Below are 69,849 nucleotides of genomic sequence, written 5' to 3'. Positions count from 1 at the left end.
CTTGTAGTGTATTCAAGGTTTCAAATGGCTTCTAAAGTTTGTAATTTCCACTTTAAAATGTCAGAGTTGATTTGCCCTAACGAAATATGTTTCAACCTCTACAAAAAATGTCCATTAATTATAAGCCACATAATAATTCACATTTCCTGTTGCCACAGGATTATTTTCCTACTGTAGCAAACTGGCCCAAATTAAGATCCCACATTTGTATGTATCAATGTGTATCTACATTTTAACTACGCTGTACCTACCAAATCAAATCATATTTTATTGGTGACATACACGTGTTTAGCAGATGTTATTGCGGGTGTAGCGAAATGCTTGTAATGTCATTTGTATGTGTAAACATGGTGTAAAGAACTGTAGAGAAAGAAACCTCTATTCTAGCAGAAGTCATGCTAGCATGGATTACATAGAAACCCATTCAGTTGTGAATTATGGAAATACTGAATGAATTTGGTGATCTGTGACACTACTCTTGCTACTATCACTGTTCTTTAAGAGTGATACTAGTATCTTAAAGAACAGTGATACTAGCAAGAGCAGTGTGCGGGTTTCTCTTTTCTTTCATGTTATTAAAATGTTACCATGCACCTGCAACAAAGATAGCGCAGATGTACGAGTGCCTTTTGAATTTAGCTCAGTCATTGTAAAATAGTCAATTTATGGTGGTACCTCTGGACATAGTCTATGTGAAAGTCTCAAATGACACCCTAGTCCCTATACAGTGCACTACTTTTGACCATACGGCTCTGGTCAAATGTAGTGCACTATATAGGGAATAGGGTGTTATTTGCGACCCACCCATAGCCTGCCTCTGTTCTAATCTCCATACATTTCCTCTAACTGATCACGTCCTCCAGCTTGTTCTGTTATTGATGTCAGCCATTGACCAGAGACATTCATAAAAAGTGCTTTAGTTTCGCTCCATAAACTTCAGCTTTATTGCCATTAAGGGATGTAGGGAGAAAATTATTAGTCTGCTTTTAATAAAAGGAACTGCTTGATGCCTTAGATGGACATAAAGAGGCTCATAGAGAACATAATCGTAACTCTGTTACAGAAGGTAACACCTCTTGATTTATTTTGACATTAATGTTAATATTTTGAATATATCAACATATGGAAATATCAATATTGAATATAAAAAATGAATATATTCAAGAATAAAAAAACGGTGTGTATTTGATCTGTGTGTGTGTGGTGTGTGTGTGTGTGTGTGGTGTGTGTGTGTGTGTGTGGTGTGTGTGTGTGAGAGAAAGTGTCTTCAGCATAGTGCGTGTGTGTCTACAGTGTATTGTGTGTCAGGATATTGTGAGTAACATAACAATGTCTGTGTGTATACGGCTCTATTGACACAGGCCTCCTGGGAAAGAGAGATTTTAATCTCAATGGGATCAACTGTATAAATATTAGATGAATAAAGTATTACTGTGTGTGTGTGTGACGTTTTGTGTGTATTCCTCTCTCAGGAGGAATAGTCCCATCCATCTTGTCCCCTCAGTAATGGGGGCTCAGGGCAGCTTATACCCGCCTTCCCGATCCGTCCTCATTTAGTTGGCATTTTGTTCCGGGCCAGACACTCTTCCTCTGACGCTAGGAGAGAGAGACCCAGACTTTCTCCTCTCCTCCCCTGTCTCCTACTGTCTCTCTCATTGCCCATCTGTGTAGCCCTCTCCCTCCTGTTTTTCACCTCTCTCCTCTTCGTCTCCTGGCCTGTGCACCTGATCGCCCCCGTCTCGCACTCTGCCTCCTGTCTTTTCCGGTCTCCTCTCTTCCCCTCTGCCTCCTCTCCATTCACTGTCTCCTCTTCCTCTCTGCACTCTGCCCCTCATCATTCCACTGCCTCTGGCTCTCTGTCTTCCCTCCTCTCTTTCCCCTAACTATACTCTCACCACTCATGTCTCCTTTCGGCTTTCTTCTCCTCTCCTTCTCTCCTCTCCTTCTCTCTGCTCTCTTCACCTCCTCTCTTCCTCTCCTCTCCCTCCCTTGCTTCTCATCTTTCACTCCATAGGGATAGTATACAAAATGAGGCCAAATTCATATGAAACCCAAAGGAGGAGAGGAAAAAAGAGTCTACACATCACAAGTCGACCGTCAGCCTAAATTATGTGACATACTGCTGTGCACATTCTATAAATGTGTCCATTTCTCATCATGATATCCTCTGCGTTACTCAATACGACCAGTGTACACTGTAACGGCAGACAGTGCACTATGATTGTTCCCTTGGATGCTGATGTAAGGTCAGTTTTGCAATTTGCCCCCTAATGGTAAGTTTAGGATCTGGGAAGGGTAGCTGATCCTAGATTTGTGTCTGAGTGTTACATCTACTCCCGCTCTCCTACTCCGGCGCTCGATGTCACCGCTCTACTAACCACCGGTCCTGGCAACCCATCTTTACGCACACCTGCGCCCTATCAGCAGTCACACCTGGACTTCATTACTACCTTCATTACTTACCATTTATCTTGCACTGTTTTGTCAGTCATCGCGTAGTATTGTTTGTGTTTCAATGTCAGACGCTTCTCTTGTTTTGTATCGTTCCATGTTGCTTATAATTATCACTAACTGCACCTGCTTCCTGACCCTGCGTCTACGTTATTTTTAAATTTTTTATTTCACCTTTATTTAACCAGGTAGGCCAGTTGAGAACAAGTTCTCATTTACAACTGCGACCTGGCCAAGATAAAGCAAAGCAGTGCGACAAAAACAACAACACAGAGTTACACATGGGATAAACAAACGTACAGTCAATAACACAATAGAAAATCTGTATACAGTGTGTGCAAATGAAGTAAGGAGGTAAGGCAATAAATAGGCCATAGTGGCGAGGTAATTACAATTTAGCAATTGACTCTGGAGTGAGATGTGCAGATGAGGATGTGCAAGTAGAAATACTGGTGTGCAAAAGAGCAGAAAAAAACAAAAAACAAATATGGGGATGAGGTAGGTAGTTGGTTGGATGGGCTATTTACAAATGGGCTGTGTACAGCTGCAACGATTGGTAAGCTGCTCTGACAGCCGATGCTTGAAGTTAGTGAGGGAGATATAAGTCTCCAACTTCAGTGATTTTTGCACTGCCTCAACAAATGGAAGCAGCAGTTAATCAAGACATCTCCCAGATGGTCAGTGAACAGGGACACCTACTTAGTCAACATCACGACCAGCTGGCTCATTTGGGAACGGCTATGGATGAGGTCCTCTGCGTTCTTCAACGAGTCAACATTACTCAAGGGGCGTCATCTCCAAACAGTGGAGGATTCTCTACCACAAGTTGACCCAGTGAGCCAGTACCCCAGCCCATCCAGCAGTCCGTCCTAGTCAGCGATGCCCGATTGTCCCTCCCGGACAAATATGACAGGACTCCATCAAAATGCCGCGGCTTCCTACTCCAGTGCTCCCTCTATTTCACTCATTAAATGGGAGCCCCCACCACTGAGAGGTCCAAGGTTGCCACGGTTATTTCTCTGCTGACAGGACATGCGTTGGAGTGGGCCACGGCCATCTTGGAGAGAGGAGAGGAGAAGCTGGGTTCCTATGAGAGGTTCATGGCTCTGTTCAGGGGGGTCTTCGACCATCCACCGGAGAGCAGAGAGGGGGGTGAGCGCCTACTCCAACTACAGCAGGATGGCCAGACCGCGGCGGAGTACGCACTCACCTTTCGGACAGTGGCAGGAATGAGCCGACGCTCCACATCCTATTCGCAAAGAGGTCGGAAATAACTTTTGGATATCCGAACGGTGGTAACACACCAGCATTATGACCAGGAATATGACTTTCCCAAATTGGATCCTTTGTTTGTACCCCCGGGGCAGTTGAACTTATCCTAGAGGCTGCTCCAAGACGCCGCCGGCGGAGAAGAGGTATTCGGAGTGGACTTCTAGTCCGACTCAGGAAGCGTGCACGCCATCCACCACTTCCGAGTACTTTACTCGCTAATGTTCAGTCCTTGGACAATAAAGTAGACGAGCTCAGTGCGAGGATCTCCTTCCAGAGAGACATCAGGGACTGTAACATGCATATGTTTCACGGAATCATGGTTCTCTCCGGATACCCTGAGATATCCTGTTCTCTCCGGATATCCATACAGCCAGCTGGGTTCTCAGTACATTGCGCAAACAGGAATAAAGAACTTTCTGGGAAGAAGAAAGGCGGTGGTGTATGTTTCATGATTAACTACTCATGGTGTGATTGTGATATCGTACAGAAACTCAAGTCCTTTGTTCACCCGACCTAGAATATCTCACAATCAAATGAGATACCTCCCAAGAATATTATCTTCGGTTATAGTCACATCTGTGTATATTTCCCCTCAAGCCAATACCACGACGGCCCTCAAGGAACTGCACTGGACTTTGTGAACCAAAGTTCTATCAACACATTGCCTGTAGTACTTGCGCTACAAGAACTCTCAACCATTGTTACTCTCCCTTTCGGGATGGCTACAAGACCCTCCCCCACCCTCCCTTTGGCAAATCAGATCACGACTCCACTCCTCCCTTCCTATAGGCTGAAACGCAAACAGGAAGTATTCGACGCAAAGTATTAGGATTACTGTGAGCATAGTTACAAGTGTATAAGTGTTGTCTCTTTCTTCCTCCCTTTCCCTTTCCTCCCTCTTTTGATAAACAAGCAGTCATGTTGTAGTTAGTCCACTAGGGAACTGATTTCATTGTATTAAGTTTCTAATCAATAACCTATACCGTGTGTGTGTACCCTGTGTTATCATTTAGTTAGTAGAGGTGAGGGCCCTGGCGGAGTGGTGCCAGGAAAATAACCTCTCCTTCAACGTCAACAAAAAGAAGGAGCTGATAGTAGACTTCAGAAGACAACAGAGAGAGCACGCCCCTATTCACATCGATGGGACTGCAAGTTCCTCTGCATACACATCACTGACCATCTGAAATGGTCCACCCACACACAGTGTGGTGAAGAAGGCGCAACAGTGCCTCTTCACCCTCAGGAGACTGAAGAAATTTGGCTTGGCCCCTAAGACCTTTACAAACTTTTACAAATGTACAATTGAGAGCCTTCTGTCAGGCTGTATCATTGCCTGGTACACCAACTGCCCCGCCCGCAACTGCAGGGCTCTCCAGAGGGTGGTGCGGTCTGCCCAACGCATCACCGGGGGCACACTGCCTGCCCTCCAGGACATCTACAGCACCCGATGTCACAGGAAGGCCAAAAAGATCATCAAGGACGTAAAACACCCGAGCCACGGCCTGTTCACCCCGCTTTCATCCAGAAGGCGAGGTCAGTACGGGTGCATCAAATCCTAGAGGCCGCGGTGCCCTAAGTAGTCGCTTATGTCGCTTATGCCTGGGGCCGATCCTGGTGACGGCAAGCAGAGACAAACTTAATCTCATCTGAACCAGAACTATTTTCTACCCCCCTGGACCTGCCCAACCCCAAAACACAGTCAGTCAATCTAGGAGGACAGAGAGAGAGAAAAATAGAGAAAATGAGAGCGAGAGAAGGGGCTTCAGAGCATCAATCTAATGAACTCACAGGACCCCCGGCTGGTTTTCAGAGGTGTTTACTTGTCTAAAACCCCAGAATGATCTGTCTCTCTCAGTCTCTCTCCTTCCTCCTCTCTCCCCTCCGTCTGAACAAGATTTAACTTCCTGCTGTTGTCTAGCACACCTATGTTAGACCTCCCACCTCTGTCAGCACAGCGTATGGGCACCACAAACACACACACTCACACCCACACCTGTATGAACATTTCTTTTTTCCATATACAGTACATGTATAAATGCCCATTGTAGGTCTGTGAATAGACTAGTTGAGTCAGCACTAATGTCACGGTCGCTGGAATAATTATCGGACCAAACTGCAGCGCGATATGGTTTCCACATATTTATTAAAGTGAAAACTTAAAACAAAACAAATAAAGAAACAAACAACGAACCAGGACTACAGAGATGCTACGTGCACTAACTCAAAACAATATCCCATAAACACAGGTGGGAAAAACAGCTACTTAAATATGATCCACCATTAGAGACAATGATTACCAGCTGCCTCTAATTGGGAATCATACACAATCACCAACATAGAAAAACAAACCTAGAACCCCACATAGAAATAATAAACTACACTAACCCCCCAGTCACGGCCTGACCTACTCTACCATAGAAAATAAGGACTCTCTATGGTCAGGACGTGACAGTACCCCCCCCCCCCCCCCCCCCCCCCCCCAAAGGTGTGGACTCCGGCCGCAAAACCTGAAACCAAAAGGGAGGGTTAGGGGGGTGTCTAGTGTCGGGGGCGGCTCTGGTGCGGGACGAAGAACCCGCTCAGCTCGCAAATCCACCGTCTTTGGTGGCGGCTCTGGTGCGGGCCGAAGAACCCGCTCATCCTGCGGATCCAGCCATGGACCCAGGCTGAACACTGTGCCTAGACTGGACCTAGATGCCGAGGAAGGCTCCTGCTATGGAGCTGGACTGGACACCGGCCCTGGCCTGGACATCGGTGCAGAGGAAGACTCCTGCCATGGAGCGGGACTGGACGCCGTGTCTGGACTGGGCATCGGCGCAGAGGAGGGCTCCTGCCATGGAGCGGGACTGGACACTGTGCCTGAACTGGGCACCAACGTAAAAGAAGACTCTGGCCTTGGAGCTGGACTGGACGCCATGCTCAGACTGGGCATCGGCACAGGGGAAGGCTCCCGCCATGGAGTGGGACTGGACACTGTGCCTGGACTGGGCACCAACGCAAAAGAAGACTCTGGCCTTGGAGCTGGACTGGACGCCGTGCTCAGACTGGGCATCGGCGCAGGGGAAGGCTCTGGCCATGGAGCTGGAGGTTCCGGACCGTGGACCGTCTCAGGAGGTTCCGGACCGTGGACCGTCTCAGGAGGTTCCGGACCGTGGACCGTCTCAGGAGGTTCCGGACCGTGGACCGTCTCAGGAGGCTCCGGACCGTGGACCGTCTCAGGAGGCTCCGGACCGTGGACCGTCTCAGGAGGCTCCGGACCGTGGACCGTCTCAGGAGGCTCCGGACCGTGGACCGTCTCAGGAGGTTCCGGACCGTGGACCGTCTCAGGAGGTTCCGGACCGTGGACCGTCTCAGGAGGTACCGGACCGTGGACCGTCTCAGGAGGTTCCGGACCGTGGACCGTCTCAGGAGGTTCCGGACCGTGGACCGTCTCAGGAGGTTCCGGACCGTGGACCGTCGTTGGAGGTTCCAGACTGTGACACGTCGCCGGAAGCTCCGGACTGAGAACTGTCGCCGGAAGCTCCGGACTGGGAACTGTCGCCGGAAGCTCCGGACTGGGAACTGTCGCCGGAAGCTCTGGACTGGGGATCGTCGCAGGAAGCCTGGTGCATGGGGCCGGTGCAGGTGGCACCGGACTGGTGACACACACCTCAGGGCGAGTGCGTGGAGCCGGCACAGGTGGCGCCAGACTGGTGACACACACTTCAGGGCGAGTGCGGGGAGCAGGCACAGGACGTACCGGACTGGGGAGGCGCACTGGAGGCCTGGTGCGTGGAGCTGACACAGGACGTACTGGGCTGTGGAGGAGCACTGGAGGCCTGGTGCGTGCAGCTGGCACAGGACGTACTGGGCTGTGAAGGCGCACTGGAGACCTGGTGCGTATAGCCGGCATCAATTGTACCGGAACTTTAACACACTTCTCAGGACAAGTACGGAGAGCTGACTCAGGTGGCATTAAACTAATTACACGCTCCTTAGGTCAATTGTCGTGCATCTTCCACCAACTTAACAATTCTCTCCGCTCTTTCTCCTCCAATACCTCCATCCACTCTCTAACGGTCTCTGACTCTCTCCTTTCACTCTCCTCCAGTTTCTCCCTCTTCTCCCAGACTGGCTCTGGTTCACTCCTCGGCTCCGCCGACCACTCCATGTGCCCCCCCCCCCCAAAAAAAATGTTGGGCTGTCTTTTGGGCTTTCTCTGTGGCCGCGAACCCCGGTGCCGTCGCTGTCCTCCCTTCTCTCATTGCGTCTCCCGCCAAGGAAGGCGATCCTGTCCTGCCAGGATTTCTTCCCAAGTCCAGGATCCCTTCCCGTCCAGAATCTCCTCCCAAGTCCATGTTACCCTCTCCTCCTGGGCACGCTGCTTGGTCCTGTTGTGATGGGATATTCTGTCACGTTCGCTGGAATAATTATCGGACCAAACTGCAACGCGATATGGTTTCCACATAATATTTATTAAAGTGAAAATTGAGAACTTAAAACAAAACAAATAAAGAAACAAACAACGAACCGTGACTACAGAGATGCTACGTGCACTAACTCAAAGCAATATCCCATAAACACAGGTGGGAAAAACAGCTACTTAAATATGATCCCCAATTAGAGACAATGATTACCAGCTGCCTCTAATCGGGAATCATACACAATCACCAACATAGAAAAACAAACCTAGAACCGCACATAGAAATAATAAACTAGACTAACCCCCCAGTCACACCCTGACCTATTCTACCATAGAAAATAAGGACTCTCTATGGTCAGGACGTGACAACTAAATGGTTTCTTACATCTGTTTGAGGCCACCACTCTTGCTGAACATTGCAGGAGTGCTGCGTGTGTGTGTGTGTAATGTGCGTACCTTTATTAAATTTATTTATTTAACTAGGCAAGTCAGTTAAGAACAAATTCTTATTTTCAATGACGGCCTAGGAACAGTGGGTTAACTGCCTTGTTCAGGGGCAGAACAACAGATTTGTACCTTGTCAGCTCCAGGATTCGATCTTGCAACCTTTCGGTTACTAGTCCAAAGCTCTAACCTGTAGGCTACGCTGCCGTGTGTAGCCTACAGGTTAGTGGGTGTGTGTACATACGCGCGTCATTGGTGCCTGTCTACCCTGTAGTTAGATCTGTCTACCCTGTAGTTAGATCTAACCCTGGTTTGAGACACAGCAGGTATAAAATCTCATCTCGCTGAGGGTTTGTTTCTGTTCAGTGAGGTATCAGATTCTACTGCCTTGCACATCTCTGAGACCAGCAGGAAACACACACAGTGAACAACCCACACGTCTGATGGAGAAAGAACATAATCATTGAAGGATGTAAAAACATTTGATTCAGTGAACAAGAATCGACTATTAACTTCAGACTATCAAGATGTATTGTTCCTGTGAGGAAGAACACATTACTCCTACCCAGAGCTGTGGATACAACTTGGCAACATATTCTCAGCAACATTTAAAAAAATAATGTTTGGGGCCAACATGGTGGGCAGTTTGCTGCTAATCAATTAACCCCAAATGATTAACATACAGTATGAACTTCCTTCATCCTTTCTCTGCCATTTGTAAAACCCTGAATCCCCAAACCCATGAATAAGGCCATATTATGAGTAATCACAAAGGGCTGACTATTTAACACCTTTAAGCATTAATCTGTCTCAGTTTGCCCTCTGATGAAGAGTCCTTAAAGGTGTGGTGAAGGTTGAAGCGCAGGGTGAGATAGGACAACCCTTATCTTAATTACCCCCATCACTCACACCCTCCTCTATCTGAGCCCTCTCTCCACACCAGGACATTAACCAGTAATAAAATAATAAAAGATAGCTCATTGAGGAGGAGTTTCCCCTTGCATAGCAGGACAAACTGATTTTTATACACCGTTGTGAGAAATTTAGCTTCATAGCTGATATTTGATCTCTTGAGTTTGGTTTAAGTTTTTGGAGGTGAAAGGCATCATTTGTAATGGCTGTGTGGAGGGGCATGTTGACAAACTATCACCCGTGGTAGAAGGGTAATAACACTCATTTGGGAAGGTTAGCGAGTCTGCATTTGACCTTTGTATTAATCTGGCAGTTTGAACGCAGCAGACGGTGGTTTTATGTTACACTTGCCTGCCAGTAGTTTTAATGCAGGAAGATTGGGATCATTTGTCACAGATGATGTTTGGATCATCACAGGGTTACAGGGCTTATCAGTGAGCGGGAAATAGAAGGGTAACACGCGGAATGTTGAAGCATAAACATTCCAGATTTAGCTTTAAAGACAACAATGGCAGTCACATCTCCCCTTCTTTGGCATTAGCCTGGATACCAGTGTGTTTCTGCTTCAGTTTTAGTTGACTCCTTTGTTGTTGTCATACCAAACAACAAGTACAATCAATATCTGGTATAAATGCTAAATGGAGAACTACAGGAACAAGCCTTGATAGACAAGAATGAGAGCTTATGGGAGAATGAATGGTGTGTTATTAAACCCAACTCTACTGTATATTTGACCAACTGTCACGTTCCTGACCTTATTTTCCTTTGTTTTACTTTGTTTAGTTGGTCAGGACGTGAGCTGGGTGGGTAGTCTATGTTATGTTAGCCATGAGCAGCCAGAGCCGCCAGCCAGCCATGAGCAGCCAGAGCCGCCAGCCAGCCATGAGCAGCCAGAGCCGCCAGCCAGCCATGAGCAGCCAGAGCCGCCAGCCAGCCATGAGCAGCCAGAGCCGCCAGCCAGCCAGGATCCGCCAGAGCCAGCCAGCCAGGATCCGCCAGCCAGTCCGGTGCTGCCCCTCAGCCCGGAGCTGCCAGTAGTCCAGAGTTGCCCCTCTGTCCTAAGCTACCTCTCTGTCCTGAGCTACCTCTCTGTCCTGAGCTACCTCTCTGTCCTGAGCTACCTCTCTGTCCTGAGCTACCTCTCTGTCCTGAGCTACCTCTATGTCCTGAGTTATCTAGGGGGGACCGGTGTTAAGGTTCCTAGACCAGGGTCGGGGGCGAGGATCGCCACTCAAAGGACGCTAAGGAAGGGGACAGAGACAATGGTGGAGTGGTGTCCTCGTCCTGCGCCGGAGCCGCCACCGTGGACAGATGCCCACCCAGACCCTCCCCTTGAGGTTCAGTTTTGCGGCCGGAGTCCGCATCTTGGGGGGGGGGGGGGTACTGTCACGTTCCTGACCTTATTTGCCTTTGTTTTACTTTGTTTAGTTGGTCAGGACGTGAGCTGGGTGGGTAGTCTATGTTATGTGTTTCTATGTTTAGGTTCATTGGTAATTAGCCTTATATGGTTCTCAATCAGGGACAGGTGTTTGACGTTTCCTCTGATTGAGAACCATATAAAGGTAGGCTGTTCACACCGTTTGTTTGTGGGTGATTGTTCCTGTGTCTGTGTCTGTCGCACCACACGGGACTGTTTCGTGTTCGTTCGTTTGGTTAGTCTGTTCCTGTTCTTCGTGTTATGTAAGTTCTCATGTTCAGGTCTGTTTAACGTCGTTTGTTGTTTTGTAGTTTGTTCAAGTGTATTTTCGTCTTCGTTATTATTATTAAAATCATCATGTCTACATTCAACGCTGCATTTTGGTCCGACCCTTACTCCTCCTCCTCATCCGAGGAGGAGGCATTAGACAGCCGTTACACCAACATTACAGTAATTAATGGGTCCCATACATAATTATAACAGGATAATTCATAAGACTGCGTAATTCTGTAATTTTCTCATTAACAAATTGCACAAGGTATCCAATCAGATGCACCAGAGGTTGGGGGCGTTTTAGAAAATGAACAAAACCTGTACTTTACTTAGAACTTTTCACAACCACTTAAATGAGACATTAATAGTGCTGCGTTCAGTCCTACCAAGTGCAATGATTACTTTTCTGTAGAGTAATGATTGCAGAGTTAAACAGATTCCCCATTGTTATGATAGTCTCTGTCTCCATCTTTCTCTTATTTAAGGTAATCCATTTTCTTATGGGCACCAATCCCTGTAGTGTTTAAGTGCCCACTTTGAGTGCTGCCATTAATCACCCAGACAAACCATGTCTCAGAGAGGACTATTCTCTATGGCGCAAACTGAAAATACTGCTACTAAAACTACAAATACCTTTCTTCATATTTCTAAATGGAAGCTTTAATTCCTGCATAATAGACCGTTAAACAAGTATGTGTTCCGTGTACAGTTGAATTTGGAAGTTTACATAAACCTTAGCCAAATACATTTAAACTCAGTTTTTCACAATTCCTGACATTTAATTCAAGTGAAAATTCTGTGTTTTAGGTCAGTTAGGATTACCACTTAATTTAAAAAATGTGAAATGTAAGAATAATAGTAGAGAGAATTATTTATTCCAGCTTTTATTTCTTTCATCACATTCCCAGTGGGTCAGAAGTATTAGTATTTGGACTCAAACGTTTCGGGTAGCCTTCCACAAGCTTCCCATAATAAGTTGGGTGAATTTTGGTCCATTCCTCCTGACAGAGCTGGTGTAACTGAGTCAGGTTTGTAGGCCTCCTTGCTCGCACACGCTTTTTCAGTTCTGCACACAAATTTTCTATGGGATTGAGGTCAGGGCTTTGTGATGGCCACTCCAATACCTTGACTTTGTTGTCCTTAAGTCATTTTGCCACAACTTTGGAAGTATGCTTGGGGTCATTGTCCATTTGGAAGACCCATTTGCGACCAAGCTTTAACTTCCTGACTGATGTCTTGAGATGTTGCTTCACTAAATTCACGTCATTTTCCATTCTCATGATGCCATCTATGTTATGAAGTGCACCAGTCCCTCCTGCAGCAAAGCACCCCCACAACATAATGCTGCCATGATTTGCACTTTTCGCACAAATGTACGTTCATCTCTAGGAGACAGAACGCGTCTCCTTCCTAAGCGGTATGACGGCTGCGTGGTCCCATGGTGTTTATATTTCGTACTATTGTTTGTACAGATGAACGTGGTACCGTCAGGCGTTTGGAAATTGCTCCCAAGGATGAACCAGACTTGTGGAGGTCTACAATTTTTTTTCTGAGGTCTTGGCTGATTTCTTTAGATTTTCCCATGATCTCAAGCAAAGAGGCACTGAGTTTGAAGGTAGGCCTTGAAATACATCCACAGGCACACCTCCAATTGACTCAAATGATGTCAATTAGCCTATCAGAAGCTTCTAAAGCCATGACATAATTTTCTGGAATTTTCCAAGCTGTTTAAAGGCACAGTCAACAGTATGTAAACTTCTGACCCACTGGAATTGTGATACAGTGAATTATAAGTGAAATAATCTGTCTGTAAACAATTGTTGGAAAAATTACTTGTGTCATGCACAAAGTAGATGTCCTAACCGACTTGGCAAAACTATAGTTTGTTAACAATACATTTGTGGAGTGGTTGAAAAATTAGTTTTAATGACTCCAGCCTAAGTGTATGTAAACTTCCGACTTCAACTGTATATGTTTCACTCACACACACAACAACACACACACATGCATGCCTGCATGCATGCACGCGCGCATATAGATACACACACACGCACACAGCTTCACAGTGTATTACGACATTGTTTTGTATCCATTAAGATGGTGGGCTCATGTAGACTGTAAGTGAGAAACAACCTTTCACCTTTAAATAAGACTGACTGAGCACGTGCCATGGGTGGTGCTTTGTTCCATTAACATGACTTCACCTGTAGGGCTGAAACCAGAACTCACCTGGAATCACAGATGATGTCATCTCATTCTAGAACTTTACAGAACATCAAATTTAATAAGTGTTCAGACCCTTTGCTATGAGACTCGAAGTTGATCTCAGGTACACCCTGTTTCCATTGATCATCCTTCAGATGTTTCTACAACTTGACTGGAGTCCACCTGTGGTAAATTCAATTGATTGGACATGATTTGGAAAGGCACACACCTGTCTATATAAGGTCCCACAGTTGACAGTGGGAAAACCAAGATTGTGTCGAAGCACAGATCTGGCGAAGGGTACCAAAAAATGTCTGCAGCATTGAAGGTCCCCAAGAACACAGTGGTCCATTCAACACCATCATTCTTAAATCAACGAAGTTTGGAGCTAAAGCTGGCCTAGAGCTGGCCGCCCGGCCAAACTGAGCAATCGGGGGAGAAGGGCATTGGTCAAGGAGGTGAGCAAGAACCCAATGGTCACTCTGACAGAGCTCCAGAGGTCCTCTGTGGAGATGGGAGAATCTTCCAGAAGGACAACCATCTCTGCAGCACTCTACCAATCAGGCCTTTATGGTAGAGTGACTAGAAGGAAGCCACTCCTCAGTAAAAGGCATATGATGGCCTGCATGGAGTTTGCCAAACGACACCTAAATGAAACCTGGCACCATCCCTACGGTGAAGCATGGTGGTAACAGCATCATGCTGAGGGGATGTTTTTCAGCGGAAGGGACTGGGAGACTAGTCAGGATCAAGGGAAAGATGAAAAGAGCAAAGAACAGAGAGATTCTTGGTGAAAACCTGCTCCAGAGCTCTCCGGACCTCAGACTGGGGAGAAGGTTCACCTTCCAACAGGACAACGACCCTAAGCACACAGCCTAGACAACGCAGGAGTGGCTTCGGGACAAGTCTCTGAATGTCCTTGAGTGGCCCAGCCAGAGCCCGGACTTGAACCCGATCGAACATCTCTGGAGAGACCTGAAAATAGCTGTGCACCGAACCTCGCCATCCAACCTGACATGTCTTGAGAGGATCTGCAGAGAAGAATGGGAGAAACACACCAAATACAGGTGTGCCAAGCTTGTAGCGTCATACCCAAGAAGACTCAAGGCTGTAATCACTGTCAAAGGTGCTTCAACAAAGTACTGAGTAAAGGGTCTGAATACCTACGTAAATGTGATATTTCAGTTTAAAAAAATTTATACACTTGTTAAAATATCTAAAATCCTGTTTTTGCTTTGTCATTATGGGGTATTGTGTGTAGCTTGATGAGGGAAAAACACTAATCCATTTTAGAATAAGGCTGTAACATAACAAAATGTGGAAAAAGTTGTATATGTGACGTGATATTTTAACAATGATAATGTCACAGAAGAAGAGGGGTACATTACAACAACGTTAAAGCTGATGTAATGTAATTAAGGTTTGACAAGTAGGAAGTCGGGAGGAGTCTGCCAGTAATCCCTGAACGCTTCAAAGCATTAACTACACCAAGTTCAAGCTTTCATCACTCAAATAGCAGGTAATGCAAACTGAAATCCATGAGCGTTTTGACAACTAAATATTGAAATTTCTTAAAATCTTGAAGATTTAGGCCAGGTTTCTATCTGATCAGGGTTTCTGTCTGATCAAGGATTCTATCTGATCAGAGATTCTATCTGATCGCACTTGATATTTCAGATTGAGCTGACAGTTTAACTTAATCAATTTAACTTGACCCTTACCCTAACCGCTAAACCCAACCATAACCGTGTCCCAGTGGCGAACTGGAAACGAAATTAGGCTCTGGCATTTCAGCCACACTGGCCCACTACTGCTATACCACACCGTAGCATACCACAAAACCATTTTTTAGGTCTCACATTCTTATTTAATTTCCCCTTTAATTACACACCTAGGGGCAGATTCAGACTTAGGAAATGTACACTTTTCCTACACACGCCTTTCCTAGACACTTCTCAGTAGTTGGTAACCAAATTAAAATAAAATAGTATTTGTCACATGCGCTGAATACAGCAGGTTAATACTTACCGTGAAATGCTGACTTATAAGCACTTATCCAAAATGTAGTTAAGAAAATAGAGTTCTGAAAATATTTACTAAATAAACTGATGTAAAAAAAAGTACACAATAAAATAACAATAATGAGGCTATATGCAGGGGGTACCGGTACTGAGTCAATGTGCTGGGGTAAAGGTTAGTCGAGATAATTTGTACATGTAGGTAGAGGTAAAGTGACTATGCATAGATAATAAACAGCTAATAGCAGCAGTGTAAAAAAGGGGGGAGGTGGGGGGTTAATGCAATTGTCCGGGTGGCCATTTGATTAATTGTTCAGCAGTTTTATGGCTCGGGGGTAGAAGCTGTTAAGGAGCATTTTGGACCTAGACTTGGCGCTCCAATACCGCTTGCCGTACGGTAGCAGAGAGAAGACTCTATGACTTGGGTGACTGGAGTCTTTGACAATTTTTTTGGGCCTTCCTCTGACACCGGCTAGTATATAGGTCCTGGATGACAGGAAGCTTGGCCCCAGTGATGTACTGCGTTGTAAGCACTACTCTCTGTAGCGCCTTACGGTCGGATGCCGAGCAGTTGCCATACCAGGCGGTGATGCAACCAGTCATGATGCTCTCGATGGTGTAGCTGTAGAACTTTTTGAGGATCTGGGGACCCATGACAAATCTTTTCAGTCTCCTGAGGAGGAAAAGGCGTTGTTGTGCCCTCTTCACAACTTTCTTGGTGTGTTTGGACCACTCAGACTTACCTTATGCAGTAGTGTAACGGTCTTTGCTGCTGGGGCTTTGCTGCTGGGCGTGCTCTGAATAAATTTAATTCAACCGCTGAAAACCCTCCCACTTGTTGGCCAACAGATTTTCTTGTGGAGTTTTTATTCAATAGGATTTTCAGTACATTTATCTTTATCCATCCTTGAATATACGGTTTACCTATCATTTGAATTTTGTTGACAAACTCACTGGACTATATCGAGAGAACAGGATATTCAGAATATTAGCCTGATAAAGGTTGTAGAATTAGTAGGGAATTAAGTCAAGGTCAGAATACACTGGCGTATCACCCCTCACCCAGGGTACCTTGCTGACACTGGCTTGTCCCCATGAGTAAGTTCAAGGTCAGAATACGCATAGAGAGAAAAGTGCATAAAAAGAGAATACAATTATATTTATGTGGGTATAACTTGGGTCTGAATAAACCCCCTAGCGAGAGAGGACTGTGTTTGGCTAGCAATGTTTCTGCAGACTACCACGATGGCAGAGTTTGTTAAACAAATCCCGACCCAATTGATACAAATAATATTAATTATATCATCCTGCCAGGAAGGCATACTTTGTAGATCTACTCATAATCAAGACAGTTGCAGTAGGACTATTAATTAGCCTGACGACTCACACTCGCTGCTCCGTCGTTCACTACATAAACTAACGTCCGTGGGCGTGGCATAACGTTTGGCGTCTGGGTAGACAGGAGTCTGGGTAGACAGGCAAATCATTAGTAGCCAATTGCTAGCTAACTACACAAAGTGATAGATGAACATGTATGCACACACACACACACACACACACACACACACACACACACACACACACACACACACACACACACACACACACACACACACACACACACACACACACACACACACACACACACACACACACACACACACACACACACACACACACAGGAGTTAGTCATTAGGTTCCAATTCATGCCATTTTCCTTCTTACCCTTGGCCTTAACAAATTCATGATAGCAAATCTGAAAGCTGTAAACAATTGCAACATTAACTACGTAGTTACCTGACTAGCTTTTTTTTTTTTTTTTTATGTAGCTGTCATTGTTACTGTAGCCAGAAGATCTTCCTTTAATTACAGCTGTCACTAATCCTATTTTGTCCCAGAAACATTGATTTTGTTGTAAAATTCTATTTGTTTCCATTTCAAGTTTTTTGGCAAGTTGTTATTATAATGTAGTATAATGTTTATAACAAAGCTATAAAAAAAAGTATTCACTCCCCTTGACTTTTTCCACATTTTGTTGTGTGACAGCCTGAATATATAGTTGATTAAATGTAGATGTTGTGTCACTGATCTACACATATTACCCTACAATGTCAAAGTGGAATTTAGTTGGATTTTTTTTATTTTTACAAATGTATTTACAATGAAAAGCTGAAATGTCTTGAGTCAAAAAGTATTCAACCCCTTTGTTATGGCAAGCCTGAATAAGTTCAGGACTAAACATTAGCTTGCCAGAAGCATACAACCCTCCATCCCACTGCTGGCTTGCTTCTGAAGCTAAGCAAGGTTGGGCCCTGGATGGGAGACCAGATGCTGCTGGGAGTGGTGTTGGACGGGCCAGTAGGAGGCACTCTTTCGTCTGCTCTAAAAAATATCCCAATTCCCCAAGGCAGTGATTGGGGACATTGCCCTGTGTAGGTTGCTGTCTTTTGGATGGGATGTTAAATGGGTGTCCTGACTCTGTGGTCACATGGCATTTATTATTATTATTATTATTATTATTATTATTATAAGAGTAGGGGTGTTTAGCCCTGGCTAAATTCCCAATCTGGCCCTCATACCATCATGGTCACCTAATCATCCCCAGTTTACAATTGGCTAATTCATCCCCCTCCTCTCCCCTGTAACTATTCCCCAGGTCGTTGCTGTAAATGAGAACGTGTTAAATAACAAATTGGTGATTTACTGCCACCCGCAGTGCTGGAGTCCTGTCATTCAATTATTGTGGCCACTTCATGGTGGTGATGAAGCTTAAAGCCATGTACAGCCATAAGCAATCCAAATTGAAGATTAAGATAATTCTCTGATCATTGGCTAATCATTCTCAATCCATAGAAATCCCCACCCAGTTGACTACTTTAAAATGGTGGAAGCCCTCAATGGCAATGTCCATGCAAAAACATTTGACATCCAACTAGAGATCTCTGTCAGTATGTCTCTCTGTTTTCAACCTCGACAGAATTACCTTCTGTTCCTTTGGCTGCAGTTGAACTGTCTTTGCACACAGAATCAGGTTCTTTGTCCTCATCATCCATAATTCACTCCGCTCATTTAGCTGTCTCTCCCTCACAACTTTAGTAGGAATATAGGCTGGCTCACTGATGGCGCGTTTGACTTTGAACTACAGCTAGGACGATAAAACAAAAATTATCTACACCAACCATTCCGATCACTTATTGCAAGCATTTTGCTTATGTCGTTCATTACGATAAGTAGCCTATGCTAGAGAAAAGTGAAGTTTGATATTAAATAAGTTTGCTAACAAACAAACTACAAACAAACTAATAGTAATAGATTAAATGATAATAAAAAAACTGTGATGCACATTAATGTAATAAACTTATTGTTCGATTTATTGTTATCGCAATATGGATTTTGTATATATGTATATAATATAATTTTTTTCAATTTCGACCGGCTCAACCACCTAAAAAAAAAAGTCCAGTCCATTTGGCAGACGGCCAATTCGACCTTGCCATAACCCTAACAAGCAGTTGAATATCAACAGAGTTGCAGTTCATAGTTTCTTCTTAGTTTGATCATCTGTAGATCATTTACAGATATCAAATCAAATCTTATTGGTCACATACACATGGTTAGCAGATGTTAATGCGAGCGGCATAGGCAAGGTGCAGTAGATGGTATAAAATACAGTATATACATGTGAAATGAGTAATGTAAGATATTTAAGCATTATTAAAGTGCCATTATTTAAAGTGGCATTGTTTAAAGTGACTAGTGATCCATTTATTAAAGTGTCCTGTGATTGGTTCTCAATGTGGGCAGCAGACTCTCTCAGTTAATGATTGCTGTTTAGCAGTCTGATGGCCTTGAGATAGAAGCTGTTTCTCAATCTCTCGGTCCCAGCTTGATGTACCTGTACTGACCTCACCTTCTGGATGATAGCAGTGTGAACAGGCAGTGGCTCGGGTGGTTGTTGTCCTTGATGATCTTTTTGGCCTTCCTTCTTTACCACACTGTCTGTGTGGACCATTTTAGTTTGTCTGTGATGTGTACGCCCACTCCCTATCTAGGGGACTATCAAAATTAAGTATGACGAAATACAGTAACAACAACTGGTGAATGACGCAAGAAACCTTCACCTCATTGCCAGTAAAAACAAATAAAGAATCCTACCAGTAATCCTAATCAAATAATACTCCCTGATATTTAAGAACCCTCTTTTTTCCACAGAGACACAATATATTTCACACAGATATAGCTCCTACTTTAATCCTGTAAATTTCTAGCCTCAAAGACTAGATCATTTCAGAAGATGTGTCGTTTCAGAATGAGAGGTGCTGTAGCTCTGCTGCTGTTTTCTCTGTTTGGGGCATGGGCTGAAGCTACAGAGACGGCCCACAAGACCCCTGACATCTGGTCTAAGCTGGAGGAGCTGAGAGACATGATGGTGGAACAGAGACAGGAGCTGAGCGTCACCAAGACTGAACTGCAGCTCCAGAAGAGCAAGGTGGAAGAGCTGGAGAAAGAGAAAGCAGGTCATGTCAGAAATATCAGGCATTTGTAAATTGGATTGATACAGGTGGATAAGTAAGCATTTGCCTTGTTGTTATTTCAATCTCAGATTGTCCTTTTAAATAATCAACTTCTTTTCACAGGCAGACCAACTGTGGCCTTCTCTGCTGGTTTGACTGACTCTGGAAACGTAGGTCCATTCAGTACTGCTACTACACTGATCTTCAGTAGAGTCATCACCAACATCGGCAAGGCCTACAACCCAATTACAGGTACTAACTAACAAGAGGGAAATCCATTTGAATGTTGCATAACATTCATCCAACAATGCCAAATATTGAGTCAGTCATCTCATCATAATTTTTTATGAATGCAATTTAATGTAATTCTTCTGGGATGATTTTGCTGCATGTTTCTCAGTAATCTCTGTATATAATTTTACTTCACTAACTTGTTTTATATTTTACTTTGAAAATCATGATAAGACACTAGATTTTCAGAGTGGACATAATTCTGAGGGACAAATTCTACGTTTCAAGCTTTTAAATGAGTTTACTTTTGTAACTACTAGCTATATGATACCAAACACGTACAGTACCAGTCAAAAGTTTGGACACACCTACTTATTCCAGGGATTCTTTATTTTACTATTTTCTACATTGTAGAATAATAGTGAAGACTTCAAAACTATTAAATAACACATATGGAATCATGTAGTAACCCAAAAAGTATAAAACAAATCAAAATATATTTTATATTTGACATTCTTTAAAGTAGTCACCCTTTGCCTTGATGACAGTTTTGCACACTCTTGGAAAAGCATTCCAGGTGAAGAGAGAATGCCAAGAGAGTGCAAAGCTGTCATCGAGGCAAAGGGTGGCTACTTTGAAAAATCTGAAATATATTTAGATTTTTTAAATACTATTTTGGTTACTACATGATTCCATATTTGTTATTTCATAGTTTATGTCTTCACTATTATGCTACAATGTAGAAAATAGTAAAAATAAAGAAAAACCCACACCTCTAAGTATGTCCAAACTTTTGACTAGTACTGTATGTCTACGGTCATTTTTTTTAATGACATATTTTATGTTACTTAATCTGTCACCCTGATTTTATTTTAGTTATAACAATGTTTAGTTTGATACTTATTGTGTTTGGTGGTAATTTGTGTTACCTAGTCCCTGACTTAATTATACTAAACTCCTCTCACTGTTAAAAGAAACGTCCTCTCACTGTCAACTGCGTTTATTTTCAGTCAACTTAACATGTGTAAATATTTGTATGAACATAACAATATTCAACAACTGAGACATAAACTGAACAAGTTCCACAGACATGTGACTAACAGAAATGGAATAATGTGTCCCTGAACAAAGGTGGGGTCAAAATCAAAAGTAACAGTCAGTATCTGGTGTGGCCACCAGCTGCATTAAGTACTGCAGTGCATCTCCTCCTCATGGACTGCACCAGATTTGCCAGTTCTTGCTGTGAGATGTTACCCCACTCTTCCACCAAGGCACCTGCAAGTTCCCAGACATTTCTGTGGCGAATGGCCCTAGCTCTCACCCTCCGATCCAAAAGGTCCCAGACGTGCTCAATGGGATTGAGATCTGGGCTCTTCGCTGGCCATGGCAGAACACTGACATTCCTGTCTTGCAGGAAATCACGCACAACATGAGCAGTATGGCTGGTGGCATTGTCATGCTGGAGGGTCATGTCAGGATGAGCCTGCAGGAAGGGTACCATATGAGGGAGGAGGATGTCTTCCCTGTAACGCACAGCGTTGAGATTTCCTGCAAAGACAACAAGCTCAGTCCGATGATGCTGTGATACACCGCCCCAGACCATGACGGACCCTCCACCTCCAAATCGATCCCGCTCCAGAGTACAGGCCTCAGTGTAACGCTCATTCCTTCAACGATAAACGCAATTCCGACCATCACCCCTGGTGAGACAAAACCGCGGCTGTCTGGTCCAGTGACGGTGGGTTTGTGCCCATAGGCGACGTAGTTGCCGGTGATGACCTGCCTGACAACAGGCCTACAAGCCCTCAGTCCAACCTCTCTTAGCCTATTGCAGACAGTCTGAGCACTGATGGAGGGATTGTGCGTTCCTGGTGTAACTCGGGCAGTTGTTGTTGCCATCCGGTACCTGTCCCGCAGGTGTGATGTTCGGATGTACCGATCCTGTGCAGGTGTTGTTACACGTGGTCTGTCACTGCGAGGACGATCAGCTGTCCGTCCTGTCTCCCTGTAGCGCTGTGTTAGGTGTCTCACAGTACGGACATTGCAATTTATTGCCCTGGCCACATCTGTAGTCCTCATGCCTCCTTGCAGCATGTCTAAGGCACGTTCCTGCAGATGAGCAGGGACCCTGGACATCTTTCTTTTGGTGTTTTTCAGTGTCAGTAGAAAGGCCTCTTTAGTGTCCTAAGTTTTCATAACTTTGGCCTAACTGCCTACCGTCTGTAAGCTGTTAGTGTCTTAACGACCGTTCCACAGGTGCATGTTCATTAATTGTTTATGGTTCATTGAAGAAGCATGGGAAACAGTGTTTAAACCCTTTAAAATGAAGATCTGTGAAGTTATTTGGATTTTTACGAATTATCTTTGAAAGACAGGGTCCTGAAAAGGGACATTTCTTTTTTTGCTGAGTTTATTTGTTAAAAACATTCCAGCTACAGCAACATGAGACAGACAGTGCTGATATCACTCTATTTCTCCTCTGATGCAGGCATCTTCACAGCATCAGTGAAAGGAGTCTACTTCTTCAGATTCACGGCCATGTCATCCCGCCACCCACAACTCATGGGCATCATGATGTTTCACAATAATCAAAGAGTTCTATATAATGTAGAAAGAAATACAGTTGGGGGTTGGCAGTACATATCTAATGCGTTGACACTAGAGCTGGAGAAGGAGGATGTGGTCTACCTTCGTCTCCCTGAAGACCAGGGTCTCCATGATAGCCATGATAACCACAACACCTTCAGTGGCTTCCTGCTCTTCCCAGTGTGAGGACAGCACCATTCTGTGATGTGAGGATTTTCCTCTTTAACCAATAAATAAATCATCACTTTATTATTTAAAAAAAATAAAAATTGTAAAGGGAAAGAGGAAGAAGTGGAGAGGTATGGTAATAAATATGACCATTACACATCCCAGAGCTGTGTTGGGAATAAGAACCAATTTAGGGTTATTTTTCAAGTAACACATGTAGGCTACATTACATTAAGGTAACAGATACATTCAGGTCACACATAGGCTACATTCAGAGACTCAGATAAGGACAGAGACACATTTATAGTGGTGTAAGAAGGGATTGTGATTATAATCACAATATTATGACGTGAACTCAGCTTTCTGATGTGTCTCAGGGTTAGTCGTTCAGACATATCCATATTTAATAAGTAACTAGTGACCTTATCAAATCAAATCAAATGTATTTATATAGCCCTTCTTACATCAGCTGATATCTCAAAGTGCTGTACAGAAACCCAGCCTAAAACCCCAAACAGCAAGCAATGCAGGTGTAGAAGCACGGTGGCTAGGAAAAACTCCCTAGAAAGGCCAAAACCTAGGAAGAAACCTAGAGAGGAACCAGGCTATGAGGGGTGGCCAGTCCTCTTTTGGCTGTGCCGGGTGGAGATTATAACAGAACATGGCCAAGATGTTCAAATGTTCAAAATGACCAGCATGGTCAAATAATAATAATCACAGTAGTTGTCGAGGGTGCAGCAAGTCAGCACCTCAGAAGTAAATGTCAGTTGGCTTTTCATAGCCGATCATTAAGAGTATCTCTACCGCTCCTGCTGTCTCTAGAGAGTTGAAAACAGCGGGTCTGGGACAGGTAGCACGTCTGGTGAACAGGTCAGGGTTCCATAGCCACAGGCAGAACAGTTGAAACTGGAGCAGCAGCACGGCCAGGTGGACTGGGGACAGCAAGGAGTCATCGTGCCAGGTAGTCCTGAGGCATGGTCCTAGGGCTCAGGTCCTCCGAGAGAGAGAAAGAAAGAGAGAATTAGAGAGAGCATACTTAAATTCACACAGGACACCGGATAAGACAGGAGAAGTACTCCAGATATAACAAACTGACCCTAGCCCCCCGACACATAAACTACTGCAGCATAAATACTGAGACAGGAGGGGTCAGGAGACACTGTGGCCCCATCCGATGATACCCCCGGACAGGGCCAAACAGGAAGGATATAACCCCACCCACTTTGCCAAAGCACAGCCCCCACACCACTAGAGGGATTTCTTCAACCACCAACCTACCATCCTCAGACAAGGCCGAGTATAGCCCACAAAGATATCCGCCACGGCACAACCCAACCTTACAATATTATCACAATTTCATGCCGATAAAAAGAGACCAAAAAAACAAACAGGGTTGTTTTCCTACAGTGTTTTACAGAGTCTGATCCAAATGACCTGCAATAAGGAAAACTCACCCAGTGTTTTGTGTTATCTGAGAGCTTGACATCGTTTAAGTTTTTCCTTCAGAAACACATGCTAAATTCTCATGCACTGTGTTTCTAAGACTAAACTTTGAATAAACTTGAAGGTTAAGGAGTTAGGAGGAGTTGGATTAAGGTTAGGGTTAGCTAACATGCTAAGTTAAAAAAATAATGTAAATAAGAATAGGTTTCTAAAAACTGCTACATTGTGGATGCTACCATGATTACAGATAATAATGAATGAATAGTGAATAATGATGAGTGAGAAAGTCACAGATGCACAAATATCATAACCCCAAGACATGCTAACCTCTCACCATTACAATAACAGGGGAGCTTAGCATTTTTGGGGGGTTATGATATTTATGCGTCTGTAACTTTCTCTAAAAGTGACTCCAAAATTACACAATACATTATTTACCATTTGTTTCTATTGGGCACAAAATAATCTGAAACATAACTAAAACAAACAGCAAATGCATCCAACAAATGTGTAGAGTCACACGCTTGATGTAGTCATTGCGTGCTAGGAATATGGGTCCAAATACTTATCTTTTTACTACTTTAATACCCATATAAGTAAAATTGTTCCAATACTTTTGGTGACAGCACTTTTTCTAAACGGTTCACCTGATATGGATGAAAATACCCTCAAATTAAAGCTGTCAGTCTGCGCACTAACCTAATAGTATCATTTCAAATCCAAAGTGCTGGAGCTCAGAGCTAAAACAACAACAAATGTGTCACTGTCCAAATACTTTGAGCTCACACTATCTGCTCCGGATTTACGTCTAGTCTATGAGACCAGGCTGATCTAATTCATCAAAATCCATAACCCTAGCTTTATGTACACATTCCAGCTCAACTCTAATTTGAACCGTAACCCTAGCTTCATATCCACATCAACTCTAACCTTCAACCCTGACCCTAACCCCTAACATAGCTAACATTAGCCACCAGGCTAATGTTAGCTTTAACCACGTAACTAATGTTACCCACAACAAATTAGAATTCATAACATTTCATAAGTTTACAAATTCGTAACATATTGTACAAATAGCAATTTTTAACATATTGTATGAATTGCAATTTGTAACATATCATACAAAATGGATGATGGACATCCACAAACTAATACATACCATACGAAACGTAAAATATCATACTAATTGGAGTGTCCCGGATTCATCTTTATGTCTACCCGAGTCCAGGTTGATTAGATAGTGGTCTATGCCTGGTCATAAGCCAACATGGTGTCATTCCTCAGCCAAAGGAAGCATCCACAGCTGACCATGTCAATAAAGACAGCGAGCGTGTATTTTATCTTCTCAATTTCTATTGAACAGATATTTTGATGCAGATTAAAGGTCCACTGCAGCCGTTTTTATAACAATATCAAATCATTTCTGGGTAACAATTAAGTACATTACTGTAATAGAGTTCCATTAAAATGGGAAAGAATAGCTTTTTAGCAACAACAAAAAACATTCACAAACAAGAATTTTGCAAGGACTGTCTGGGAGTGGTTTGAGTGGGGAGGGAAAAACTGAAAAATTGCTGTTATTGGCAAAGAAGTTTGGAACTCTGTTATTGGTCTATTAATCAATTTACCGCATGGTGATGTCATCATGGAAAGCCAAAACTCCCACCCATGCAAACCCGCTGATTAAAAGGTCCAGTGTAGATTGTATTTTCAACCAGCAACTATCAGGAAATAACACTGATCACATAACGTTGACTGCACTGGGCCTTTAATGAGTGTACAACTATTATAGCGATCTGTCATTTTAATGTCATATGTTGAACAACCCCAGTCTAGCATGTGTCCCGTGGACCAGAAAAATTGTGGGTTATGTAGCACTAGCCAGGGGTACCCTAGGATAAGCAGGTTCTCGGGAGCAGTGATCAAAAGAAAACTAAGAGTCTGAGTGGTTCACCCCAACCTGCAGTAGAATGGGCTTGATCTGATACCCCAACTGGCCGGAGCAGATGGAGAGGGATGGGACATTTCACGCAGGGGATTTGTAATTCGCTGGCGAAGTCTTGGTCCCTGAAATTATTCGCGGCCCCGGAGTACATGAAGGCTTGAATGTATTGTTGACGATTGTCCCAGTGGAGGGTTGCGGATAGTGAAAGACGGTGACTGGGTAGCTGGGGTGTAACTTCACATCTTTTCAGGGCTCCCCTTGTCCTGGCGAGCCCCAGTGTTCCCCGTCAAGTCTGAGCATGTAGAACAGAGATGGCTGAGACCTCCGCAGTAGAGGCAGCAGCCTTCGCGCATGCGCCTGTCGCGTTTCTGTGGGATCAGAAGTGTGCATTCCAGCTACATGGCCTCCTCAATGCTGGGCTCGGGGGGCTTGTGGTGCTCAGGAAACCAAGATACTGGGGTGGTGTCAAAAAGGCTCTGTCTCACACATTCCCGGATGCGGTTGTAAATTCTGATCAGGGACTCGAGGTCCTCTCCCAATTCCCAAGCGGCCAGTTCATCCTTGATGGAGGCTACGGAACTCAATGGCCAAGTCAGCCACTGGTCTGGCCCCTTGGCGGAGTTTGAACAGTCGGCTTGCCGCTTCTTGTCCGCTGACTGGGTGGTCGAAGAATTCCCACACCACCGTTGCCCACGCCAGGTCCTTGCCCAAGATCGGTTAGAAATGAGGAGGACTGTAGCTGGAACACCAGAGAGCACTGAGTGAGGAACCCCTTGCATCCTACCGGGTGGCCACCTCTCTTTGGCTGGGATCTTGGGTTCCCGGTGCAGGTTTCCTGGAGGAACTACGTCTGTAGCACTGGGCGATGAGATTTGGGCATTGGTTCCTCCTGGGTTGGGGTTGGGCCGTGGTTGGAGGGAAATGGTAAGTGCCCTAAGCTGGCTGTCTCTGATATTTGGGACTTCTTCTTGCTGCCGCCCCAGCAGCTCCTTGGTGGGTTATAACATTCTTGATCTGGGTGATCTCTACTGGGTCCATGTTGAGGGGCAGAAGCTTGCTGTGACGTGATGATGTTGGACCCAGGAGCAGAGAAGAGACCAGACGAGGAATCAGTGGTTTAGGAAAAACATAAATACTTTACTGAGAATTGGTAACAGAAGGATCACAGGAATACTGGGAAACCAACAAACACTAGGGCTAGAAAACTCACTCAGGAAACAACTGCACATGGGAAACAGAAAACACACCTCTCTTAATTAAAAGGGAACTAATAATTAGTAATGGAACACACCCGAGTGTCATTATAGTCTCTAGGACAGTCTCTGTCGCCCTCTGGTGAAAGGTGGAACCATAACACAATCCCTGTAAAAATGCAACCTCCTCAATTAATTTAATTAATTCATCCATTCCAATTACAGTAGCATTTACTTTTTTACAGTATAATACAGTAAATTACGTTTTTCTGCTGTGTGTCAATTCACAGTACTTGCTTTGATACCGTATTCATATTACAGTAGGTGTACTGTAATATGAAATACAGGTTTTTACTTTCCACTGAGCTGCCTGTAAAATTCACAGCAACCCCTTTACAGTGTTGAAAAATAGGGGTAGGGTTGTAGAGAATCGAAGGACCATGAATGTAATAAGAAAACTTAGGTGCTGGCTTAAGGCTCATAGCAACCATTACAGAATGTCCGGTCAGAACAAGGATGAGGCGGATGTCCAGGTTACGGGGATTTTAAAATGGAAGAATTCCACACTCACACACACATCACACACACATCTGACCACTCATGGTTCAGATAACTGACAATCATGTCCAGTGAGAACTGACATTAACTCTGTGGTTCTGAAAGGAAAGAGGAGAAAGAAAACTAAACAGCCTATTGGACTTGTACACATGAAACTCAGGCAAATCTGCTCAAAAAAACATTACAGTAATGTTGAAATGTATACATAATATAATTACAATGAGCATTCGTGATATATATATAGAATAGAAAATAACCTAGTACCATAAATGAGAAATGCTAATAAACGGCTAATCACTAACAGTCATGCTAAAACGCTAATGCTTTCCAATGCAAAATGCTAACGTAGTGCTAATGCTAGCGGGAGCGTGAGCTAGCTAACAAGCTCAACGGTAATTATACACAATAGACCACAAAACCTAGCTCCATATAAAATGACACAGATCTCAAGGCACTTATGTTTAGATGCACGCACAATTAGATATACAGGGATTCAGTCCACAGGAGGCCATCAGACATACAGGGCTTCAGTCCACAGGAGGAAAAGTGCAGCAGGAGGGTAAACTGTGGAAGTGCTCATCAAGATGGGGAAAGCATGTTTCTGACGACACAACCTGCTAGGGTCATAGACTAACTGAAACTGAAGTCCCAGGAATGAAGGCCACTGATAAGCTGAACGAGATGTGGTGATAAGTATTTGGCGTGACCTTGACCAATAAGACACTAACAAAAGTGGGGTCCTCTGAATGGGAGACTAAGCTGCAGGCCTAGAACTTACCAGAAGGGATGACTAGAATCAGCTGACTGAAGCTGGCTGTTTTAATAAGTATAGCTGTGATACCATGTGACCCCACAGGACTATAAAATAGCGCAGCTCTCTCTCTCTCCCTCTCGCTCTTGTCCTTGGGAAATATTATATTGGTCTTCAGGTTTTCATAACCACTTATTTATAACAATTCAATAATGATGAGAAGGGAGATGGGAATTAGTTCAACCATTTATTTCAACGTGTTCATCAACAACACATACAACTCCCATGATGCTTTGTGGTACAACCCCAATACATAACAGGAAAGATCCTCAATTTTAGCAGACCATCAAGGGGCCTTCGCCTACTTATCAGTCCCAGGGAATCCCACAGTGAAAAGCTGAAATTCAATACTTTCATTCGTCTGCTTGCTCTGCCCTTGTGTGGCTTGTGAACGTCACAGAGTCTCAGATTTTCATAGATGGGTCATAAATGTTTGCTGCTCAAACAGTTCGGATGTTTCAGACGTTTCTGTAAGAATAACCATTTTCGGGATCTGCCCTTGTCTCACAAACACCACTCTAGCTTAGCTTAGGTCATTGTTGGTATCAGCGGATGCAGAAGAAATAGACAAATTCAATGCAACAACCCAGCAGTCGATGTTTAAGGGGGGTTAGAAGTCCAAAAAGCGCCGGCATCATGGTGGAACTGTAGGAGTTGAACTGTAAACTGATAAGTTAGGGAAAGTATTTTTAGAGAAAGAGTTTATGAAGTACTGGCCTTGTAACCTGCAGGGATGAAATTTGGGGACCCAAACTATAGGCTTCTGGAGCCATACTCAAATGACAGTATAGCGCCAAACCTATGGAGTTGATTTATGATTTCTAGAAGGTTTTAATTATATGCCCAGAACTTTCACTGTATTTTTTACAATTTGTATCATATTAAATATCAGCCACTATTGGTAGCTACCTGTCACGTTCCTGACCTGTTTTCTGTTGTTTGGTATGTGTTTATTGGTCAGGGCGTGAGTTTTGGGTGGGCAGTCTATGTTTTCTGTTTCTATGTTTTTTTTTTTTTTTTTTTTTGGGGAAGCCAAAAAAAGCAAGCCTCGTCTGCCCAGCTCCGTCTGAGCCATCCGTCTGCCCAGTGCCGTCTGAGCCATCTGTCTGCCCAGTGCCGTCTGAGCCATCTGTCTGCCCAGTGCCGTCTGAGCCATCTGTCTGCCCAGCGCCATCTGAGCCATCTGTCTGCCCAGCGCCGTCTGAGCCATCTGTCTGCCCAGCGCCGTCTGAGCCATCCGTCTGCCCAGCGCCTTCTGAGCCATCCGTCTGCCCAGCGCCTTCTGAGCCATCCGTCTGCCCAGCGCCTTCTGAGCCATCCGTCTGCCCAGCGCCTTCTGAGCCATCCGTCTGCCCAGCGCCTTCTGAGCCATCCGTCTGCCCAGCGCCTTCTGAGCCATCCGTCTGCCCAGCGCCTTCTGAGCCATCCGTCTGCCCAGCGCCTTCTGAGCCATCCGTCTGCCCAGCGCCTTCTGAGCCATCCGTCTGCCCCGAGCCATTAGAGCCGCCCGTCTGTCCCGAGCCATTAGAGCCGTCCGTCAGTCAGGAGCCGCTAGAGCCGTCCGTCAGTCAGGAGCCGCCAAAGCCGCCAGCCAGTCAGGAGCCGCCAGAGCCGCCAGCCAGTCAGGAGCCGCCAGAGCCGCCAGCCAGTCAGGAGCCGCCAGAGCCGCCAGCCAGTCAGGAGCCGCCAGAGCCGCCAGCCAGTCAGGAGCCGCCAGAGCCGCCAGCCAGTCAGGAGCCGCCAGAGCCGCCAGCCAGTCAGGAGCCGCCAGAGCCGCCAGCCAGTCAGGAGCCGCCAGAGCCGCCAGCCAGTCAGGAGCCGCCAGAGCCGCCAGCCAGTCAGGAGCTGCCAGAGCTGCCCTACAGTCATGAGCTGCCCTACAGTCATGAGCTGCCCTACAGTCATGAGCTGCCCTCCAGTCATGAGCTGCCCTCCAGTCATGAGCTGCCCTCCAGTCATGAGCTGCCCTCCAGTCATGAGCTGCCCTCCAGTCATGAGCTGCCCTCCAGTCCGGAGCTGCCACTCAGTCCGGAGCTGCCACTAGTACAGAGTTGTCCCTCTGTCCTAAGCTACCTCTCTGTCCGGAGCTACCTCTCTGTCCGGAGCTACCTCTCTGTCCGGAGCTACCTCTCTGTCCTGAGCTACCTCTCTGTCCTGAGCTACCTCTCTGTCCTGAGCTACCTCTCTGTCCTGAGCTACCTCTCTGTCCTGAGCTGTCTCCTCTATGTAGGAGGGGCCTTAGTGAAGGTTCCTGGACCATGGTCGGGGGCGAGGGTCGCCACTCAAAGGACGCTAAGGAGGGGGACAAAGACAGTGGTGGAGTGGTGTCCTCGTCCGCCGCCGGAGCCGCCACCGCGGACAGATGCCCACCCAGACCCTCCCCTTGAGTTGTAGGGGTGCGCCCGGAGTTCGCACCTTGAGGGGGGGGTTCTGTCACGTTCCTGACCTGTTTTCTGTTGTTTGGTATGTGTTTATTGGTCAGGGCGTGAGTTTTGGGTGGGCAGTCTATGTTTTCTGTTTCTATGTTGGTTTTGGGTTGCCTGGTATGGCTCTCAATTAGAGGCAGGTGTTTGACGTTTCCTCTGAGAGTCATATTAAGGTAGGTTGTTCTCACTGTTTGTTTGTGGGTGATTGTCGTCCGTGTCTGTGTCTGCGCACCACACGGGACTGTAGCGTTTGTTCGTTCGTTTGTTATAGTCTGTACCTGTTCCTACGTGCTTCGTGTTAATTGTAAGTTCTCATGGTTTAGGTCAGTCTACGTTGTTTGTTTGTTATTTTGTAAATATTCAAGTATAGTTCGTGTCAGTGTTCGTCGTGTCTAATAAAGCATTATGTATTCATCACCCGCTGCGCCTTGGTCTACTATCTCACCGAAAGACGACCGTTGCAGAATCACCCACCAAACCCAGATCAAGCAGCGGGTTAACGGACAGCAACGACAGCGCAAGAAGGAGGAATGGACATGGGAGGATGTTTTGGACGGTAAGGGTTGCTACACATGGGAGGAGATCCTGGCTGGAAAGGATCGCCTCCCATGGGAACAGCTGGAGGCAGCTCGGAGAGCGGAGGAAACCGGAGAGAGGAACCGGCGTTATGAGGGGACGCGTCTAGCACGGAAGCCCGAAAAGCCCGTGAGTACTACCCAAAAATTTCTTGGGGGGGGGGGCTAAGAGGTAGTGGGCCGAGGGCAGGTAGGAGACCTGCGCCCACTTCCCAGGCTAACCGTGGAGAGCGGGAGTACGGGCAGACACCGTGTTACGCAGTAGAGCGCACGGTGTCTCCTGTACGTGTTCATAGCCCGGTGCAGGTTATTCCACCTCCCCGCACTGGTAGGGCTAGATTGGGCATTGAGCCAAATGTCATGAAGCCGGCCCTACATATCTGGCCACCAGTACGTCTCCTCGGGCCGGCTTACATGGCACCAGCCTTACGCATGGTGTCCCCGGTTCGCCTACATAGCCCGGTGCGGGTTATTCCACCTCCCCGCACTGGTCAGGCGACGGGGAGCATACAACCAGGTAAGGTTGGGCAGGTTCAGTGCTCAAGGGAGCCAGTACGCCTACACGGTCCGGTATATCCGGCGCCACCTTCCCGCCCCAGCTCAGTACCACCAGTGCCTGCACCACGCACCAAGCCTCATGTGCGTCCTCAGAGCCCTGTACGCACTGTTCCTCCTCCACGCACTCTCCCTGTGGTGCGTGTCTCAAGCCCAGTGCCTCCAGTTTCGGCACCACGCAGCAAGCCTCCTGTGCGTCTCCAGAGCCCTGTACGCACTGTTCCTTCTCCCCGCACTCGCCCTGAGGTGCGTGCCCTCAGCCCGGTACCTCCAGTTCCGGCACCACGCACCAGGCCTACTGTGCGCCTCAGCGGGTCAGAGTCGGCCGTCTGCCCAACGCCTTCTGCACTGCCTGTCTGCCCAGCTCCGTCTGAGCCATCCGTCTGCCCAGCTCCGTCTGAGCCATCCGTCTGCCCAGTGCCGTCTGAGCCATCTGTCTGCCCAGTGCCGTCTGAGCCATCTGTCTGCCCAGTGCCGTCTGAGCCATCTGTCTGCCCAGCGCCATCTGAGCCATCTGTCTGCCCAGCGCCGTCTGAGCCATCTGTCTGCCCAGCGCCGTCTGAGCCATCCGTCTGCCCAGCGCCTTCTGAGCCATCCGTCTGCCCAGCGCCTTCTGAGCCATCCGTCTGCCCAGCGCCTTCTGAGCCATCTGTCTGCCCAGCGCCTTCTGAGCCATCCGTCTGCCCAGCGCCTTCTGAGCCATCCGTCTGCCCAGCGCCTTCTGAGCCATCCGTCTGCCCAGCGCCTTCTGAGCCATCCGTCTGCCCAGCGCCTTCTGAGCCATCCGTCTGCCCAGCGCCTTCTGAGCCATCCGTCTGCCCCGAGCCATTAGAGCCGCCCGTCTGTCCCGAGCCATTAGAGCCGTCCGTCAGTCAGGAGCCGCTAGAGCCGTCCGTCAGTCAGGAGCCGCCAAAGCCGCCAGCCAGTCAGGAGCCGCCAGAGCCGCCAGCCAGTCAGGAGCCGCCAGAGCCGCCAGCCAGTCAGGAGCCGCCAGAGCCGCCAGCCAGTCAGGAGCCGCCAGAGCCGCCAGCCAGTCAGGAGCCGCCAGAGCCGCCAGCCAGTCAGGAGCCGCCAGAGCCGCCAGCCAGTCAGGAGCCGCCAGAGCCGCCAGCCAGTCAGGAGCCGCCAGAGCCGCCAGCCAGTCAGGAGCCGCCAGAGCCGCCAGCCAGTCAGGAGCCGCCAGAGCCGCCAGCCAGTCAGGAGCTGCCAGAGCTGCCCTACAGTCATGAGCTGCCCTACAGTCATGAGCTGCCCTACAGTCATGAGCTGCCCTCCAGTCATGAGCTGCCCTCCAGTCATGAGCTGCCCTCCAGTCATGAGCTGCCCTCCAGTCATGAGCTGCCCTCCAGTCATGAGCTGCCCTCCAGTCCGGAGCTGCCACTCAGTCCGGAGCTGCCACTAGTACAGAGTTGTCCCTCTGTCCTAAGCTACCTCTCTGTCCGGAGCTACCTCTCTGTCCGGAGCTACCTCTCTGTCCGGAGCTACCTCTCTGTCCTGAGCTACCTCTCTGTCCTGAGCTACCTCTCTGTCCTGAGCTACCTCTCTGTCCTGAGCTACCTCTCTGTCCTGAGCTGTCTCCTCTATGTAGGAGGGGCCTTAGTGAAGGTTCCTGGACCATGGTCGGGGGCGAGGGTCGCCACTCAAAGGACGCTAAGGAGGGGGACAAAGACAGTGGTGGAGTGGTGTCCTCGTCCGCCGCCGGAGCCGCCACCGCGGACAGATGCCCACCCAGACCCTCCCCTTGAGTTGTAGGGGTGCGCCCGGAGTTCGCACCTTGAGGGGGGGGTTCTGTCACGTTCCTGACCTGTTTTCTGTTGTTTGGTATGTGTTTATTGGTCAGGGCGTGAGTTTTGGGTGGGCAGTCTATGTTTTCTGTTTCTATGTTGGTTTTGGGTTGCCTGGTATGGCTCTCAATTAGAGGCAGGTGTTTGACGTTTCCTCTGAGAGTCATATTAAGGTAGGTTGTTCTCACTGTTTGTTTGTGGGTGATTGTCGTCCGTGTCTGTGTCTGCGCACCACACGGGACTGTAGCGTTTGTTCGTTCGTTTGTTATAGTCTGTACCTGTTCCTACGTGCTTCGTGTTAATTGTAAGTTCTCATGGTTTAGGTCAGTCTACGTTGTTTGTTTGTTATTTTGTAAATATTCAAGTATAGTTCGTGTCAGTGTTCGTCGTGTCTAATAAAGCATTATGTATTCATCACCCGCTGCGCCTTGGTCTACTATCTCACCGAAAGACGACCGTTGCACTACCGTCAGTTATCACCACATACATTTGTAACTGTCACTTTAGTGTTAGTTTCCTTACATTTTGCATCATTCCATTAGTTTACCTTCCTTTCCTCTGTCACGTTCGTGTGGTTGTTCCTGACGATTGCACCAGTTGTGCAATAATTTGGGTCATGTACACTACTTGAATCATTATGGAACGCAGACTATATGTAGCAGTTAAAACCTGGAGCCTGGCACACGGTTCACGACTGGATCATTGTCATCACAGTTCAATGATTAGTGGCCCCTATTGAACACTTATCTCACCTTCCAATATTTCATGGATTGAACAATTTAATATGACAACTTTCAGGAAGTATTTTTATTCAACTATACATTTTTTGCATAAAGGCTCTCCAAACCTGTTTCTTTTATTATTATTTATAAATACGTTCCTAACCATAAATAAAATACAAGATCAGAGTATTTGTAATCTACCAATTGGTGCTGAAAAGGAAACAAATATCAATGTATTTCCATGGCTTTCTTTAACTGATTCCTAATATTCTGAATTGTTCTCTCCATGTATTCTAGTCTGTCGAGAACATTCAAATTAAAGATACACCAAATTTAAAGGGATGGCTTTAGATAAATGTACTGGAAACCCTATTGAATGAAAACTTGGCCAGCAAGTGGGAGGGTTTTCAGTGGTTGAATTAAATGTATTTAGAACCACGCCTGCAAAGCCCGTTAAGCACCTGCATAAGGTATGTCTGAATAGCAACTACTGAGAAGTGCGTAGGAAAGGCGTGCATAGGAAAGGAGTACATTTCCTACGTGTAAATCGCACCATACGGAAATTGGGACGGAAGAGCCCATACACTAAGCAGTCTCAGAAGACTTGGTCTCAGAAGAAGACATAAGACTTTAGAGAGCTAGTTAAAAGGGTGGCAGGTAGCCTATCGGTTAGAGCTTTGGGTCAGTAACTGAAAGGTCACTAGTTTGAATACCCGAGCAGACAAGGTAAAAAATCTGTGGCTGTACCCTTGAGCAAGGCACTTATCCCTAATTTGCTCCAGGGGTGCTGTACTACTATGGCTGACCCTGAAGAAACAACACATTTCACTACAGGGTATGTGGCATTTGTATGACCTGTTACACTTAAGCTAACCTTCTTCAAGGAAAGAAGACAATCAGAGCACAGCCTCCGTGACTCAAGGAGGAGCCAACAGACAGCAACAAGGAGCACAATCCAGAGGAAAGGAGAAACATAAAGAAGGAACCCCAGCTCAGAAGAAAGGACACCGACATCTTCTCTTTGTTTTTGTTTTTTACATGCGGCCTGAACAACAAAGACAGCAACAGACTTTGCTCACAGATTCAGTATAACATCTTTAATATTCAGATATCTCGAGGTCTTTCTTGTCTTTCACTCTATACCTTTTTCCATGATCATTCTCATTATGTTTGTAAATAATTAGATTAGTGTCATTAAGGACTCTATTCAGTCTGTAAAGCTCAAGCGTCACAGATTCCGCAACAGAAATGTAAAGGTAATTTTTGATTGAGCAGACATATGCAGCGTTTACCATGAATGCAGCCTCCGTTAAAGAGAGAACATTGCCTTTAAATTTCAATCATAATGTGAATCTGAATTTTCTCGATGCGGATTCAATAGAGCCCTACATGTTGGTATAAAATAATTGTGTTGCCTTTTTATTGTGGTAAAATTAGCTCCAATTGACTCAAAGAATTCATACCTTCAGATAAACTATTGTTCAAATTGTTTCCTTAAAGAGTAATTGTTCAATAACTCATGAGTCAGGTCTCTTTAGAAGACCAATACTGTCCAATAACGGACTGATGCTCCGATTTCACAATTTTATAGAAAATAACTTGACACACTCCCTTAAGAAGTTCATTCAGACTCATAAATGAGACAAGTGTTCATCTCTGCCATTGTTTATGCCACTGATAGAACACAACTGTTTGGGGTGCTGTGCAGTGGTGCCTTGCAGTATTTGTTTGTTCCTTGTTCATTGTTTAAACTTGTTTAAACTCGTCGGTTATAGTTGCTTTGCTTTTAGTAGTTTAATTGTGTTTTATGTTGCATCGGATTACCGATTAGGCTACGGTAGAGCGACATGAAGTGCGTACAGTGGATTATTCTTCTACTTGGATTACTTTTGCTGGTACCTGAAACAGCATGCGACCTTCTGAGAAAGTCGGCGGCACCACACATCCGCTACAGCAGAAACTCTTTTACAATGTAATAATTCACATTGGGGAGAACGGATCAAAGGGGACATACCTGCAGAGATCGTGAGACAAAACAACCTGGGTGAAGGACTACTCAAAAGGAAGAGGAAAAGGGGCAGGAAAGGCGGTGTGCGGCAGAGGTTGAGAAGGAACAAATCAAAGTTTTCGCTTCCAACTATCCTGCTCTCCAATGTCCAATCGTTTAAGGGGAAAATGGAGAAATTGCGGGCAAACTCACGGTTTGAGTACAGGGAGGCCTGTGTGATGGCCTTTTCTGAAACTTGGCTGTCGGAGGCGGTGCCCGACTCTGAAGTCACCCCTGATGGATTCACTATTACTTGTATGGACAGAGAGAGTGAAGCTACTGGTAAGGAGCCCGGAGGCAGTCTGTGTTCTGATAAATGATAGATGGTTAAAACTACGATTGTCAGGAATAAAATATGCACTGATACAGAGCTACTGTCAGTGTCACTACGCCCCTTCTACCTCCCCCGTGAATTCCCCCAGATTTTTCTGACAGTTGTTTATATCCATCCAAGAGCAAACAGTGTTAATGCAGCTGACATCATTTTTAACCTCACTTAAGAGCTTGATGCGATTTCCCCTGATGCGCCCAAATTCATCATGGGGGATTTCAATAGCTGTACTCTTAAGCACACTTTGAGTACTTACACCTAGCATGTGAATTGTCTAACAATGAAAAATACGATCATTGACTTATGTTACGGCTCGGTTCCCAAAGCGTATTCATCCTTGGCCAGACCTCCACTGACTGGATCAGAACATAACACTGGTTTTCTACAACCAACTTATAGGCAGTTGCTCAAAAGGGAGAAGGTGGTGGAAAAACAAATACAGGTGTGGGACAATGATAGTATTGATCAATTGCAGGTATGGCTTGATTGTACCAGCTGGAGTGTATTTAAAGAATCATCAGCTGACCTGAAGGAGTTGACTAACGTAATATCTGGCTATATGGAATTCTGTGTTGATTTGGTGATCCCCCAAAAAACATGTTAGATATTTCCTAACAACAAACCATGGGTGACCAAAGAATTGAAAGTGGTGCTTAATAAGAAGAAACAAGTGTTTACCTTCGGGAATCCACTCAAAATAGAAGAGGTACAGAGAGATGTGAACAGTGATAAAAAAGGCAAGATGCCAGGACAAGGATAAGGTGCAACAGATAATGTTACAGGGAGACTCTCGGTCTGCCTGGTTGGGCATTAAGAATATGGTAAACGCCCCCTTCAAAGGTAGGCAATGTATCGATCCCTGCCTGGACGAGAGGGTGTGCCTCTCTAAAGCCAATGAACTAAACAAGTTCTTCACCTGCTTTGAAACAGGCGTCTCCCCCGCTCCCCTGGCCTGTCTGGAGGAGGATGTCATGGCAACCAAGAGCGTGCTTGTCATCGATGAGGAAGTTGTACAAAGAGTATTGAAAAGCACTGGAGCACGAAAGAGCCCGTGGCCTGATAACAGAAGTGGTCGTGTCTTGAAACACTGTTCCACTCAGGTGTCTTCTGCTCTCTCTTTCAGCAGTCCCTGGATACATTTGAAATTCCATCTCTATGGAAAAAATCTATTGTTGTACCTGTCCCAAAAACCTCTCATCCATCTGCATTAAATGATTACAGACCTGTCGCTCTTACCTCTCTCTTGATGAAATCTCTTGAAAAGATGATCAAGGCATACATAATCAACACCACCAGACACCTTCCTGACCCCCTCCAATTTGCATACCGGTCAGAGAGAGGGACAGATGATGCCATCCTCTCTCTCTTACATCTGGTGTACATGCATTTGGAGGGCAGTGAAACCCATGTGCGTATCATGTTTGCAGATTTCTCCTCGGCATTTAACACAATCAATCCGTTGGTTCTCGCGGACAGACTGAGAGGAGACTTCAGACTTGATGCTATGCTTATCACATGGATCACCAACTTCCTTACTGATAGGTCTCAGCAGGTATGAGTTGGCAACACACTCTCTGAGGTGCGCAGTAGTTCAGTTGGAACGCCACAGGGCAGTGTTCTTTCACCAGTACTATACATACTGTATACTTTCGTATTTGTATTTATTATGGATCCCCATTCTCTTTTATAAATCATTCATTGAGAACGTTCTGTCCTACTGCTTGACCTGCTGGTTTGGGAATATCAAGGTTGCAGAAAAATAGGTTGGGCAAGATAGTCAGGACTTGTGGAAAAATCATCTCTCTACATGGGCAGAGCCCTCCATAAGGCGAATAAAATAGCAGTTGACTCTTCCCATCCACTCCACCATGAATTCCAGCTCCTTCCCTCTGGACGTAGGTACTAAGGTTAAAAAAATTAGGGCCAAGTACTCTTTTATTCCGAATGTAATTCTGCAACTTAACACATTTTTTTACTAATTGCACTTAGCACTTGCACTATGAAACTGCACTTACCCTGCATATTTGCTTGTAAATATCCTTTGCTATATATTTTACATTTTTAGATGTTATATGTTTTATGACTGCTGCAAGATGAATTGCCTCTTTGAGGACATTAAAGTTTTTCTGAATCTGAACTGTTGTGAGCCATATCTCCCTGCTCTGACACAGAGAGGGAAAGGGGAATATGAATGAGGGGAATAGGCCCAGTGCAGCTGGTGAAGATGAATAGAATCAGAACCTTTTTGTGGGGAATCTGGCAGAGAGAGGAGAAAGGGAGAGGGAGAGAGAGGGAGACTTGAAAGTAAGGTAGATGATAGAGGTCTTCCTATGAAGGTAACAATTCTGGCAAGGGAGGAGAGAGGATAGAAGAGAGGATAGAAGAGAAAGAAAGGAGTGAGAGTGAGGGTGAGTTAGTTAGATAGAGGACTCCCATTGAAGGTCACAGAAACCTGGACCCCAGTGGCATCAGCCATCTTGGCAAGTCACATCAGTAGCAGCTTTCAACGAGTTGAATGAGCTGGGTTTCTAAGGGGAGTGTTGTTGTACCTGATAAGGTTAATACATTTTTGACTGGGGGGTGTTACGGAGGAAATTGCACCCCCTCTGCATCCTGTGCCTTCCTGCAGCTGTACTCTGGAACTGTGGAGGCACCTGGAGGACCAGATGTCTTGGGTTGACATCTATGGTGGCATCTATCCTATCCTCCAACTGGCATGGATTTCTATGGTAATATCTGTCAATCCTATCCTCCAGTTGGCAATGTGTATCCTCCGATTGGCAAAGATTTCCATGGTGCTGATCAATCCCCCAGCTGGCGTAGAACATCTATGGTGACATCTATTCCCAGTTGACAGAGAGAACCCGTTAAGATCCAGCCAGGGCCCTGTCTATCTCCCTACCCAGATCTCCCTTAGCTCTGCTGGCAGACCAGACCCTTTTTGTTGCTCCCCATTGGACAGAGAGGAAGTGGGAGGAGGGAGTTGTCGCTGGGGATAGAGGGATTTCTATGAAGGTCACAGGAAACTGGACCACAGTCATATCCACCATCTTGGTAAGGGACATTGGTAACAGCTGTCAGTGGGGTGAAGTTGGAGTTGGACAAGCTCTCTCATCACCCCTCCTCTCCCTCTCTCTCTCTCACCCCCTTCTCTCTACCTTTTACCCTCTTTCCAGAGAGACCCAAACGGCTGTAGCTTGAGTGAACCCAGGAGGTATTGTCCAGAGACTGGCATACAGCCTATCTTCGGGGGGTTGGTAGACGGGCAGTGGTGGTAAAAGTACCCAATTATCCTACTTGAGTAAAAATAAAGATAACTTAATAGAATATTACTCAAGTAAAAGTGAAAGTCACCCAGTAAAATACTACTTGAGTAAAAGTCTAAAAGTATTTGGTTTTAAATATACTTAAGTATCAAAAGTAAATTTAATTGCTAAAATATACTGAAGTATCAAAAGTAAAAGTATAATAATTTCAAATTCCTTATATAAAGAAAACCAGACGGCATCATTTTCTTGTTTTTTATTTATTTACGGAGTGCCAGGAGCACACTCCAACACTCAGACATCATTACAAATGAAGCATTTGTGTTTAGTGAGTCCGCCAGATCAGAGGCAGTCGGGATGACCAGGGATGTTATCTTGATAAGTGTGTGAATTGGACCATTTTCCTGTCCTGTTAAGCATTCAAAAAGTAACGAGTACTTTTGGGTATCAGGGAAAATGTATGGAGTAAAAAGTACATTATTTTCTTTAGGAATGTAGTGAAGTAAAAGTTTAAAAAAATATAAATAGTAAAGTAAAGTCCAGATACTCCAAAAAACTACTTAAGTAGTACTTTCAAGTATTTTTACTTAAGTACTTTACACCACTGTAGACGGGTTGGTTGTTTAGTAACAAAACCAATGTCTGTGCAACTATGGGGCAAAACAGACAGGGTTGGCTTAGATTGTTGATAACATGTAAACTGTATTTCTTCTCCAATGTTTATTGAAAACATATATGAAGTGGCACAATTTACACTTTTCTCTCAAATACATCGTTACAGTTGTTGATTAGCTAACTAGCTAGGAACATTTAGCCATATTAGAATGATGTCCCAGTCAAAACAACTCAAAACCAAACATGGTATCAAGAACAAGATCAAATGAGCTGAAACGAGCCACTTACGAATAACCACATGGTACCTTCTTATCATTGTTGCTAGCTATCTGACCAGCCAGAATCACAACAACACCCATTTGAAGATCACAGATAATTTTTGTGGCGTTGTCAGCTAACCCCTTTATGGAAAGAGGCAACAGTATCCACACAGTAACAAAAGCAAAACAGTAGGCATATTTCATTGCATAACCAAGCCCTCATCTGTATTCAGCACAATCACAGTTTGATAGAGTCCTAAAATCAAGTGTTTTGTCAACCCCCTCACCCTCCTACACTCACATGAATTTCTAGGTGAATTAGTAGGGTCTAACATTGGCACTGTGTCACAGTGATAGCAGCTATAGATAAGCCGTGCAATTTAGGAAGAGTACCCACTTCACATGAATAAATATTCATGGATATCCTCAGCGGGGTGAAGCACAGTCTAATGTTGCTATGCCCACTGTGTCTGTTTCAGATGCAAAAGCACATCCCTCTAATACGACTCTAATTCTGTCACGTATGACCCTTTGACTTCTCAGGCTGTCTGCATGCTGAACTGCTAATGTCAATGGTGGCTGTATGACATGAGATAACATGTTTTTTTATCTAAGTAAGGTAGGTGTGTGTGTGTGTGTGTGTGTGTGTGTGTGTGTGTGTGTGTGTGTGTGTGTGTGTGTGTGTGTGTGTGTGTGTGTGTGTGTGTGTGTGTGTGTGTGTGTGTGTGTGTGTGTGTGTGAGAGAGAGAGAGAGAGAGAGAGAGGGTGGGGAGAGAGAGAGAAAGAGAAGGAGAAGAGGGCTCTTGTAGGGAGAAGAGGGCTCTTGCAGACTCTGGTGGACATGTGGCTGACATGTGGTCTGGATTTCTGGGATGCAGACAGTCTGGTGTGTGTGTGTTTGTGTGTGGTGTGGTGTGTGGGTGTGTGTGTATGTGTTTACTCTAGAGTGAGACTGTCCTGTTTTCTCTCCAGGTTGAATGCTGTGGGCATCACCAGACTCAGACCCACATGGTTACACTTACTCTTACCCGGCTCTGAGACTCCATCTGATCTGCAACAAAATAACAGCCTGTCTTTTCCCCACTCAAATACAGCTTCAAAAGGCTCCTACATTTGCTCTCCAATTTGACAGGTCAACTATTGGAACATTAATTATTATTTATTTAACTAGGCAAGTCAGTTACGAACAAATTCTTATTTACAATGATAGCCTACCGGGGAACAGTGGGTTAACTGCCTTGTTCAGGGGTAGAACAACAGATTTTTACCTTGTCAGATCAGGGATTCAATCCAGCAACCTTTTGGTTACTGGCCCAATGCTCTAATCACTAGGCTACCTGCCGCCCCAATTAGAACCAACCCTTTTGTTGCTACGGAACTTTGAAGTGAAACATTCTTATTGGTCCTGTTAGAATGAATGGGCCGGTGGAAAGGAAAGATCTGAGTGTCTGAGGAGGTGTTCCGGACTGTTCTGATGTAAATGTGAATGAGAGAGAAGAACTCCCAAGGGAGGAGTAGGGCTTAATGGAACATCCACGCTCTGTCAGTCTGTGACAGGAACAATGTCACTCACTTGCCCTGTTTGTCACTCACCGGCCTCTGTAGACACACTAATTGGCAGATTACAGAGTGTAACATGACACAGCGGCAGACATGTGCGCACACGCACACACACTTCTCTGTGGCAGACAATTGTACATTCTAAAAGTGCTAAACTGGCTAAATGAGACGTAAGGGATACAGGCGAACGGTGTGTAATCCATCTAACAGAGTACCTACAGTCTAGTGTATTTAGTGTTGCTGGGAAAGTTGAGATAGAGACAGACATAGAAGAGTATGGTGTTTATTGGTATCCTCTTTTGCATGGTCCGATGTATGTAGTAAGGCACAATATGAGGCAGAGACTTGTGTGAACTTCTCTCTGAGTGAGACATAGCCAAATGTCAGTGTGGGTAAGTCATCCATTGTCCCAAGGGCTAATGTCAGTGGCTGAGAGGGGGAATGCCACATGTGTCTGAATGACTAAGTGCAACATAGATCATACCGTCCAAGAGCCAAGGGAGAAGGCAGGCTATTGTGAGAAATGGAATTGCTGAGGAAAGCTCCAACAGTGTTCTTGTACCTGTAGATCTGTGTGTGTGCATGTTTGTATGTTACTGCATCAAGTAATAACACTGATCAAGGTTGATGTAGGGGGCGAATAGCCATAGCTAATTACAACATGCACTCAGCAGCCCACCAGTGTATTTGAGAGAGTGGGTGTAGCTCTGCAGTTTCATGAGAAGCAAGGATGTCTATACAACATCCTACACACACACACACACACACACACACACACACACACACACACACACACACACACACACACACACACACACACACACACACACACACACACACACACACACAGTAATCCTCCAGACACCCGGAAAGTGCAGCCAGAGTTCTGTAGGGCCCCCAGGTCCCCAGCTCCATCTCTCTCTGAGGTAAAGTGGAGTCAAGGTAAACTGAGATTGATACTCCTGGGCCAGAAACCTTCCATTCTGGCTGGATCAGCACTCTCACCCTTTTGGGCCCACTGACGGTAATGATTAATAACACACTCACACACGGACCTGCACACACACACACGCACACTCACACATGCACACACACTCCATTACCCTTTGCACACAGATGGCCCGTCAGGTTGAAGGTTGATGGAGAATAACACTGCTGCGCTTCGCTACGTCATATAGATCCATTAGACCTAACAACCCCCTCTCTGCATCTGTATCCTTCATGTATCCTTCCATTGCTACTGATGCCATTCATCACTATGGACTTGTTAACAGACTCTTGTAAAGGCTAAAAGAGTCTGTTACCGTGGTCTTGAGTGATTCACGTAGCTCTCCCAACAGTAAGTATTTTTCTTTGATGTTAGAGTGTGTTTCTGTTAGTTAGTGTAGACTATGACAACCCTGAAGTGTACCAAGCGGTTTTTAATTTATGCACAATAAAACAAGCAAACATATAAAAAAAATAGTTAGTTACAATTGAAAACATTGAAGAAACCAACATACTGAATATTTCACTCAGTTATGGATGTACATCATCTTTAAACAAAACAGAGATATTACACCTTAAAAAGTACCACTTCAGGTTCTGGAGAAGGATGTTTGTAAAGCACTATCTCCATGTCTGTTACTATAACCCCAGGCAGAATAAATTCATTAAGCCACACAGCCAAATCAACAATTGTGAACAAACAGTTTCAAAATGATGAATTCCAAAATTATAAAAACTATACAAAGTAGGGGAGAACAGTGGCAACTGTAACACCTTGAATTTCTCCACACAGAAACCAGCTAGAATGATTAAAAATCACTCAGCACATGTCCATTTAGGTTCACTCCCTGCTTGAAAAGCCAAATATCTCACTATTTTCACGCTTTATTAGCAAATGTTTGTTTAGGGGTGAAAGTATTTTTTTCCAGCAGCTGTATTTTTCTTATACTGTCCTGAGCATTAATGTCAAAGAATTCAAACTAGCATAATTTGCATTACTATATGTTGGCTAACCATTTACATGATTGACATGTGTCACTATTGTTGTCTTTTGCTAGGCACATGAGGTTTTGTCATGGCTGCTAGGGTTGGGGGTAATTGCAATGCAATGTTAAAATTACACTGAGCCAAGAAGACAACTTCTGAAAACAAGTGATTTTAACTTGGATACAGTAAGTCATGTCTAAGGTAGCGGATTCATTACTTACCAACAACAGCTGCATATTCCAATGAAGCTATATTACATTTTGAAGTTCACCTTCCTTGCTTTGTCCAACAACACTATCTTGTATTTAGCAAATAAGTTGTGTATTTGTTTTGAGTGCAGTATTTATTTAGTTTCATTGCACAAATGCTGGTTAGCACGTTTCTCACACTGTCTTTAAGCATGGAGGGAGCAGGCCTGCCATGGCAGGTGCAGGGGGGTTGCCTATCAACACGTGCCTCAGAAGGAATTAACATCATAGGGCGACAAATTCCCATGATTTGTAAATCTTTTCAGACCGAACAGCTAGGGTGATAGCTAAGATGGCTTTGAAAAAAAAAGATTGCAGCTAATAGGGAGAAGCATCTAACAAAATAACTACATTATGGCATTCACTAATCATAAACTATTTACATACGGCATAATATATATGTGGGTATAAATGTTGGTACATTTGTGGAGAAAATTCTTACTTACTCAACCTTTAAAATAATTATACAAATACTAACTAACATTGGATCCTACGGAGTGCCATAGAAGTTGTAAAAATATATAATCTGGGTAGTATCAGACTATTCAAGAGGTTTGGAGATTAACTGAATGGCCATGCACAGGGTGTTACTGTAAATATTGGTTACTTACATAAAATATGTATATTTCTTGCAAAATCATTTCATATGTCTATGACAATATGATAATTTATAAGCATGTTATTTTGGTTATTTTTTAGGTGTTACATTTGACCCCTGCCACTGTTACAATTGCCCCTGGCACAGGACTTTTCTGATTAAAATTTATATTGGGATCTGACCGTCTTATGTACAGACATTTAAATGGTATGAATGATTAGGAGACAGATGTTAGTTTCTGATATATAAAAATGACTGGCCTAGCTCAGGTTGTCTCTGAGCAATAGAGTAAAATATAAAAAGTGTTACAATTGCCCCTGCTCTCCTCTATGATGACAGCTTAAGCATGATCTAGTTACATATTCCTGACCATTCTTCACTTTCAAATTTATCCAATCTACTTGCATGAACTCATTACTTCTTCGTAAAAACAAAGAAAATTATTATTTTTAACACTGACATTGAGTAAATGGACCTATAAAAGCTACAGAGACATATATATATGCTTCTAAATGAGCTCACTGTACAATAACATCAACAAAAAGCAAAAAAGATTGTACACTGATATCTCAACCATTGCTAACTGCTAAACTGACGCCAGCCCTGTAAGATAATTTTTTATATGGTCACATCTCTAAAATATCTACATTCTGATCGATAGCTGTCACAGGTAGATGGTTAAAAGCACTAGATTGGTTTAACAAAAGTCTAAAATTGGGTAGCTATTGAGTGACAGCTACCCTGGGTACGCTAAGCACTTGACTAACTAACGTTGAGCATAGTAGTTGGGTCAAATTCATCAGGCATCACTAAGGCCACCCCATTTGGGGTACGCTGTAGGACCCTAGCACAGCAGATGAAGGGGAGTGGCTATACAGACACATCTGGTGCCCAAATTGATGACATATATCGTGCAGCTGAGAGTCCAGTGGAGACGAATGATTTCGGTTCAGTCAGTTCAGTTAGTCATCCTGATGAGCCCTTCCCCGTTAGATAGTTGATGCTGGCTAGCTAGCAACAGCAGCATGACGCTAGTTACAACTTGTAAAAGAAAGTTATGTTTATTTCGATGGGCGAGGGAGAAAGTAGTTGTAGGCTATTGGTCACCATCTGGATGTCATGCCAATGACATGCCAATTAGGTAACGTAACGACAAGCCGGTGCAAATGACCCTAACCATGCTACTTGATTTTATTTTGAGTAGGATAGCGTACTACTAATATTGGTAGTAACCATCTGGATGTCACAGTCCACTGCTCAATAGGGAGAGTTTGCGCTACAAGCCGGCAACACAACACGGGGCAGTGTCCTTCGCTCCCGCTTGCCGCAGTAAGGAGAAGTAGTTAGATAGTGTAGCTAATATCAGGCCAGGATGACACCTAAAGCACCGGAAATCTACAGTTACGGCATTACGTCTCCATTATTTATTTATTATTATGATAAAAACCGAATTATTCTGAACACTTTCCCAAATCCCAACTTCGGCAGACAAGTTTTACATTTTTGCTGGAGTTTCTAGCCACAAGCAAACTAGCTAGCTGGGAAGGGCTCATCAGGACAACTGACTGAACTGAATCCGTTCGTCTTCACTCGACTCTCAGCTGCGCGACATACGTCAACAAATTGGGCACCAGGTATGTCCGTATAGCCTCTCCCTAGACGGAGCAGTTCTTGGACTACAGACCAGTGGAGTGGAATGTGACCAACCATGCAAAACTGAACAGAGCGACAGAAAAAACACGTCAGATGAATTCATGCAAAGCAGTTAGGTGGTTTTCTTCCCCCAGAACAGACACAGTTCTGGAATCAGATAATTCACAGGAAATCAAAGAGGGATCCATCCCATTCAGACAGCTCTTTAAGTTTATATATATATATATTTATATATATATATTTTTAATATATATATTTTAAATTTTTAAAAACTTTTTCCCATTCCTTCCATGAAAAAAAACGAAATTCCAGTTGTCTCCATGTTTGTGAGAGTCAAGTCAGGATCTTGTTGTTTTTTGTTTTTCCGAAGTTGAACATTCCCAGTGAACCTCATCAGAGCACCTGAAGGAAGGAAAGTAAAGTGGGCATGTCCCTTTGATGACATCACTGTCTGACTGTAATTTGATTGAATGGCAGCTGCCTAAGGGTCCCAGAGTAGGAGGGTCCCACATAAAATGTCACAAATTACATTAGAAACCACAAAGCAGAAAAAAATAGGAATAGTCAAAGCGAGTGGAGTGGGGTTGTTGTCTGCACAAGGGTGTGTATCCCCGGTGCTGTAGCCCAACGAAGGGTTAATAGTCATCGTAAGTGTTAAGGTCCGTGAAGTATGCGTTGGTGTATGTCTTCCCAGCTAGCTGGGGGTTGAAGTACTTATTTCTTTCCTCCAGAATCAGGTTGTTCTTATTGAAAGCCTGTGAAGGACAGAGAGAGAATAGGAAGAGAGCGAGAGCAAGAGAGGGGAGATGGAGAGAGGAAGAGAGAGATGTGTCAGTGCCAACTGTATTGTAAGGATCAAATAATGATTCCGTCTAGATGGGAGAGTGCAAGGTAAAAGGAATATGTCAAACAGAAAAATAAACCTTGGTAGCATTTATGAGACGACAATATAAAAATCAACAGGAGGTCCCTGCATGAATAAAGCATTTCAATGAGCAAGGCCAAAGCACTAACAACAACAGGCTGGCAAAATGATAACCACTGAGCTGGTGTATTATGATGAGAAACCATATGTCCATTGATCTCCTCTCTAATGTCTCTACATCAGCAGCTTTCTAGGCATTCCATCTCCAAATCCCTGAGGACGAGTTACATTTAATTAAAAAAATTAATCAAATATTATTTTTTTTAGAAAAAAAAGTAAGTCAGAAAATAAGGAAGGGCCACAGGGTAACTCTGTAGTACCCTTCTCTGTGGTTCTATGGAGATACCATACATTTCTGTGAGTTAAGCACCCTGCGCTCAGTACAACCTCAGCAGTTTGCTAAATTGATGTGCGTGCGCCCCTCTGTCTTATTGTCTTGGCTAAGTGCATTCTGAAAGCCCCTGGAGGCGACATAATTCAGCACTTGATGATGCTGCGTTTGTTCTTGATTGATGGATCCGTATATCAACTGATAGGGTTGCGAGTGCTGAGCACAAACACACATAATATTATTCTGTCTAGATAACATTTAAATGGCTTGCACACAGAGGCGACAAACATAACTTAAAGATCGAATCATGTGTTATTGGTTGAGTCTAAAGTCAATTTCTATGTTTAAAATGGAACAAAATATACACTCTCAAAAGTCTAAATCTGTCTGAAACAGTAATATCTTGTATCTCTGCCAGTGGCCCCATAGCTGCCCTCAACCATTAACCAGCTGTTCTCAGACTTAGTCTACTCTGCCTTTCTTCCTTAACTGTGCTTAATTGGCTAAAGAGTGATTAGGGAGTGTTTTTAGTGGGGTAAACAAAATCTGTTGAACAGTGGGGTGGCATTAGAGATACAAAGAAAGAGGACAGCTATGGAGAAAACAGAATGAGTTACGAGTTCCCTTTTCTCCATGGTAACCCATCATTAGAAAGCCAAACAGAGCTAATAAGACAGAGAAAGACAGCAAAGGGAAAAACAAACACATGCAAATGAGAAGAGTCAGAACATGGTGGACGTTTTAGAACAGAAAGAGATGAGTGGAAAATACACTGCCTTCTCACAAGTCTATGGGTAGTCCTATGGCAGGGTGGGGGGCAAATCTGGTCCTCAGGAGCCTCAATGTCTGCTTGTTTTCATTATTTCCTTCTGATCTAGACCTGAGAGACCAGGCGAGTGCACTCGCTGATCAATCAACCTATTGATCAATTAAGAACCTGACCAAAGTGAAGAGTGATAGAAGAGGGATGACCTATCCCTAAAAGCACCAAAGCTACTGACTAACTGATTAAGTGCCAGAGAGAGAAGAGAAAACCAGCAGACATTACGGCTCTTGAAGACCGCAGTTGCCTTCCTCTTGCCCTATGGGATGAATATGAAATAATGGGATTTCCGAGCAATGAGAGAGAAACTGAGTCTACCCCAACCTGCCGCACACAGAAGCGCCACAGGAAGTGGGGGCGCGGTGGGGAGGAAGAGGAAGGAGGTTGCTGATAGGCTAGGAGGAGGGTCAAGAGGCGGGATGTTGTAGAGGTCAGAGGTCAGTAGAAAGTTAGTAGAAAATCTCCAGGCCACGCATGGACACGGCCATGTTAGCAGACAGAGGCTGGCGCATGCCGGGTTCGTCCAGGGTCAAGAGTACGGACACATCGGGCTGCGGGAGCAGAGGAACGGGCAACAGTCATCCTCACTGGAGCCACAATGGATGACTAAGTTCTACTGTACCCATTGAGGAAGACAGGTGGTCTGTGCTACTGTAGGTGCAGGGGACTACATGGTCATTCTATGCCCTCCATAAGAAAGGACACACTACTGAATCATCAAAAATGGCATTCTTTCAGCTACACTCACTGCCTTTGTCTCAACGGCGCTCTAGAGCATAATCTTTCCGAGCTCACCTGGATGATAAAGATATTATTTTAATCAAACAAAGAACGAAGCTTTAGGAATTATAGTGCTAGGTGTTCTTCTTTCTCCTACAATACAAAATGAAATTACAGAATCACTCTTCTCACTTTTTGAATATGTATATTCAGCTGTACAACCCAGCCATTAAAACAAGAGTAAAGACTGAGGAATAATACGCTTTTGAAAAATAAAGACTAGATTCATTTTTTAAATGGCTATTTTAGAGTTTTTCACTTAGCCAAATGAGCATTGTCCATATTCACATTATCCTCTATCCGTAACTGCAAACTAGATTATGCTCACACACCAGACACTAATTACATGATAGATGGACACTTTTCAAATCTTTATTCTGCTATGGAAACTGCATTCTAGATTTGCGTCAGAGACTCCATTCCCTTTAGATGGCGTGTCTGTTCAGTCATTTATAGGAGAGGAATACTCTTCTGAAAGCTAGCTCTCTGTCCACACGATATGCTAACTCACATAAAATAGTGTCTCCCTGAATAGTGTCTCCCTTAACCCCCTGACTTCATAGAATGCTAAACTAAGTCTTTCCAAAACCAAGCCTTGTGTCAACAGTAATCTCAGAGATAATATAACTAACTAATATGATGGGATTTATTATTGAGTTAAACCAGGATGATCCACTGATATTAAACATCTCTGTTAGAATGAAGACCTGGAACCTATTCACTCCATATAAGTAACTTACAGTATGTATATTGTGATGTATGTTGTTAGTAACTTATGAGAAAGCAGTGTATGGCTATATATGGCTATAGACACAGAACAGTGCAGTCACACAGAGTAGACGCAGGACCACACACACACACAAGTACAAAAAGCTACAGTACTATAGACCAGCCCAGGGATATAGGTGAGCCTGGAATGTTCTAGAAGGCCACAGAGTGTGATAGTATACAAACCTTAATGGCCTCCACCGAGTCATATTTGTCCAGTTTGTTGATGTGGTTGGTGATGGAGGTGTTGAGTGGTGCTGCTGAGATGGGGTGGATGACCGTAGCATCGTGAGACTGCTGCTGGTAGCGCTGGCAGTAGGTGTACACTAGTAAAGTGACCAAACAACCCATGATAGAACTACTCAGGCCTACAGCAATCATATGGAACAGGTTGAAATCTGGAGAAGGGAAAAAGAGAGAGAAAAATGTTTTCAATGGTCAAAATAAGTTGACTGCGCAATGATTGATGTCATGTTAATAAGTGTGGATGAGTTCATTATTGATACCAACAAATATCACACTACATTATCACACTACATTATCACACTACATTATCACACTTTCACACTACATCAAATATCACACTACATTAACACACTAGCACACCACATTATCACACTATCACATGACATTATTACACGATCACACTACATTACCACACTACATTATCACACTACACTATCGCACTACATTATCACACTGCCACACTACATTATCACATTTTCACACTACATGAAATATCACACTACATTATTACACTATCACACTACATTATCACACTACATTATCACACTATCACACTACCACACTATCACACTACACTATCACACTACATTTTCACACTACATGAAATATCACACTACATTATTACACTATCACACTACATTATCACACTACATTATCACACTGCCACACTACATTATCACACTACATTAAACACTACATTAAACCCATACACACTCATACCTCCGCATCTTCTCTCCTCCTGACTTGAACGAGCAATGGAGACTTCTGTAAAAGAGAAAATTAAAAGAGATGCTGAACAGAAGAACACACTTGTTCCCTTGACAAAACGGTATAGATAGTGTTGAAGTCTTTGAGTATTATATTGAGAATGAACCAGAGGATGATGAAGCCCATCACTAGACACCTGAAGAGTTTTATGATAAGTACTGTATGATAATTAGTGTATCTGGCCTCATTACGGGAAATGAAGTCCACAACCCTATTAACGACCCTTAATGGAGTGGCATTCCCATTAAAACAGATGTGTGATAAGGAACTAAAGACAAACTGGTGTTTCAGAAAGATAAAGTGTACACTCTTGGGAAAAAAAGATACTATCTAGAACCTAAAAGGGTTCATCAGCTGTCCCCATATGAGTACCACTTGAAGAACCCTTTTTGGTTCCAGGTAGAGTCCCTTTTGAGTTCGAGGTAGAACTATTCGGGGTTCCTCTGTGTAAAGGGTTCTACATGGAACCCAAAAGAGTTCTACCTGGAACCAAAAAGGTTTCTATCTGGAACCAAAAAGGGTTCTCTTATGGGGACAGCCAAAGAACCCTTTCGGAACCCTTTTTTTCTAAGAGTGTACTCACACTTATCACCTAGCATAGGCTACTGTCATATTAATGGAGCAGTTTTGAAGAAATAATAATGTTTTATGGGTTGCTAAGTGTTAGTTAGTCCAAAGTATTCTGCGGTATAAAATCTATCCGGCTCTGGTAGCTCGAGTAGCATTGTGTCCATTGATACTATGTAGAACACATAATTGTTGAAGACATCAATGGGTGTGTTTGACTGAGCCTCAGAACTCAGAGAGAGAGAAAGAGGTCTAATTATCCAGTGGTGTAGTAGAAATCAATGTTCTGGTGTGTCTCACATTACACCCTGTCAATAAGGGAGACCCCTGTCTGGATACACATAAATACTATGTGGTCTATGCATGTGTGTGTGTGTGTGCGTGTATTTGTGTGAATGTGTGTGTATGTGTGTGAATGTGTGCATGCATAAATGTGTGCGTATGTGTGTGTGTTTATCAGTATGTATGTGTGAATTACCTGGTATAAAGTTGGAGTCAGGTGGGCAGGCCCTGGTCTCGGTGTGGTTTCCTGAACACTGGTTTCCAGTAGGGAACAGGATGTCACAGTGACGGACACGCAGCTGGGAGCCAGCACTGTCACACTGGGACCATTCAGACCAGTTAGACCAACTCTCTGGAGACAAAACATAACCACATCAGATTACTGGGCTGCTGAATACACATGCCAAGAGTCAGAGAAAACTGATGGTCCGTGTGATTGTGTGTGTGTGTGTGTGTGTGTGCATGCCTACGTGTGTGTATGTGTGGGTGTACCTGGACATGATTGTGTGTTACAGAGAGCCTCTTCAGTGTGCAGTCCCAGACAGATATCTCCTCCGTAGGCTGGTGGGGGGTTGTTGCAGGTGCGCGTCCTCATATAGTGTCCCCCTCCACACGTCACTGAACACTTAGACCAGCCAGACCAGCAAGACCAGCTACCGTCCACTACACAGGAGGAGAGAGCGGGAGGGGGGTGTTGAGGCAAGTACTGGGTTGTTGAGAATAGAGTCCATGTGTGTACTGTACAGTGTATGAGTGTGTGTGTGTGCCCATGTGTGTGTAAGTGTGTCCCTGTGTGTGTGACGTCTAGTGCTTGGCATCACATGAAGGGAGGAATAACAAGAAGGACTTGATGGCTAATTTCCCTTTGTTAATTAGTGGATTGTATGGAGGGGGAGGAGGGGGAGGAGGGGGAGAGGAGATGAAGGGTCAGGAGGGGGTTGGTTTGAGCAGCTGGATGAAACCAAACCTGCTAGCTGTCACATCTGAACTAGATCCAAACACACAAACACGTTAACACACAAACATGTTAACACACACACACACACACACACATTCACGTTAACACACACACATTCACGTTAACACACACACACACACACACACACACACACACACACACACACACACACACACACACACACACACACACACACACACACACATTCATGTTAACACACACACACATTCACGTTAACACACACACACACACACACACGTTCACGTTAACACACACACACATTCACGTTAACACGCACTCTCTCACACACACACACACACACACACACACACACACACACACACACACACACACACACACACACACACACACACACACACACACACACACACACACACACACACACACACACACACACACACACACACATTAACACACACACACACATTTAATTCTGCTAATTAAACCAGTGTAAACATGGTAACAGAAAACGTCACCAGGAATCAAACGAGACCAAACAGACAAACACAACTTTAAAGAATACTGTAATGTCTCGACGTCAGGGCAAACGCAAACTCTCATTGTGCTGTTCTTGCTTTGTCCTAGAACTGTAATGTCTCGACGACATGTCAGGGAAGGACAAAACCTCATTGTGGTGTTCGGGATTTGTCCAAGAACCTAAAAAAAGGCCTCTCAGTAAAGACTGAGAACAAAATCCTTTCACTTCAACTGAGGAGAAGAATCTCTTTTCAGTACCATTTCAGAATTGGTTTTAAACCGCTCAACCTGTAATGCACTGGCTGTGTGGTAATTGAAGTTCCCTTGGTCTTTGTCATCTCTGTGTAATTTCTCTATGGTAAAATGACACATCAGTCGATTCTTGCCTGCACATGATGGATAGTCTCATCTCCATCAGCCGCTGCAGAAAACTAGGAAAGATTAATTTGTTTCAAAACCAGATGGACTTCAGACATAACACCTCTCTCTCTCTCTCTCTCTCTCTCTCTCTTTTTCTCTCTCATTTCAAAGGCCCTGGCTTAACCGGCGGATGGATTATGTCTTGAGGCCTACGTCAAAAATATTATCACACTTCCAGACGAGGGCTAATTTAAGCGAAATTACTATTCATTATTATTCACACTATGCAAAGTTGCACCATTCCTATGAAATCTCTTCGATTCAAGTGACTTGATAAGTCTCCATTGTCTCCATCAATAGAACTGGAGGGTGACTGCTGCTCCTGCAATTCAAGCCCACATAATAGCTGTATGTTTAGTTAGCTAGCTTAGAGCTATAGTAAATTTGAATTTTAAATCTTTACAAACAGCATTCCAGCCTTTGTTGAACATTTTAATTGGTTCTACTCAATGACATTCCTAAGGGCTGTCAACTTAATCTGAATCGAACATTCCAGAAAAGAACACAGACGGGAAAACCCTTTGAAAGCTGTTGTGTTTTTTTTGTTGTTTTAAAAAAAAAAATATCAGACACTCTTAACCAGAACAACTTACAGTAGTGAGTGCATAAATGGGAATCGAAGACTCAATCCTGGCATTGCAAGTGCCATGCTCTACCAAGTGAGCCACACGGAACACACAGGGCTTATCCTGAAGTAACCCGGGAGTTCACTCCAGGTGAGTAAGTGTCAGAGGGGAAAGCTAAGAGCTAGCTACAGTGCCTTCAGAAAGTATTCACACCCCTTGATTTTTTCCACATTTTGTTGTGTTACAGCCTGCATTTAAAATGTATTACATTTAGATTTTTTTGTCACCGCCATACACACAATACCCCATAATGTCAAAGTAGAATTATGTTTTTCTAAATGTTTACAAATTAATTAAGATAGAAAAGCGAAATTGTCGTGAGTCTATGAGTATTCAACCCCTTTGTTATGGCAAGCCTAAATAAGTTCAGTACTAAAAATGTGCTTAACAAGTCACATAAGTTGCATGGACTGAGTGTGCAATAATAGTTCAACATGATTTTTGAATGACTGCCTCATCTCTGTACCCCACACATACAATCTGTAAGATCCCTCAGTTGAGCAGTGAATTTCAAACACAGATTCAACCACAAAGACCAGGGAGGTTTTCGCATGCTTAGCAAAGAAGGGCACCTATTGGCAGATGTGAAGAAGAAAAAAAGATGACATTGAATATCCCTTTGAGATTGTTGAAGTTATTAATTACCCTTTGGATGGTGTATCAATACACCCAGTCACTACAAAGATACAGGCAAATCCAATACAACACATTATTGAGTACCACTCTCCATATTTTCAAGCATAGTGGTGGCTGCATCATGTTATGGGTATGCTTGTAATCGTTAAGGCCTTGGGAGTTTTACAGGATAAAAAATAAACGGAATGGAGCTAAACACAGGCACAATCCTAGAGGAAAACCTGATTCAGTCTGCTTTTCACCAGACAACCTAAAACACAAGGCCTAATCTACACTGGAGTTGCTTACCAAGAAGACAGTGAATGTTCCCGAGTTACTGTTTTGACTTAAATCTTCTTAAAAATATATTGGAAGACCTGAAAATGGTTGTCTAACAATGATCAACAACCAATTTGACAGAGCTTGAAGAATTTAGAAAATAATACATTGGAAAATGTAGCACAATCCAGGTGTGGAAAGCTCTTAGAGACTTACCCAGAAAGACTCACAGTTACAATTGCTGCTAAAGGTGCTTCTACAACGTATTGACTCAGGGGTGTGAATACTTATGTAAATGAGATATTTCTGTATTTCATTTGAAATACATTAGCAAAAATCCTAAAAACATGTTTTCACTTTGTCATTATGGGGTATTGTGTGTACATGGGTGAGACATCTATTTCATACATTTTGAATTCAGGCTATAACACATCAAATTGTGCAATAAGTCAAGTGGTATGAATACTTTCTGAAGGCACCGTAGCATTAGCAGCTAAACCCTCAAGGTAACTGGGATGATGGATCTTCGATCAACTCAAAGAGCATCAGTGAGAATTTGGTGGGTCAGCATCTCAATGCTCCCCATTCATAGCCTCATTCATGACGAGACAGACAGGCTCTCTCCAGTGAATAAATTAACAGCTAAAATCACAGCTTTGGTTCTGTGTCAGCACATACAGTATAGCTGTTGTTGAAGGCGTTATCAGACACTGGTCAGGCTGTTAGCGAGATGCTAACTTTGCACTCCTTTCAAATAAGACTGATTAATAATGATTTGAAACAAACTCCTTGTTGTGTGTTTGTGTCTGGTGTGTGCGTGTGTGTGGTGTGTGTGTGTGTGATGCCATGTGTTCTCTTTAATTAAGAAGCTAAGCAGGAGGATTTCCATTTAGATAGCACATTTCCTTCTACCGTCACTATGAACACTAATTTAATTACAATTGCTTCCTTTCAGTTCTCCCTCAGGTAGAAGACTGGAGAAACATACACATTGTCTTTGGCTTTTCACAACAGAGATTGAGACTCGCACACAAACGCACAAGTTAATGCATGCAAGAGTGCATGTGCACGCTCGCACACAGCTCCCCGTAGCTAGCGGTATAATTGCCCTGAAATGTAATTACAGTCTTACACGCTGCGGGGATTGTGTCTCTGATTCCAGCTGTAAATTTGTGTCTTCGTCACACCTCCTGACTTAAACACATTCCTATTGTGTAGTTTTGTGCTTCATTATACTCATTATGAGGATATTTATTCTAATTTCTTTATTTCTTTATTAATTTCTCATGGATGTCATATTACTGAAGATTTCCCGTTTTCACTCTGTGTAAATGAAAAGCACTCTACAAATGCAATTTATTAGTATAATTATTCATATTATTATAGGGTTGTGTGGATGTAGAGTAGGTGTGTACTGTCTCACACCTGGAAACAGAGTCGTGTGTGTGTGTGTGTGTGTATGTGTATGTACAGGTAACTGCCAAAATAAAGAAAACACTTGAGTAAATGAGGGATACTAAGTATATTGAAAGTAGTTGCTTCCACACAGGTGTGGTTCCTGAGTTAATTAAGCAATTGACATCCCATCATGTTTAGGGCCATGTATAAAAATGCCCAGTTGCCCATCATTTGGGCTACCATGTCTAGAAGCAATAGTTTTTAACTATTTTAGCACTGTTTCGCGTTGCTCTGAGACAAGCATGGGAACTGGTCTTGATAAATCAATGAGATTTTTATTTTCACTGAATCTCCGTTTGGGCATTGGTTAGACTACAATTATACAATTAGGGTGTAGACATGTTATGTTCTTAGTGTAACCTTTATTTAACAAGGCAAGTCAGTTTAAGAACAAATTCTTATTTACAAGGACAGCCTACTCCTTCCTCACCGTCAGGGAATTAAACCCCGGTCTCCCGCGTGCCCGCACGACAGGGGGATTCTTTAGCTAAAGAGCTCAGTACTGTACTCCCGACTGTCGCATTGTACAGCGTCATATTTTCCATTCCAACCTAACGGAAACCCAGAGGGATTTTCATTTTTCTTGGAATAGAAACACCATAATATTCATCAAATGAATCCCAAACTCTAAAAGTAATTGGAAAGGTAGATACAAATTGTTTGTGACATTGTGGTTACAATAAAGAATGTAAACTAGATGTAAACAAGATAATGTGTTTATATTTGATGGACAGCTGGTGGCATTTTGATAACAGGTTTTCAAACACTTGTAGCCCAATTAGCAGGACAATAGACACTTTATAGCCCAGCTACTGTAGGTGTGAACATCCCCCTACCAGCAAAAAATTACTTTGTGACCAAAGAGTGAGACAAAATGGACATTGTTTTCATCAAGCCAGCTTCTTTCTATGGTGCTACCTGTTCCAGGGTTAGGACCGTAACCACGAGAGGACTTGAAAATGAGCCGGAGCTGAGAGGATCACCAAAACTAAAGGTTGTCACGCCCTGACCTTAGAGATCCTTTTTATGTCTCTATTTTGGTTTGTTCAGGGCGTGAGTTGGGGTGGGCATTCTATGTTCTGTGTTCTATGTTTTGTATTTCTTTGTTGGTTAGCCGGGTGTGGTTCTCAATCAGAGGCGGCTGTCTATCGTTGTCTCTGATTGAGAACCATACTTACTGTAGGTAGCTCTTGCCCACATGGGTTTTGTGGGTAGTTGTTTTCTGTTTTGTGTTGTTGCACCAGACAGAACTGTTTCGTTTCGTTCACTCTCTTTGTTGTTTTTGTTGTTTCAGTGTTCAGGTTATTTTATTAAATTTCAATGAACACTTACCACTCTGTGTTTTGGTCACCTTCTTTCCAGGACGATCGTTACAAAGGTATTTTGGTTTCAGTGCATTTTCTTTCATATATATATATACTGCCTATAAACGTGTCGGCATACTATGTAACAAAATCGATAATTAAATAAAGGTTAAATAAAAATGTAAAATATAAAAATGATTGTGTACCAAAAACGTGAATGTGTTTTGTATGCAGTATTTGTGTATTGGAGTCACTTTTAATTCTTAATTGATCTACAGTTTCTATCATAGGCCGCTGTAATCGATGGGGAGTCAGGGCGGTACCATTCTGCTCATCTGATGAAGGTGCACATGGATCAGATTCAAACTTTGAAGACCGAGATCGAGTCATTGAAGGCAGACCAGCAGAAAGATAAACATTATCGGCGGGCAGAGATAGGGGCGACAGCTGATGCATTTGTCCAGAGCCAGGCGGCATTGGTGGAGAGTCAGGCGGAGAATGACGCGTTGAAGAGGGTGAGGAACGAGATGGAGTCACAATCCATGCCAGGCACACCTGTGAGCTCTGGAACTCCACTTCCGACAGGCAGAGTCAACATACCTGGCGGGTTCATCAGGTCGTCGGTTCACCCTGACATTTCCATTCCGCTCTGACAACAGAATGACCAACTGCTCCCCAGGCACAGCAAGGGGCGTCCGGACAATTATGCTGTTCTGCTATAGCCTAATAAACAAATGCCGTTGGCTTATATCTTCAAAATGCTTTAAATGCTTTATTATCCAAATGTAAAAGCATATACTGTACAGTACTGAATTTCTTCATCAGCATCTTTATGACTTATTTAATAAAATAATGATAAAAATACTCTTTCAAAATGCCGATGTTAATTTAGTTACGGATCCATAACAAATTACAATGGGAATAAATACCACTGAATTACAGAAATATTCGAACAAAGTTGTCTAATGAAGGTAAACAAATTGTTGCTTACTGGAAAATACTCTTTCAAACACATGGTTACATTGTATAGCACCATCATGGCTATTAGCAGGTAGCTGGACAATAGAGGGTAGGGGGAGAATTCTATCGTCAAATAGATTTTGTAGGTTGGCCGTGATTGGTTGCAATTTCAGTTTAATCCACCAGAAAAGACAAAACAAATAACACAACAAAACGTATTATTATTAGGATCAGTTAGGATCACCACTTTATTTTAAGAATGTGAAATGTCAGAATAATAGTAGAGAATTATTTATTTCAGCTTTTACTTCTTTCATCACATTCCCAGTGGGTCAGAGGTTTACATACACTCAATTCGTATTTGGTAGCAAATTTAAATTGTTTAACTTGGGTCAAATGTTTTGGGTAGCCTTCCACAAGCTTCCCACAATAAGTTGGGTGAATTTTGGCCCATTCCTCCTGACAGAGCAGGTGTAACTGAGTCAGGTTTGTAGGCCACCTTGCTCGCACACGCTTTTTCAGGTCTGCACACAATTTTTCTACAGGATTGAGGTCAGGGCTTTGTGATGGCCACTCCAGTACCTTGACTTTGTTGTCCATAATCCATTTTACCACAACTTTGGAAGTATGCTTGGGGTCAATGTCCATTTGGAAGACCCATTTGCGGCCAAGCTTTAACTTCCTGACTGATGTCTTGAGATGTTGCTTCAATATATCCGCATCATTTTCCGCCCTCATGAGGCCATCTATTTTGTGAAGTGCACCAGTCCCTCCTGCAGCAAAGGACCCCCACAACATGAGCACAGCAAGCCTCCCCCTTTTTCCTCAAAACATAACGATGGTCATTATGGCCGAACAGTCCTATTTTTGTTTCATCAGACCAGAGGACATTTCTCCAAAAAGTACGATCTTTGTCCCCATGTGCAGTTGCAAACCATAGTCTGGCTTTTTTTTGGCGGTTTTGGAGCAGTGGCTTCTTCCTTGCTGAGCGGCCTTTCAGGTTATGTCGATATAGGACTTGTTTTACTGTGGATATAGATACTTTTGTACCTGTTTCCTCCAGCATCTTAACAAGGTCCTTTGCTGTTGTTCTGGGATTGATTTGCACTTTTTGCACCAAAGTACGTTCATCTCTAGGAGACAGAACGCATCTCCTTCCTGAGCGGTATGATGGCTGCATGGTCCCATGGTGTTTATACTAGCGTACTATTGTTTGTACAGATGAACGTGGTACCTTCAGGCGTTGGAAATTGCTCTCAAGGATGAACCAGACTTGTGGAGGTCTACAATATTTTTTCTGAGGTCTTGGCTGATTTCTTTTAATTTTCCCATGATGTCAAGCAAAGAGGCACTGAGTTTGAAGGTAAGCCTTGAAATACATCCACAGGTACACCTCCAATTGTATCAAAGGATGTCAATTAGCCTATCAGAAGCTTCTAAAGCCATGACATAATTTTCTGGAATTTCCCAAGCTGTTTAAAGGCATAGTCAACTTAGCGTAAATAAACTTCTGACCCACTGGAATTGTGATACAGTGAATTATAAGTGAAATAATCTGTCTGTAAACAGTTGTTGGAAAAATTACTTGTGTCATGCACAAAGTAGATGTCCTAACCGACTTGCCAAAACTATAGTTTGTTAACAAGACATTTGTACCGTGGTTGAAAAACGAGTTTTAATGACTCCAATCTTAGTGTATGTAAACTTCTGACTTAGCTGTATATATATTTTATCCCAGCCCCCGTCCCCGCAGGAGGCCTTTTGCCTTTTGGTAGGCCGTCAATGTAAATAAGAATTTGTTCTTAACTGACTTGCCTAGTTAAATAAAGGTTAAATAAAATAAAATAAAATCCAGAAAATGCCAGACTTTGATGATAAAGTTTGAAGACAAAATTTGCCCAGAAAGGAATGCCACGTCACCTTCATGTTTAAGTGAGCACATCACAAGTCAAGGTGAGTCCAAAAATGTCTTGAATGCTGCATAAATCATGTAATATGCAAGGGAGGTATGTGTGTTGTAGCTAAGAAAGTAATACTAAGTGTATGTTGTGTAGTAAGCTGTTAGTAGCCCATGTGCCTCACCCTAACAATTTGGCCTATTTTCACCTCTTAATTTCGCCTAACGTTACTGTTCTGACTCGGTGGTGCTGCACATGTAGCCTATAACCTGTTTTTGAGAAATGTCATCTAATACTATGATGTTTCATTGTCTGCGTATATGCCCCCTTTATCCTATGGTTCTGACTTGGTGTACAGGGAAAATACTGTAAAAGCAGCCCATGTTCTGCATTCTGTCCCTGTACATTTCAAAAGTGCTGAACACGTAGTTATATTGACTACGTCCGTCGTCGCTCACTCATTAATGTTTTAATCGAAATTACGGAATGCCTCTTATCCGCTCATCGTTCCTTGTGACATAGTTTGTACATCTCAATTGTCAATAGAAATCACATTTGTTTAAGCAAGTCAGCCATATCAACTATGTTTTTTTAAAAGGCAGTAAATGAGGCTGAATGAACTGTTTCACTGCCAGACAAGACTCCGCTGATAGTCAGGTGTAGCAGTGGGCACCGCTTGTCGCCATTATAGTGCAATGAATGTATTGTTTAGTGTCTTTGCTGGCATGCATCTAGGAATGTTTTTTCGAGATTGCCCCACCAAGATTTACATGCTAAAATCGCCACTGCTTATATTCATTATAATGCCATTATCGCTTATGTGCTGAGTTTCACTATTTATCAAGGCCACTTGGCGCTTATAATGTTGTTTAGGCTACTGATGTTTTCATTATTTGACCACGCGTCTTGCTGACCGTATGTCTTGCTGACCGCTCGTCTTGCTGACCGCTCGTCTTGCTGACCGCTCGTCTTGCTGACCGCTCGTCTTGCTGACCGTATGTCTTGCTGACCGCTCGTCTTGCTGACCGCTCGTCTTGCTGACCGCTCGTCTTGCTGACCGCTCGTCTTGCTGACCGTATGTCTTGCTGACCGCTCCTCTTGCTGACCGCTCGTCTTGCTGACCGCTCATCTTGCTGACCGCTCGTCTTGCTGACCGTATGTCTTGCTGACCGCTCGTCTTGCTGACCGCTCGTCTTGCTGACCGCTCGTCTTGCTGACCGTATGTCTTGCTGACCGCTCCTCTTGCTGACCGCTCGTCTTGCTGACCGCTCGTCTTGCTGACCGCTCCTCTTGCTGACCGCTCCTCTTGCTGACCGTATGTCTTTATGACCGTATGTCTTGCTGACCGTATGTCTTGCTGACCGCTCGTCTTGCTGACCGCTCGTCTTGCTGACCGCTCGTCTTGCTGACCGCTCGTCTTGCTGACCGTATGTCTTGCTGACCGCTCGTCTTGCTGACCGTATGTCTTGCTGACCGTATGTCTTGCTGACCGCTCGTCTTGCTGACCGTATGTCTTGCTGACCGTATGTCTTGCTGACCGTATGTCTTGCTGACCACACCTCTTGCTGACCGTATGTCTTGCTGACCGTATGTCTTGCTGACCGCTCCTCTTGCTGACCGTATGTCTTTATGACCGTATGTCTTGCTGACCGCTCGTCTTGCTGACCGTATGTCTTGCGGACCGTATGTCTTGCTGACCGTATGTCTTTATGACCGTATGTCTTGCTGACCGCTCGTCTTGCTGACCGTATGTCTTGCGGACCGTATGTCTTGCTGACCGCTCGTCTTGCTGACCGTATGTCTTGCTGACCGCTCCTCTTGCTGACCGCTCCTCTTGCTGACCGCTCCTCTTGCTGACCGTATGTCTTGCTGACCGCTCCTCTTGCTGACCGTATGTCTTGCTGACCGTATGTCTTGCTGACCGCTCCTCTTGCTGACCGTATGTCTTGCTGACCGTATGTCTTGCTGCCCGTATGTCTTGCTGACCGCTCCTCTTGCTGACCGCTCCTCTTGCTGACCGCTCCTCTTGCTGACCGTATGTCTTGCTGACCGCTCCTCTTGCTGACCGCTCCTCTTGCTGACCGCTCCTCTTGCTGACCGCTCCTCTTGCTGACCACACCTCTTGCTGACCTATGTCTTGCTGACCTATGTCTTGCTGACCGTATGTCTTGCTGACCGTATGTCTTGCTGACCACGCGTCTTGGTGGTTGGGGTCTTTATTTCATTTTGTCATTATGAAAAGAAGCTGTTAACGTGTTCCAACACACATGCCTTCTGTTCCCTAGTTGTAACAAACCCACCTCACAAATAAAATGTATTAACACTTGTTTTAAAAATAGTGATATTTTTTAGATGATTTATTTTTGTTATAACCAATGTTCTCTTGATAAGTGTGTGAATTGGACCATTTTACTGTCCTGTTAAGTATTACGAATGTACTTTTGGGTGACAGGATGTAATGAACTAAAAGTAGCTTGAAGGGGGATAGTCTATACCCGGCGGTTCTACTGTTAAATGGTGTGTGTGTGTGCACGTGTGTATCAGTCACCAGATCTCAACCCAGTTGAAGACTTATGGGAGATTCTGGAGCATTGCATATGACAGCGTTTTCCACAAGCATCAACAAAACACCAAATTAAGGAATTTCTCGTGGAAGAATGGTGTTACATCCCTCCAATAGAGTTCCAGACACTTGTAGAATTGATGCCAAGGTGCATTGATGCTGTTCTGGTTCGTGGTGGCCCAACACTATTAAGACACTATGTTGGTGTTGCTTTTATTTTTGCAGTTACCTGTATGTTCACGCGTGTATCTCTATATCTCACCTGGGCAGGGTGTGACATTACACTCCTGGTACTCCTGAGCAGGTCCCAGGCAGGTCTGTCCTCCATGGCGTGGTTCAGGGGAGGTACAGGTCCGTTTACGGCTACGTATCCCTCGGCTGCAGTCTCTACTGCACTGAGACCAGGAGCTCCAGGATGTCCAGCCTCCGTTCACAGTGTGGCCGGAGATTTTACCCGACAGCAGCAGCTCTCCTGGTGGAGAGCGAGACGAGAGAGGGGGGTCAGGATGGAACTTGGTGGGACAAATGGACTTATTATTTTTCCACTTGGAATATGTATTGAAGCTAAGAATTTATAATAATAGAACCAAGAGTTTTTGGTGACCAAGAAAAACTGAATCCCTGGAGCAAGACATCTACATGACTCATACATAGGCTACAGGATGGAGAGACTAAAGAGCTCTCCACAGTGATTTCAAAATCTACGCATATGGAGCTACCAATCTCCGTTTGTGCCACTTTCCAAAACTGCAGCTGCACAAAAGTATGTAGAACTACTTAGAGAGTTATGCAAACTAACCTCAGAGGGATACGTTGCGTAGACTGTGTACAGCCCGTAACTGTGTGCGTGTGTGTGTGTGAGGTGTCTGACATACACTGTAGCTTAAAGTACATCAGCCTCAGTCTGTGCCACGCACGCACGCACGCACGCACGAACGCACGCACGCACGCACGCACGCACGCACGCACGCACGCACGCACGCACGCACGCACGCACGTACGCACACCGAGTCAGTCTCAAGCTACAGCAGGTCCCCCAAAAAAGTTAACTTTACCTCTACAGCTCTTTAGTCGAGCGCGTGCACAACACGCTTGCTGAGAGCTACTGAGATCCTCTAATTCATGCAACTCTACGAGCATTTGACTACTGTATGATCCCTCATCTGACATGAGTTAACGGAGAAATCTAAATGAAATATGAAACTATAATTTCTATTAAGCTTCAATTACCGCATTCATTCATCATCAGAGGCTGTGAAAATGTCCCTTTCAGAGTGAGTCTGTCTGGCTCCTCTTTGTGCGAGACAGAGGAGTGAGATCAGGTCTTTGTGTGAATGATAATCACTCGAAACTAAATTACAGCGTTCGCTCCCAAACACTCCAGTGATGATTCACTCAATCAACCCACCCTGCTATTATCAACCGTCTGAGCCACAACAATGAAACCATTTCTCTCTCTTTTCCTGCCCTTTTCTCTTTTCTCTCTGTGACCTTCCTTTGTCTCTCTATCTCTACGTCTTGGAAATGTCCTTTGCCTCCATTTCTCTCCCTCTATTTTCTGATTGACCATCCAGTTCCCCTGCTGTTGGGTGCTTTGTATTCTCCCTGCAGCCCTTTAGTAGAGAGACCAGAGTGTTTACCTATCACACGTACAGTCCTGACCTCTTCATAACTACACACAACCTTGGGAGTCAACATGTCCGCACGCACACACATGCATGCGCGCAGACACACATACACAGACACACGCGCACAAACACTCTCTCTACCTCACCCTGAGTTGGCAGGAGCACTGACAGGTCCTCTGAGGCCCCCTGCTTTTTATTGATTCTGAACAGGTAGTGGCACGGACAGCGCTGCCTGCCACAGTGACCTGCACTCTTTATCAAGCCCTCTGCTCGGTCGGGTAGATGTACACACACACACACACTCACTCACACACACAACACACACAACCACAAAACACGCACACACACACTTGAGATGAGATCAGAAATCCCAGTCCGCCCGGTTGCTAAAACAAACAGCGGCCTGTCTTCCCTTTTAAATGAGGAGAGTACTGTAGTTCCATTGATCTCTGTATCCACCATGTACAGTGGAGATAATTATAAGCCACTCTCTCAGAATGCAGGGGTACCGTGCAATACAAACCCCTATCAGCTTACAGACTAGGACAGAAGAATAGAGTTAGCAACATGATGTCTTTAGACTGTAAAAGTACAAATACTGTCCCACACACATTCACACACACACTTCAGATGATATCAGAAATCTCTCCACAGGGATGAGAGGTCTGGTGTGTGTGTATGTGTGTGTGTGTGTGTGTATGTCAGCGGAGACTGGTGGGAGGCGCTATAGGAGGACGGGCTCATTGTAATGGTTGGAATGGAATTCACGGAACGGTATCAAACACATCAAACATATGGAAATTACAATGACCCCTTCCTCTCATAGCTCCTCCCACCAGCCTCTACTAGTGTGTGTGTGTGTGTGTGTGTGTGTGTGTGTGTGTGTGTGTGTGTGTGTGTGTGTGTGTGTGTGTGTGTGTGTGTGTGTGTGTGTGTGTGTGTGTGTGTGTGTGTGCATCTGGGTGTGTGCATCTGGGTGTGTGAGTGCATGCATCTGGGTGTGTGAGTGCATGCATCTGGGTGTGTGAGTGCATGCATCTGGGAGTGTGAGTGTGTAAATCAGAAAATTAGCAGCTCTGGTGGATTACAGAGTTACGCCACAGCGCTGTGACAGTATTCCCAGAGCTGTCATCTGGTTTGTCAAATACTCGCCTTGGGGAGAGAATTGAGAGCTGCTTAATGTGTGTGTTCTTAAATCGCTTATTAAAAGTTAGTGAGAGGGCAATTAAAACTCCCACCCTGAAGGGAAAGGGGATCAGAGAGATGAGACATGCACGTATGCACACACACACACACACACACACACACACACACACACACACACACACACACACACACACACACACACACACACACACACACACACACACACACACACACACACACACACACACACACACACACACACACACACACACACACACACACACACACACACACACACACACACACACACACGTACTATAACTAACACCCAGTGATGAGGGCTAATTACCAGGGGACTTTGTATTTACTTTTGTCTGAGGTCGACAGAGGTAAGACAGATACAAGGAAGTGACTCTTAAGTTTTTTTGTAAAGAGGTTAACAGATCTATTATCCATCTGCTGAGATGGAGTGTGCTAATAAAAGACTTCTGCTTTATCTCAGATCAATTGTAGATGTGTGAGTTATTTAACATGTAATCCTGGTTTAGTGTACGTATGATTAAGGGATTGAAGTCCCAATAGTCAAGTGTAGGCGGAGAGAAACAGAGGGGGTGAAAGAGCTGGCGTGGTAGAAAGAGAGAGAGAGAGAGAGAGAGAGAGAGAGAGAAAGAGGGTGAGAGGGATAGCATGGTAGAAAGAGAGAGAGAAAGGGTGAACGGGGTAGCACAGTAGAAAGAGAGAGAGATAGAAAGAGAGGTTAGAGAGGGATAGCACGGTAGATAAATAGAGAGAGAGAGAAAGAGGGTGAGAGGGATAGCACGGTAGAAAGAGAGAGAGAGAGAAAGAGAGGTTTGAGAGGGATAGCATGGTAGAAAAAGAGAGCGAGAGAAAGAGGGTGAGAGGGATAGCACGGTAGAAAGAGAGAGAGAGAAAGAGGGTGAGAGGGATAGCACGGTAGAAAGAGAGAGAGAGAAAGAGGGTGAGAGGGATAGCACAGTAGAAAAAGAGAGAGAGAAAGAGGGTGAGAGGGATAGCGCGGTAGAAAGAGAGAGAGAGGGGTAGCACAGTAGAAAAAGAGGGTGAGAGGGATAGCACGGTAGAAAGAAAGAGAGAGAGAGAGAGGGTGAGAGGGATAGCACGGTAGAAAGAGAGAGAAAGAGGGTGAGAGGGATAGCACGGTAGAAAAAGAGAGAGAGAGAAAGAGGGTGAGAGGGATAGCACGGTAGAAAGAGAGAGAAAGAGGGTGAGAGGGATAGCACAGTAGAAAAAGAGAGAGAGAAAGAGGGTGAGAGGGATAGCACGGTAGAAAGAAAGAGAGAGAGAGAGGGGTAGCACAGTAGAAAAAAGAAAGAGAGAGGGTGAGAGGGGTAGCACAGTAGACAAAGAGAGAGAGAAAGAGAAAAAGAGAGGTGCTGGTCAGTGTCATATTGTCTGAGCACAGGGAGAACTAATCTATCTATGGTCTCCTTGTCGGCTAGTGATGTCTGTGGGCTGATGAGACTAATCTTTTGTCTCAGAAAGGAACTGGCCTCAGAGCATCTGAGCTGAAAAACATCACACACATTTCCAATTTAGTAATATCCAGAGCGACTTACAGGAGCAATTAGGGTTAAGTGCTTTGCTCAGGGTCACATTGACAGATTTTTCACCTAGTTGGCTCAGGGACTCTAACCAGCAACCTTTCAAAGAAAAATCTCTCTCATGTGTGTTCTGTCCAGTGTGTCTCTCTGTGTGTGTCTCTCTCTGTGTGTCTCTCTCTGTGTTTGTGTCTCTCTCTCTATCTCTCTCTCCATTAATGCAGCTCTTATTGATTCCTCTTGTTCAGATAGTTCATCTGCTAGATACGGCATTTACCCATCTTTTCACACATTATGTAAATAAATCCATAGGCATAACTTTCATGGGTAGTAATCTTCTGTGAGAAATGTACTGTATGTTGGTACTGTATGTGTCGTGGGTGTATGGCATACAAAAACAGTAGTAGTTACATAATGTCCTCAGCATTTCTCTATAGTGTATATCCAGGTGAACACGAAAATAATAACATCCACAACATGCCAAAAGTATGTGAACACCCCTTTAATTTTGTGGATTCGGCTATTCCAGCCACACCCATTGCTGACAGGTGTATAAAATTTAACACACATCCATGCAATCTCCATAGACAAACATTAGCAGTAGAATGGCCCATACTGAAGAGCTCAGGGACTTTCAACATGGCACTGTCATAGGATGCCACCTTTCCAACAAGTGAGTTAGTCAAATTTCTGCCCTGCTAGAGCTGCCCCGGGCAACTGTAAGTGCTGTTATTGTGAAGTGGAAACGTTGAGGAGCAACAACAACAAACTGCTTCTGGAAGCACAACTGTTCGTCTGGAGCTTCATTAAATGGTTTTCCATGGCTGAGCAGCCCCACACAAGCCTAAGATCACCATGCTCAATTTTTTATTTCTTTATTTTTATTTCACCTTTATTTAACTAGGCAAGTCGGTTAAGAACAAATTCTTATTTACAATGACGGCCTACTCCGGCCAAACCTTGACGATGTTG

At 44.3% G+C, this 69,849-nt stretch overlaps 2 protein-coding genes across 2 annotated transcripts in view; one reads left to right on the top strand and one right to left on the bottom strand.

Annotated features, from left to right (window-relative positions):
* The first annotated feature begins 19,599 nt into the window (after positions 1 to 19,599).
* Positions 19,600 to 23,057, top strand: LOC120027825 (complement C1q-like protein 2). Its single transcript, XM_038972874.1, has 3 exons — positions 19,600 to 19,911; positions 20,032 to 20,160; positions 22,628 to 23,057. Exons 1-3 carry the CDS (start codon positions 19,689 to 19,691, stop codon positions 22,909 to 22,911), a joined length of 636 nt encoding a protein of 211 aa, XP_038828802.1. The 5' UTR covers positions 19,600 to 19,688; the 3' UTR covers positions 22,912 to 23,057.
* Positions 23,058 to 44,387: 21,330 nt separating this feature from the next.
* The window catches only part of LOC120027783 (semaphorin-5A-like), a 208,194-nt gene continuing 182,732 nt past the window's right edge, over positions 44,388 to 69,849 (bottom strand). The window contains exons 17-22 of the mRNA XM_038972811.1: positions 64,789 to 64,998; positions 53,440 to 53,610; positions 53,144 to 53,299; positions 52,051 to 52,095; positions 51,271 to 51,482; positions 44,388 to 48,212 (exon numbers count right to left, since the gene is read on the bottom strand). Coding sequence (XP_038828739.1) covers positions 48,093 to 48,212; positions 51,271 to 51,482; positions 52,051 to 52,095; positions 53,144 to 53,299; positions 53,440 to 53,610; positions 64,789 to 64,998 — 914 coding nt within the window. The 3' untranslated portion in view covers positions 44,388 to 48,092. The remainder of the gene's footprint in view (positions 48,213 to 51,270; positions 51,483 to 52,050; positions 52,096 to 53,143; positions 53,300 to 53,439; positions 53,611 to 64,788; positions 64,999 to 69,849) is intronic.

This window comes from Salvelinus namaycush, chromosome 33 (genome assembly GCF_016432855.1).
Source record: "Salvelinus namaycush isolate Seneca chromosome 33, SaNama_1.0, whole genome shotgun sequence".
Taxonomy (NCBI): Eukaryota; Metazoa; Chordata; class Actinopteri; order Salmoniformes; family Salmonidae; genus Salvelinus; species Salvelinus namaycush.
This window is presented reverse-complemented; position numbering and strand designations above follow the sequence as displayed.

What these genes read in the sequence shown, in the direction of transcription:
- LOC120027825 (XM_038972874.1), top strand. Translation starts at nt 19,689, where the DNA reads ATGTGTCGTTTCAGAATGAGAGGTGCTGTAGCTCTGCTGCTGTTTTCT. An exon ending in GCTGGAGAAAGAGAAAGCAG is followed by an intron (nt 19,912 to 20,031) that starts GTCATGTCAGAA and finishes TTCTTTTCACAG; the next exon opens with GCAGACCAACTGTGGCCTTC. An exon ending in GGCCTACAACCCAATTACAG is followed by an intron (nt 20,161 to 22,627) that starts GTACTAACTAAC and finishes CCTCTGATGCAG; the next exon opens with GCATCTTCACAGCATCAGTG.